Source organism: Neoarius graeffei, chromosome 9 (genome assembly GCF_027579695.1).
Source record: "Neoarius graeffei isolate fNeoGra1 chromosome 9, fNeoGra1.pri, whole genome shotgun sequence".
Classification (NCBI taxonomy): domain Eukaryota; kingdom Metazoa; phylum Chordata; class Actinopteri; order Siluriformes; family Ariidae; genus Neoarius; species Neoarius graeffei.
In genome coordinates, this window is record NC_083577.1 from 84013607 (window position 1) to 84085695 (window position 72089).

Here is a 72089-nt window from a genome sequence, read left to right on the forward strand (position 1 = left end):
CTGAATATCCTCCCTCTTGAGGTAAACAGTATGGCCCTACAGAAACGGGAAACAGCCGAATGTGAGGGAGGAGCTTTAACTAATTAGCATAACTATGGAACTGCATCACGCCAAGATGGCGACACGCAGAAAACATCATGACTCTGCATCGACCTTGGAGGGTTTTGAGTCGCGGGGATATAATTTATGGAACAGATCCATGAAACAAAAGATTTATATCTTTTCTCTGTTACTGCTTTTGTGTTATCATTTCTTTCTCTGTATGATCAAAACATTAGGTGTACAGTGGGGCAAAAAAAGTATTTAGTCAGCCACCAATTGTGCAAGTTCTCCCACTTAAAAAGATGAGAGAGGCCTGTAATTTTCATCATAGGTACATTTCAACTATGAGAGACAGAATGGGGGGAAAGAATCCAGGAAATCACATTGTAGGATTTTTAATGAATTAATTGGTAAATTCCTCGGTAAAATTAAGTATTTGGTCACCTACAAACAAGCAAGATTTGTGGCTCTCACAGACCTGTAACTTCTTCTTTAAGAAGCTCCTCTGTCCTCCACTCGTTACCTGTATTAATGGCACCTGTTTGAACTCGTTAAAGACACCTGTCCACAACCTCAAACAGTCACACTCCAAACTCCACTATGGCCAAGACCAAAGAGCTGTCAAAGGACACCAGAAACAAAATTGTAGACCTGCACCAGGCTGGGAAGACTGAATCTGCAATAGGTAAGCAGCTTGGTGTGAAGAAATCAACTGTGGGAGCAATTATTAGAAAATGGAAGACATACAAGACCACTGATAATCTCCCTCGATGTGGGGCTCCACACAAGATCTCACCCCGTGGGGTCAAAATGATCACAAGAACGGTGAGCAAAAATCCCAGAACCACACGGGGGGACCTAGTGAATGACCTGCAGAGAGCTGGGACCAAAGTAACAAAGGCTACCATCAGTAACACACTATGCCGCCAGGGACTCAAATCCTGCAGTGCCAGACGTGTCCCCCTGCTTAAGCCAGTACATGTCCAGGCCCGTCTGAAGTTTGCTAGAGAGCATTTGGATGATCCAGAAGAGGATTGGGAGAATGTCATATGGTCAGATGAAACCAAAATAGAACTTTTTGGTAAAAACTCAACTTGTCGTGTTTGGAGGAGAAAGAATGCTGAGTTGTATCCAAAGAACACCATACCTACTGTGAAGCATGGGGGTGGAAACATCATGCTTTGGGGCTGTTTTTCTGCAAAGGGACCAGGACGACTGATCCGTGTAAAGGAAAGAATGAATGGGGCCATGTATTGTGAGATTTTGAGTGAAACCCTCCTTCCATCAGCAAGGGCATTGAAGATGAAACATGGCTGGGTCTTTCAGCATGACAATGATCCCAAACACACCACCCGGGCAACAAAGGAGTGGCTTCGTAAGAAGCATTTCAAGGTCCTGGAGTGGCCTAGCCAGTCTCCAGATCTCAACCCCATAGAAAATCTTTGGAGGGAGTTGAAATTCTGTGTTGCCCAGCGACAGCCCCAAAACATCACTGCTCTCGAGGAGATCTGCATGGAGGAATGGGCCAAAATACCAGCAACAGTGTGTGAAAACCTTGTGAAGATTTACAGAAAACGTTTGACCTCTGTCATTGCCAACAAAGGGTATATAACAAAGTATTGAGATGAACTTTTGTTATTGACCAAATACTTATTTTTCACCATAATTTGCAAATAAATTCTTTAAAAATCAGACAATATGATTTTCTGGATATTTTTTCTCATTTTTTCTCTCATAGTTGAAGTGTACCTATGATGAAAATTACAGGCCTCTCTCATCTTTTTAAGTGGGAGAACTTGCACAATTGGTGACTGACTAAATGCTTTTTTGCCCCACTGTATAATAACTCCATACTCAGACATGCCAATCCAAGACAAGCGCTGCAAATTCTTCGTCAGCTTTCATGCCTGTTTCATCCTTCAGTCGATTCCAGCAGTCAATCTCTCCCATCATGAAAATTCGTGGACACAACCTTTTGGTTTCCATCACTTTTCTGGCGCGCTTTCTAGCTGATTCGCTTGCATATTTTCCTTTAATTTTCCGCTGGAGGGAGAGCCAAGTCCGCCATGTTTGCCCACGCCAACTTATTTTGGTTAAAAGTAGGTCAATTGCCCCATGGTGGTCACATGATATTGACGCTCACTTGCTTCAGCAATCTCCGGAATCGTAAAACGCGGGACGATTTTTATCTCAACAAAATATTTACACACAGGATACACGGTGTGTGCAAAAGTGCAACCCATTAATTTCAACTCAAATCAACTTCAAATCAATGCGAAACATCTTGAAACTCCAACAGCAATAGAAATGGAGCATTTTTGGCCAGAATTCAACTTTGCAGTCAGAACCTTTAACTGCATTTTCCAGTCTCAGCGTGCTAACAAAGTATACTAACTTAAGTAAAATAAAAGTAAAGTAACTTCTAAATCGTTAAGTAAGGAATAAAACTTGATGTGTGCTGCTATAGGAAAATAATCAAAAACCCTGAAGCTCTTGTTATGAAATTCTGAAGTATTTCACACTAACATCACATCTCAACGTGTTTCATTACTCTTACAGTGGTATGCAAAAGTTTGGGCACCCCTGGTCAAAATTGCTATTACTGTGAACAGTTAAGCAAGTTGAAGATGAAATGATCTCCAAAAGGCATAAAGTTAAAGATGACTCATTCCCTTTATATTTTAAGCAAAAGCAATTTTTTATTTTAATCTTTTACATTTTCTAAATGACAAAAAAGGAAAAGGGCCTGAAGCAAAAGTTTGGGCACCCTGCATGGTTAATACCTAGTAACACCCCCTTTGGCAAGTATCACAGCTTGTAAACACTTTTTGTAGCCAGCTAATAATCTTTCAGTTCTTACTTGGGGGATTTTTGCACATTCATCCTTGCAAAAGGCTTCCAGTTCTACAAGTTTCTTGGGCTGGCTTGCATGCACTGCTCTTTTGAGATCTATCCACAGATTTTCAATGATGTTTAGGTCAGGGGACTGTGAGGGCCCGGGCAAAACCCTCAGCTTGTGTCTCTTGAGGTATTCCATTGTAGGTTTTGAGGTGTGTTTTGGATCATCGTCTTATTGTAGGACCCATCCTCTTTTTAACTTCAACTTTTTTATAGATGGTGTGATGTTTGCTTCCAGAATTTGCTGGTATTTATTCAAATCCATGCTTCTCTCGACCAATGAAATGTGCCCTGTGCCACTGGCTGCAACACAACCCCAAAGCATGATCGATCCACACCCATGCTTCAGAGTTGAAGAGGTGTTCTTTTCCTGGAATTTGGCACCCTTTTTTCTCTAAACATACCTTTGCACATTGTGGCCAAAAAGTTCTATTTTGATTTCGTCAATCCACAGGACTTGTTTCCAAAATGCATCAGGCTTATTTAGATGTTCATTTGCAAACTTCAGATGCTGAATTTTGTGGCTAGGATGCAGGAAAGGTTTTCTTCTGATGACTCTCCCATAAAGGTCATATTTATTCAGGTGTCGCTGCATAGTAGAACAGTGCACCACCACTCCAGGGTCTGCTCAATCTTTCTGAAGGTCTTTTGCAGTCAAACAGGGATTTTTATTTGCCTTTCTAGCAATCCAACGAGCAGTTCTTTCAGAAAGTTTTCTTCATCTTCCAGACCTCACCTTGATCTCCACTGTTTCTTTTAACTGCCATTTCTTAATAACATTACAATCTGAGGAAACGGCTACCTGAAAACACTTTGCTGCATTCTTGTAGCCTTCTCCTGCTTTGTGAGCATCAATTATTTTATTATTCAGAATGCGAGGGAGTTGCTTAGAGGAGCCCATGGCTGTTGATTTTAGGGACAAGTTTGAGGAGTCAGAGAATTTATACAGCTTTGAAATCTGCATCATCTGACCTTTCCTAACAAAGAATTTGAACAAGCCACAGCTCAATAAGCTAATTAAGGTCTGGAACCTTGGTAAAAGTTACCTGAGAACTCAAATGTATTGGGGTGCCCAAACTTTCGCATGGTGTTCCTTTTCTTTTTTCACACTCCAATTGTACAAAACAAAAATAATACACAAATCTTGCAGAAAACGCTGAAATGTGTCGTCTTTACCTTTATGCCTTTTGGTGATCAGTTCATCTTCTGCTCATTTAACTATTCACAGTAACAGACATTTTCAGCAAGGGTGCCCAAACTTTTGCATGCCACTGTATACCACAGTGATTGGCGAAACCAATAATTTTAATTTATTAATAATTGAGTTGTCATAAAAAGCTAAAATTAATAATTGAGTTGTCATAAAAAGCTAAAAAATTTTATGAAAGAAAGCACAACTTTATTCATCACACACTTGTGAAATTTCCTCTCTGCATTTAACCCATCTGAAGCAGTGAACAGACACACACACACACACACACACACTCAGAGCAGTGGGCAGCCATGCTAACAGCGCCCAGGGAGCAGTTGGGCGTTAGGTGCCTCGCTCAAGGCCGTCCCATATTAACCTAATCTGCATGTCTTTGGACTGTGGGGGAAAACGGAGCACCTGGAGGAAACCCACGCAGACACGGGGAGAACATGCAAGCTCCACACAGAAAGGCCCTCACCAGCCACTGAGTTCGAACCCAGAACCTTCTTGCTGTGAGGCGACCGTGCTAACCACTTACACCAACGTGCCGCCATTATGGTGACATTTAATGCAGTGCAACATCCATGAAACAAGTTAATTCAATTCAGTTGTGTTATATAGCACAAATAAACTGTGAATTATGGTCCAGGTAATTAGAATTGTGTCACTGTGTTATTACCATGATATTATTACCATCCAGCTGAAATTACAGTTGGATTTATATTATGTTAGCATTGTAAATTTTTCGTTATGAATTCTATTGAGTACAATTAAGATTTTTTAAGGTAAAAAGTTAGGTTTTAAGGAAATATTTGATTATACAGCACTTTCCATCATTGTGCATTGTTGCCATATGGCAACAGTTTACCAACTAACCCCCTTTAAATAAAAAAGGGGGGGTAAATATTTAAGCCATATTAAGTAATACAATTAGATTAAACCATGTTTTTAATGTATAGGTAATAATTCATTCATTAGAGGGTTAATAAAGTCACAAAGCAGTTTTTTCAGAAATGGATTTAGTTCCTGTTCTCACTTATAGCCAGTGTTATAGTCGAGTCACTAAATCTCGAGTCTGAGTCCAGTCTCGAGTCCCCAGTGTTCAAGTCTGAGTCAAGTCCAAGTCATTAAAAAATTTTTGAGTTAAGTCCAAGAACAAAACTCCAACCGCACCATTTGATGGTGACTGTTTTAGCACCATTAACATTAGTTTGTTCCTGAACAGGTGAATGTGCTTCTCTTTGTCAGGGAGTGTGAAGTATTTTGTCAGAGATGGTTGGGAGACGGATGTAAGTACAGAAGGTGTGTTTATTAATACAAGTGAAAACGGTAAATGGTAAACAATCCAGAACGGCAGGCAAAATCATAAGACAGTGAAACGCAATAGGTCGAGTGAGACACAAACAGGCAGAATCAAAGACGAGAAACAGGAAATCAGGGATCAGGAAACCGAACAAGGAAATATGGCTCGGTAATGTGTCAGCAATGCAACTCAATACTTTGCAAAGTAAGTATGTTTTCACAGTTTTTATATAGGCACGCTGATTGCGCCTTAATCCTGTGCGGATGTGAGTCATTTACAGCGCGCGTGCGAGAGTCCATTTGGTCCGTGCGCTGTCCAAATCGCACCCGAGAGTCTATCTGATGCACATGCCAAGGTGCGCAGGGCAGGTGCGACACTCTTGCACGAAATTAGTACAAAAATTAATGTAGATATAAATATCTTATGCCAAATTATTATGGCATGTTACAAAAAATAAGGAAAAAATCCTAGTCCTCATCTCCAGTTTACGAGTCCAAATGCAGTTAATGCATGAGTCCAAGTCCAAGTTGAGTCACGAGTCCTTAAAATTAGGGCATGAGTCCTGGACTCGAGTACTACAAGCCTGTTTATAGCGGCTATAAACAGTCACTCCCTCACCAGCCTCTCCTGAAGTTTGTAAGACGTTTTCTTTTTTAAATGGCAGAGAAAGTACAAAGTTCTTTGTCCTGAAGATTTCCCACTGGCAGAAAACTTGCTGACTGTTGCAAAGTGCTCACACTGGAGACTCCTTCCATAAATGCTAAATAAACATCTCATCTACTACTGTCTGGCATTACTGTCAGAGCTTAAAAAATTAATCTTCTTTAAACATTCTGACCAGAGTGGCACGGTGGTGTAGTGGTTAACGCTGTTGCCTCACAGCAAGAAGGTCCAGGTTCGAGCCCCGTGGCCGGCGAGGGCCTTTCTGTGCGGAGTTTGCGTGGTGTCCACGTGGGTTTCCTCCGGGTGCTCCGGTTTCCCCCACAGTCCAAAGACATGCAGGTTAGGTTAACTGGTGACTCTAAATTGACCGTAGGTGTGAATGTGAGTGTGAATGGTTGTCTGTGTCTATGTGTCAGCCCTGTGATGACCTGGTGACTTGTCCAGGGTGTACCCCGCCTTTCGCCCGTAGTCAGCTGGGATAGGCTCCAGCTCGCCTGCGACCCTGTAGAACAGGATAAAGCGGCTAGAGATAATGAGATGAGATGAGAAACATTCTGACCAATCAGAATCAAGGATTCATCATTACTGTGGTATAACCATTTTACTGACCAAGTAGAGTAGGTAATAAACTCATTTTATATACACAATCTAAATGTTTTCAACACATTACCTGATCTATTCATTCATGATTCAATATGACGTGTTCCCAGCTCTGGGAAAAGTTTGTGCCCTTGAGACACTACAACATATTGAGCTTTGTGGACACAGTGATGTTTAGAGTCAGTATTGTGTTTCTTTAAGGAAGATGACTGTTTATTGAATTTGCTAGATTATGAATATAAAAAAAAATGCATGCTCTGAAACATTGCAAAATTCCACTGTGGTATTTCTGTTCATCCATTTGACGCTTTTGGAAGTTGGAACCTTTTTGGTCGTTTTGAAGGCTACAAAAACAGGATCTCTCTGCCTTCAGTGTAAAATCATTCAGCCATACATGGTTACAAAGCCTGTAATAGACTGGCACACTTTCCAGCAACAATAACACTGTTTATTATAGTAATGTCTTTAACCGAGCTGTGCAGGATGAAAAGCACTGTGGACTCATTTGATGTTTCAAAAAAAAAATTGAAATTCATCTTGTTGGTTTTGTCAGTTGTCTGAACTGATGGGAGAGGGGTAAAGTGTTTCTTCTCTCTGCAAAGAAATAAAGACATTGTCATTTATTATTTTGTTAAGTACAGTAGTGTTCTGTTGCCTGTCAGGAGAACTGCAGTTGCAATGAACACATTAACCAAAGTACATTGAAACAAGTTAAATGGATGTCCATGAAACTCTTTCCTTTGCTCCTGAATCCCTTCTGTTCAAACTGCAGATGTTTGGTGTGTTGTAACCAGCTCTGTTCTGACTGATGCTCATGGTGATGGTCATTTCAGGGCCAAATGTAAACAGAAGCTTTAAATGAAGAATCTGTCAAAATCCATTGTGTTCCAACAATCCAATAGGATTGTTACAAATGACAAATTTCTAAAGTATTGTTGAAATTATGTAATGATTACAGTTCCAGAAACAGTTTAAACATCACCTTTAGGATTTTGTTTCAAATTTTTTATTTTTCCACTTCTCAGAGATGAAGAACACAAAATAAACAATGGAATTAAATTTTTATATTTTAGCTAATGGAGTTAAATAACTTCGGATGAAAGAAAATTCCACATTTTAACTTCATCGTAATCTTCATAGTAAGAGTTGTTTCCATTTCTGGTTGAGAGGACGCTGTGCACATTTTGGCTGCCGCTTCTCACCGGAGCTTTTTATTTTTGTTTTTTTCCCCTTTGTTTTTCTTTCTGTGACTGTTTGATTTGATGTTTGTTCTTTGTTCGAATGTTCTTTGTTTGGGTGTTTTGTTGGCCAGTTACAGCGTGGCTCCAGACCCAGTTTTGGGCGTTGGTTCTCTCCAGGCCTTGATTCGCCATGGGTGATGCCTGTGCTCCTTGCTATGGACTGCAGTGAGCTCGTTGCTCTTTTTAACATCAGGGTTGTCCAGCGCTCTGTGCGGCAGTGCTTCTGTGATCGGCACGGTGTTCTGAGCGATGCTGTCTGGTGGTGTCGCAGCGACTGCGCAGGCGGTGTGAGACATACCTTTGTGCGCCTTTTGGTGGGACTGTGGGTAGCTATGCCATTGGAATTCCATCCTGACCCTCTTTTGGCAGACTTTTATTTATTTATTTTTTAAATTGTAAAGCGTTCTTGGGTGTGAGAAAGGTGCTATATAAATTGAAATTATTATTATTATTATTATTATCTCATCACTTCAAATACAGTGGAGAACAGATCTGATTGAGCAACAAAACTGTCCAATTCTTCTTCTTCTTTTGGCTGCTCTCATTAGGGGTCGCCACAGCAGATCTGCTCTGCATATTTGATTTGGCATAGTTTTTACAGTGGATGCCCTTCATGACACAATCCTTCCCAGTCTGTCCAGGCTTGGGACTGGTACTAAGTATGCACTGGCTTGTACAGCCCCAGTGGCTGGGTATTTTACCTAATGTGCATGTCTTTGGACTGTGGGAGCACCCCCACGTAGACACGGGGAGAACATGCAAACTCCACACAGAAAGGCCCCCTTTGGCCGCGAGAGTCGAACCTAGAACCTTCTTGCTGTGAGGCGACAGTGATAACCACTGCACCACCATGCTGCCCAAAAACTGTCCAGTTACATGCAAAAAATAGCATTTACAAATGAAAAGGCATGTGTAACATCTAAATTTTGTTTTTATAATCAGTATTTGATGCTGTATTACTTTTTGCATTGCAGTTTATCATCCATCATAAAATTGTTCAAAACTGCTTTTGTTATGTAAGGAATAAAATATGAGTGGGCTATGCTGTCATAGGAAAATAATCAACAACAGCAAAGCAGAGTTACTTTTTTATTGTTTATTTTTTCTATTTACTAACCCCATTTCCAGAAAACTTGGGATATTTTCCAAAATGCAATAAAAACAAAATTATAATTTGTTAATTCACGTGAACCTTTATTTAACTGACAAAAGTACAAAGAAAAAAAATTCAATAGTATTATTGACCTCCTTATTTGTATTTTGTAAATATAAACGAAGTTAGAATTTGATGCCTGTAACACACTCAAAAAAAAGTTGGGACAGAGCCATTATTGTCATTGTGTTACACCACCTTTTCTTTTAATTACACTTTTTAATTGTATGGGATCTGAGGATACTAACTGCTGCAGTTTTGCAATTGGAAATTTTGTCGATTCTTGCTTGATACAAGACTTCAGCTGCTCAACAGTCAGTGGCCACGGTTGTCTGATTGTCCTCTTCATGATGTCACATACATTCTCAATAGGAGACAGATCTGGACTAGCAGCAGGCCAGTCAAGCACATGCACTCTGTGTCTATGAAGCCATGCTGTTGTAGCCTGTACAGAATAAGGCCTGGAATTTCCCGGGAATAGATGTTGCCATAATGGATATGTCTCTCTAAAATCCCAGTATATGCCCCAGTATATTAATGGTACATTCATACACATGCAACTCCCCCATGCTGTGGGCACTGATGCCCCCCATACCATCACAGATTCTGGCTTTTTCACCTTTCTCTGATGATAAACTGGATGGTCATGTTCAACTTTGGCACGGAGAATTCAATATCCGGTTTTCCCAAAAACAAGCTGAAATGTCGACTCATCTGACCACAGCATACGTTTCCACTGTCTTTCGGTCCATCTGAGATGAGTTCCAGTCCAGAGAAATTGGCGGCATTTCTGTATAGACTTGATGAACGGCTTCCTCCTTGTGTAATACAGTTTCAGGTTGCATTTCTGGATGCAGTGACGGACTCTTAAGTGACAACGGTTTTCCAAAGTACTCCCGAACCCATGTGACTATATTTGCACATTAGCATGACGGTTTCTCAGGCAGTGCTGCCTGAAGGTCACACACATTCAACAGTGGTTTCCGACCTCACCCTTTACACACTGAAATGTCTCGGAATTCCCTGAATATTTTCACAATATTATGTACTGTAGACTTTGAAAGACCCAGAATCTTGCGTTGAGAAATGTTCTTTTTGAAGTGACTCACAATTCTCTCACAAATTTTGGCACTAAGGAGTAAACCACAACCCATCCTTGCTTGCAAAGACTGAGTCTTTGGTGCTGCTCCTTTTATAACCATTCATGTTTCCAATTAACCTGCTTATTATGGAATCTTCCAAAATGTTGCTACTTGAATATCCTATAAACTTCTCAGTCTTATTTTGCCACCAGAAAGGACGACAATTTCACCAAAAGCACCTTTAACTGGAATGTACAAATCATTGTGAGCTAGCTAGCTGATATACTATAAAGTGAGTAAATCGAGCATTTGGTCATATTGTGTCTTAAATGTTAGCAATGACATATTAATTTATTTATAGAACTGTTGTGTTAAAACAAAATCGTATTCACAGTGGTGTGGTTATACTGAATATCGTCATGCTTAATCACTCTTGCTCGTGCCATCTTGCTTAACTAACCTCCATTTGTTGATGAATCCAGGTGAGAGCTTGTGTGATGCGTGTATAAACTCCAGGTTTGTTTCGCTCAGCGCAGCCCTGACCCCAACTTGTAGCTCCTACCAGCTTCCACACAGATGATTCTTCACAGGCCAGAGGACCACCGCTGTCCCCCTATAAGACATTTACGAGTGACAAAACAGCTTCGCCATAGAATGTTCACTCAATAATATTTATACAATAATATGAAAAAGAAATTATGTTGAATATTGAAGTATATAACTATTTATAGAGGCTTAATTTGGTGAAAGAAGAAAAACTTACATGAAACATTCATTATATTTTTAAAACCACAATTATTACCACAATTATTGTAGAATATTACAGTGTCTCCTTTGAACTCATGGAAAGTGTGTTTTGGATGCAGCCTTTTCTAAAAACGATACGATTCCCCCAGAAGGACAAATCAATAAAAGATAAATGTCTTAAAGGAATCTTTAAATACTGAAAGTACCTGGCAGGAGTCAGTTCCTCCTTCGAGGTATCCTGCACAGATCATGCCAGGGGAGATGTAGCCCTGGTAGACTTCAGGCTGACTGCAGGCTTTGGTCGAGATCAGCGGCACCTTCGCAGAATGCAGAGACACACTTGCTTCACCTGGGCACAGCAAACAATGCATTGCATTGTGGGTCAGATTCAGTACTTCTACTTTGCTACATTATAATAGAAGTAGAAAAGCCAAAGAGAGAACCACAACTCATTTCAGCACAATGCAAATCAGTTTAACTCACATTTATTGGTGCAAAAGACAGAGTGAAGAAGAGGTCACTGACGTCAAGCTGGAAAAACAAAATCCCTGAAAAGAGGTGGAGCTCTATGATATGATTTTCTCTTTAAAATGCCATTAAAACACCTTTAAATTGGCAGTTTCATTAAAAAATTTAATTTCCTTGTCATAAAAAAAGTTTCTACTTTTGTCAAGTTTACTCAAATCAGTGTCAGCATTTAACATTGAGCTAATGTATGATTTAAATTCACAGAGCTCCAGATTTTAAGGCAAACAGGTTGCATAGTTTCTAATTACATGTTTTAAAAACAGTGATATTAACACCTCCTAACTCCAGAGCATTGGGTCATGTGACCATAACATCACCCAAAACTAGTTTTGACAATATTTTCTTTATACAAAATGACTTTAAATCCCACTGCTCCTCCTATCCAAGCCTCTGCCCATTCATGCTATTGATGGTGCACCCATTGGCACTAGCACTGCCATGCTCTGCACTCCATCACTGGTACTCTATATCAGCACCTTACACAAGGAAACCACCAGCTTCCTTGCCATATTCATACCTGCTCACCTCACCATACTGGGCATGCCTTGGATGGAGCAGTACAACCCAGTCATCTCTTGGGCCAGACAGGAGGTTATGCAGTAGTCGCTGCACTGCCTCGAACACTGCCTGCTATGCCCACACCTCTGCCTCCCCTCCAGTGCAGTGGAAAGTCTAGAAACCATGGAACAAATTCACATCCCTCAGGAGTACCACACCCTTATGGCGGTATTCAGCAAGAAATAGACAAGTGGTCTGCCTCCAAATCAGCTATACGATTGTGTCATCAGTCTGCTACTTGGCACTTATCCCCCACGCAGTAGCATCTACCCCATCCCTCTCAGAACAACAGGCTATGGAAGAGTACGGGCAGGAAGCAATCACCCAGGGTTACATTCCACCCCCCACTTCACCCGCTTCAGAGGGATTTTTCTTCATTGAAAAGAAAGGTGGGGCTCTATATCCTTAATTAGACAATCAAGGGCTAAATCAGATTTCTGTCAAGTATCCATATCCTCTGCCTCTCATGCCTTCAGCTCTGGAACAGCTATGGTCAGCCAAGGTCTTCTCAAAACTGGACCTCAGGAGCACCTACAACTTTGTGTGTACCCGTTCAGAGGACAAGTGGAAAACTGCCTTTAGCACCACTTGCGGTCCCTATGAGTACACAGTCATGCCATATGGGCTCTTTTGTTCCCCCTCTGTCTTTCAGTGCCTGATTAATGAAATGCTCAGGGACATGGGGAAATTTGTGATCCGTTACATCAATGATGTCCTGATCTACTCCCACTCATTTCAGGAGCACGTCCTGTTATGTCTGTTCGAGAACTAGCTATATGTCAAGGGAGAGACATGCGAGTTTCATATCTCCACCATTTCCTTCCTGGGGTACATCATTAGCCCCAAGGAAGTTACTATGGACCCCTCTAAGGTCACTCCTGTCATGTCTTGGCACACTCCACAGACTGTCAAGGACCTGCAATGCTTTCTTGGATTTACAAACTTTTATCAACGCTTCATATGGGGGTTTAGCAGCATCACCATGCCCCTGATGTCCCCCCTCAAAAAAAGTCAAAGTCCTTCCCATGCCACATCAGGCAGCACCGATCTCCATTTCAGTAGCCCTTGGCCTATTGCCTATTACATAGTTAGAGTTACTGTGGGGGGCTAGTCCTCTGGTAACCGTGAGTTTGACTCCCTACTCACATCTGTATTGTAGCATGCCTTGCCAGATGGCAGTAGGTAACATTTTTATGATGCTCTTTGGTATGACCTAACCGCAAGTAGAACTCACAATCTCCTAGTCGAGAGGTGGACATGCTAACCACTGAGCCAACTCATGGTCTCCTCAAAAAGGGGGTCAAAAAAACTGGTCTGGAACCCATCAGGTGAGGCAGCTTTCAAGGCTCTCAAGAGCGTGTTCACTTCAGCACCCATCGTTAACCACCCAGACCCTGCACAACCCTTTACAGTGGAGGTGGAGGCCTCAGACAAAGGAGTTGGCAGTGTACTGTCACAATGTTTTGGGGAAAAGCCAAAACTGCATCCAGTGTCCTTCTTTTCGAGGAAGCTGTCTCCCACCAAACAAAATTATGATGTTGGCAACCGAGAACTCCTGACCATCAAGCTGGCCCTGAAGGAATGGAGGCACTGGTTAGAACGTGCAAAACATCCATTTGTTGTATTTACTGACCATAAAAACCTGGAATACCTGAGCACTACTAAGAGGCTGAACCTGAGACAAGCCCAGTGGATTCTCTTCTTTATACACTTGCACTTCACCTTGTCCTATGGTCCTGGCTCCTGCAATATCAAGGCTGACTCCTTGCCACATCAACATAGATCCCAGGAACCTGAGCCAACACCTGAACCCATTCTGCCTCCTTCTTGCTTCATCAATGCCATAACTTGGGAATTTGACCAAGAACTGGCCCACACACTGCCATACCACACCAACCTTACCAATGTCTCACCACGTCTCAGGGCTCATCTCATTATGTGGGCTCATACCTCTCCTGCCAATGGCCACCCTGGGGTTCAATGCTCTTACCAGCTCTTAAAGGCCAAGTATTGGTGACCTCTTATGCTCACTAACAATCGGTTTCTCTCCTCCTGATCCAAATGTGCCAGAACCAAAGTTCCTATGTTGATGCCAGTTGCCAAACTTATACCTTTACCTATCCCTCAGCATCTCTGGACTCACATCACATAAGGCATAATGGTTCAACACACACACACACACACACACACACACACACACACACACACACACACACACAGAGCTTAAGGACTCCGTACTCAGATACACTTTGTGAAGTATTGTTCTGGTTCATGCAGTTCATTACCAAGCCATTGTTTATGTTTGCCATTTCCGTGTATGACCTGTGCCTGTTTATTAACATTGCCTCTTGAATTAGCCTGTTTATGCCTGTTTGCACATCACTTGAATTCTGCCTGTTTGTTGACTATGCCTCCACTCATTGTTTTGGATTTGTTTGCCTTTTCAAACTTCTATTAAAAAAAATCATCTGCACTTGCATCCTCTCATTCCATGCCTGGTGTTTGTGACATTCTATACCTCATTCAATATAAACTTTCTCTGTTTACATTTAAAGCACTCCATGGCTACGCTCCTCAATATCTAATGGAACGGCTTCAACCCTACTCTGATATTCGCAGTCTCAGAGCTTCATCTTCTGGTCTGTTGTCTATCCCCACGGTTAAACTACCCACCAGGACATTTGTGGTTGTAGCCCACAAGCTATGCAATTCTCTCCCTAAATGCATTCGTGATAGTAATTCTTTCTCCAAATTCAAAACTCATCTTAAGGCTGATCTCTTCTCTCTGCTATCCCTCCTCTCCTGGTCACTGACTGTTCATTCTTTTCTATGCTTTGAGCTAGTCTGCTGTCTTTATGTCCATGTTAACTGTGACTTTGTTGTGTTTCTTTTCTGTGTCTCTCATCTGTTATGTCTTCTTTTGGTTGATTTGTTTTTCATTCTATTTTGTCTTTTGGTAGTGGGAAGTCATGACCTAATAGTTAGAGAAGCAGTTTTGGGGCCAAAAGGTCACTGGTTTGATTTCCTGGACCAGCAGGACTGGCTGAAGTGCCCTTGAGCAAGGCCTAAGCCCCCAACTGCTCTGGCAAGAGTGGTGGTGTACCTTGTGTCTGATTAGCCAAAGCAAAACCAATGATGTGATTATCAGTTTGGGCGGTAGCCCGGCCAAAACTAAAATTTTAGTAGTGCCATTACATTGTAAAGCATCCTGAGGTTGGTGAAAGTGCTACGTATTAAACTACTTGTTTGCTGCTCAAAATATCACATCACAGAAAAGTCATCTGAATATTATGTAGTCTTTTTTTTTAATTCATCAGCCACAGTCAGCTCTTAATGCATCCAAAACTATAGTAACTTAACTGGTTTTGATTTTAATAATGACTCAGTTTTGCAGAACCACATATTTGGACTCTGTTTGCAAGTTTCCATATGAACGTATTTTTGTTTAGAATTTATTATTTGTCCATTAACAGCCTTGTGACTTCTAATAAAGTTTTCAGGATAAATATTAATTAAGACACTTAAAGATAGACTGCCTTTCAGATCTTTCAAGTTCAGGTTCATCTCATCTCATCTCATTATCTCTAGCCGCTTTATCCTTCTACAGGGTCGCAGGCAAGCTGGAGCCTATCCCAGCTGACTACGGGCGAAAGGCGGGGTACACCCTGGACAAGTCGCCAGGTCATCACAGGGCTGACACATAGACACAGACAACCATTCACACTCACATTCACACCTACGGTCAATTTAGAGTCACCAGTTAACCTAACCTGCATGTCTTTGGACTGTGGGGGAAACCGGAGCACCCGGAGGAAACCCACGCGGACACGGGGAGAACATGCAAACTCCACACAGAAAGGCCCTCGCCGACCCCGGGGCTCGAACCCAGGACCTTCTTGCTGTGAGGCGACAGCGCTAACCACTACACCACCGTGCCGCCCCAAGTTCAGGTTATAAAAATAATTTTCCCTGACACCCAATTATTTTTTGTTTAGTGGATCGAAAGCTACTGAATTCGAATCACAGACTTCCAATTTTATTCTTGTTATTTTTTAAAAATAGAAAAATTAATGGGGTGGCACGGTGGTGTAGTGGTTAGCGCTGTCGCCTCACAGCAAGAAGGTCCTGGGTTCGAGCCCCGGGGCTGGCGAGGGCCTTTCTGTGTGGAGTTTGCATGTTCTCCCCGTGTCCGCGTGGGTTTCCTCCGGGTGCTCCGGTTTCCCCCACAGTCCAAAGATATGCAGGTTAGGTTAACTGGTGACTCTAAATTGACCGTAGGTGTGAATGTGAGTGTGAATGGTTGTCTGTGTCTATGTGTCAGCCCTGTGATGACCTGGCGACTTGTCCAGGGTGTACCCCGCCTTTTGCCCGTAGTCAGCTGGGATAGGCTCCAGCTTGCCTGCGACCCTGTAGAAGGATAAAGCGGCTAGAGATGATGAGATGAGATGAGAAAAATTAATGAATTTAGGGCCACATGGCCGTAAATTCTCCGCTATTTTTTCCTACTTCACCATGACCCAATTCAAGATACTACGTCATGCATCACGTGGTGGGCTTTCCCCATTCACGCAAGGCGTTGTGGGATACAAATTTGAAACAGGAGAGAAAAATGGAGGACGTGAGTGTGAGAATGAAACATGAAAGACCGACTACTGTAACGGAAAGTGATAAGAAAAGATGTTATGTACGAAGGAAAGGAAACGCAGGACCAAACTAATAAATATCGGTGCTCAGCGAGCACCTCGGTGTGATCAGCTGTTCGTTTAGCGACAGAATGATGGAACTGTCAGTGCATGGACAAAAGGTAAACCTGTAGATGGCAGTAATGCAACACTGTGGATGCCAGCTGCTGTGAAACCCAAAAGAAGAAGAAGAAGGTAAACCTGCACATGCGCACACAGACTTCCTCTGTCTGCTTGACTGCGCAAAGCGAGCGATTCCATGCACATTATTTGCTTTAATCCCCTCAAATTAAATAACTTCCCAGCCACAGAATGGCCTGATATATGTTTATTTCTGCAATATCTAAAAAAATATCACAATGACCACATTTCAGAGGGAACTAAATTTCACCACTTTTATGAAATTGAAAGGCTGGCTGTCTTTAAGACAATTACTTATTATCCTGGGTCTCCAGACTCACCTCCATCCTCCGTGGCTCCCCATCCTGAAATCCAGCATATCTTCCCATCCTCAAACTCTTCTCCAAAGTTTGGTAGGCAGATGGGCTCAATGTAGCCTGAGTAGGAGAAGAAGAAGGACTTATGAAAACATTGACAAGCATTCAATAAGCTTCATAAGAATAATCCTGCACTTGACACCGTCTTGACATTTCTCCACAGTAGTCAGTTTTAATAAACATTACCATTGAAGGTAAGTGGCTTTGACAGTTTCAGCAGGGCGATGTCATAGTCCAGGCCTTTGGGTCTGTAGCGGCCATGATAAATAATTTTCTCTACAGTCAGATACTTGGCCCCAGTGGCTGGCTGCTCTGTGAGTCCAGCGAGTACCGTCCATAAAGGGGGGTACGCAAAGCTGAGAAGAAAAAAAGCAGGACAAAGAGTGTCAGGAAGAGGTGTGTAGAAACTTTTATGTAAAAAGTTATAGTAAAAGAGACAATTCCTTTTTGGTTACTGAAGTTAAGATTAGGGTTAGATTTAGGTGTAGGCATAACATTTAATTGCTACAGTAATCATTATTTCAATAAAAGGTCCTCACAAAGACAGATGTGCGTCTGCGTGTGTGCACACTTACCCATACACACAATGTGCAGCTGTTAATATCCACCGTGTTCCTACAATAGATCCTCCACACAGGTGCTCATAATGGAATTGAAGACTCACCTGCCAAGGAAACTGGCCTTCTTGAGACAGGTTACCCCCCACTATACGTGCACTGTACTGGGGTCGGGAACCACACTCTACACACACACAAACACACATTTACTGTGCAGCAGTAAAAGACCTCGGAGTGATTATTGACCCCAGTCTTTCATTCGAAACTCACATTGATAACATTACCCGGATAGCTTTCTTTTATCTCTGAAATATTGCTAAGATAAAAAATTTAATGTCACTACTGTTAGGACTGGGGACTGTTTTGGCCTCTAGAGGCCACTGTTATTGCTTTATCTTGTCATGTTTGTTTTGGCCTCTAGAGGCCGCCACTGTTTTCTGTGTTTTGTGTTTGTTTTGACAGCCTTTGTTTTCATGTGCTTTTGCCTCACCTGTTCCTTATTTCCTGCCCCACCTAGTTCTAATTGCTCTGTGTATAAATACTTCCTCAGTTTGGTCCCTAGTCACGGAGTCTTTGTGCTGTATGTTATCACCTGACACCTCTGTTCCGTGTTCCTCGCCTATGTCTTTGTGGTTTTTGTACTTTGCTTTCTTTTGGACTTTTTTGGACTTTGTATTTACTATTTTTGGATCTTCTGAGCGTTTGAATTTTTGCCTCTTGTTTTCTGGTTTTTGGCTCTTTGTTTTGATTTTGAACTTTTATTTTTTTCCCCGGTTATTTTCTGAGCATTTGGATTATACTTTTGTTTTTGCCTTGGATTGTAAATATTGTAAATAAACTGTTTTTTTACTCTACTTTCGCCTCACTCCTCTGTATTTGAGTCATTCCCCTGGTGGCCTAGTGGGGGTTTGCTGGATCATTACACCAGTGACCTGGGTTTGATTCCCAGCAAAACCCTAATAACTACATGACGTGGAAAAACTATTTCATGCTTTCGTTACCTCCAGGTTGGATTATTGTAATGCCTTACTGTTTGGATGTTCCAATAAGTGCATAAACAAGCTCCAATTAGTTCAAAATGCAGCAGCAAGAGTCCTTACTAGAACTAGAAAATATGACCACATCGCCCCTGTCTTATCCACACTGCATTGGCTCCCAATCAAATTTCGTATTGATTATAAAATACTACTCTTGACCTTTAAAGCACTGAATGGTCTCGCACCACAGTCCCTGAGTGAACTTCTGCTCCTTTATGATCCGCCACGCCTACTTAGATCAGAAGGTGCAAGCTATCTGCTGGTACCTCGTATAGTGAAGGCTACATCAGGGGGTGGAGCCTTTTCTTACAGAGCCCCACAGTTATGGAACAGCCTTCCAAGTAGTGTTCGGGAATCAGACACAGTCTCAGCATTTAAGTCTAGGTTGAAAACATATCTGTTTAGTCAAGCCTTTTGTTAACGGTGTTTATGAGGTAAAGGAGTAGATCTGGAGGGTCCTCAGACAGTGTTTTGGTAAACTGGGATGTATGGATGCTGTCAGTCCCCACTCGCTTGCTCACTCGAGTTTGTTGACGGTGTAGTGGCTGGCTGCTTTATGTCCCGGGGCTCCCTCATGCCTGTGTTACCTTCTGGCTCTCTCCTTTTAGCTATGCTGTCATAGTTAGTTTTGCCGGAGTTCCTGCTTGTACTCAGTGCAAAATGTATACTGTTCCTACCTATTTAGGTGACATTGGGCATACCTAACAACCTGTGTTTTCTCTCTCTCTCTCTCTCTCTCTCTCTCTCTCTCTCTCTCTCCCACCCCCCAAATCTGTCCCTCTGAGTTACATGTCAATCCTGAGATCAAGATGCTGACCTCTTCTGCTCCTCGGACCTGTCTGAGCCATTCTGATGCCCTGTGTCTGGTTGGAGTCTCATCACATTGCTCCTGTGGAGGATGGCCCCATATGGACAGTTGAAAGTCATACTTGGAAGACGTTCTGGACACTTACAGTAATGCTTTTATGGCTGAGGACTACAGTTGATTTGCTAACTTTAGGACTGCAGTTGTCATGAACAGTTTTGCACTCAAGTTTCCATCAATGAAGAGTTTATAACATCAACGAAACTGACGTCATCTTAAAACTGTTAATATTATAGTCAGGCTGTCTGTGGTTGCCCAAATAAGGATGGGTTCCCTTTTGAGTCTGGTTCCTCTCGAGGTTTCTTCCTCATGTTGTCTGAGGGAGTTTTTCCTTGCCACCATTGCCACAGGCTTGCTCATTGGGGATAGATTAGGGATAAAATTAGCTCATGTTTTAAGTTGTTCAAATTCTGTAAAGCTGCTTTGCGACAATGTTTATTGTTAAAAACGCTATACAAATAAACTTGACTTGACTTGACACACACAGGCTGAGAGAATACTCCGGTAAAATGTAATATGTTTAACTGTAAAAATGAACAAATATTTACCTAGAATTCCCCATTATATACCTACACTGCATTCTGGAAATTTGATTACAACTGGACTCTTGAGTCTACATTGGAGTTCTCATTAATATGTCATTAAACGTCACTGGATAATGGTGAGTAAGCCTGTGTCTGAAATCGCTCCCTACTCACTATATAGGGCACTATATAGTGAGGATGCCATTTTGTAGTGTTGTCCAAAATGATAGTGAGGATTATTACGCCCTATATAGTGGACTCATAGTATCCCACAATGCATTGTGAAAAGTAGTGTACAACCAATGGTCTCTAACCAAGCAATATACCATCATGCATTGCGGTCACGCTGAAAGAAAAAAGTGTGTTGGGGTGAATGGACAGAGGAAGAAGCACATTATAAACTGACATTCAAGTACAATTTAAAATAGTAAGAGAAGAGAAAATAAGGTAAAATAAAATAAAACAGATAAAGTACAAGAATAAAAGTTACAGTGCAGAGCGAGGAATTAAGCACAAGCCTCAAATGTGATTTAATAAAAGGCAGTGGCGAAGAAGAAAGAAAGTATTCAGCCTTGATTTAAAAGAACTGAAAGATGCAGCAGACACAAAGTACTTTGTATTTATTAATGTAGGAAATACACTCAGTAGCCTGTAATATGGATTTATCACAAAAGTACATGCATGTATTTATTATTTTGAAAACCCACCAGCTGACTGATCTGGCACGTTTTAATTGTGTGACAGTAATGGTGTAAATAACGGCACGACGGAGTAGTGTCTGAAAGTGTTTTTTCATTTTACCAATGAGCTCACTATATAGTCCTCTATATAGTAATTCCCTAGATAGTGAGTAGGGAGTAGTGAATGAGTGAGTGATTTTGGACACAGGGTAAGAAAAGAAGCTCTTGTATTTAGGAGCTAACTGTGAAACAAACAAACAAACCTGACTGTTTAACTTTTATCTCCTATTAAAGGAGAACTGAAGGCAAATTTTTTTATTATCAAAATTCTATTTCTCATTTTATTAAATATCAGAATGCATTTTTGATTGCTATTTTGTCGCTGCTATAGCAAGTTATGAGTGTTTGAAATATGCTCTGTAATATATCAGTCCATATGTCAAAGCAATGGCCATAAACAAGATTCGTTGAGACCTGTATGAGACATCGTAGGACGGAAGTAAAACGTACAGCGGAAATCAAAGTGACCGAAATCTGCCAACGTTGTCAAAAGCCGCGCGCGCCCTCTTTCGAATGCTGATGTAATCAAACCAGAAGTTTTGTTTGTTTTGATAGCAATCAGGAAAGTTTGAAAAAAGTAGGCAGTAATCGTCATTTAAACTCGTTTTTGTGCAATATTTAGTTGGGAAAACAGTTTTCAAAATGGCGGCATTGACACCTGGCTGACACTTCACGTTTCGAAGTCTCGCACAAGTCTCGTGAAGGTTGCGCGGATAAGCGATGCCTGCCATGGACCAAGCGAACTAAATTCAACATGGCTAAAAACCAAATAGGCCGATAAGTATAATATTTAATTGCAGTTAGTTGCCAATACGAATCACGATATAAGGTTACTAAAACCGAAAACGTAATTGAATAACACGTTAATTAAGAAATAAAGCAAGTTTAAAAATGACTTCAGTTCTCCTTTAAATGCAAATGGAACTAGACAGGGACACTCTAACGAGTGCAAACCCCACCTTTTCCCTATTAAAATACATTGGGTGAAAATTTCGAAGTTCTGCCATGACCTTGACCTTTGACCTCCAAAATTTAATGGTTTCCTTCCTGGGTGATTGGCAACACGTACAAAATTTGGTCCAAATCGATCCATTGGTTCTTGAGATATCTTGCAGACACACAGACAGACAGACAGATACACACACACACAGACTGACGCAGGTGAAAATAATAACCCCTCCGACTACTGTCGGCGGGGTTAATTACTTTTGCAGTATCTCCTTGTGACAAAAGCATGGCAGACAACTGTTCACGTCTTGCATTTTTCCTCCATCATCTTCACCAAAGATCTCAACTGCATGTATAGCTGTTTGCTGTACAAAACTAGTACAGTATATTTTCTTTTTAATCTACTGCTTAGCTAGGATTCATTGCACTCTTTTCACTGTTTACTGTGTCCTGTTTTTTTTTTCTTTCCCTTTTGTGTTTGACAGTTGCCTGAATATCCTACAGTGAACTTACCTTATCAGGAAACTGATTTTAGACAGCTTTACTCTGACTTTTGATGCTGTTTTATTAAACTGTGCAATAACAGCCACCTCTATTTCAGGATTCATTACAGAAGCCTGTTGTCTCAGGTTTTCCATGACTTTGAAATGAAAATGATCGGAAACACAATATTGCAGAGTAATATAATCTTCAGGAACGTTCTGTTTTCTTTTTAATGATGGTTCCCATGAATTTGTGTTATTTATTAGAACACTCCTGCATTGTAGATAGTTTTTATTTTTAATATACTTACCCAAGCACCTTAAAGTTATTATCTTTCCTGATCTGCATTCAGTTTTGCTAAACAGAAAAAGAGAAAATAAAAGAGTTAATTTACACCCTTATAATCCAGTAACTACTATTAATTATTTAGTAATTACAGTGAAACTAATAGAAAGGTGTTGAATGAAGACTGCTGACAGGTCCAGCTATTATCAGCTTATACTGTATAAATACAGAACATACAGTACAAATGCATTCTGGCAGCTTTCCATCACCACACACAAACACACAGACACACACATCAAACACAATTTGCATGCAATGTTGCATTGCATTTTTTGTGTGTATTTTGCACGCTTAAGGCCAAATCTACTGATCCTTTGCTATCTATGATCTCAACATGCTTTTATTTGCATTTGGGAGGATTTTTGATTGACAGCTTCCACAACTAACAATAACATTAATTCTAGAATGCAAATCATGTGAAGATTAAAATGTTGTTTGACCATTATTTCTTGTGGTGCTTCCCAGTTAATCAGGAAGTCATGGATTACAGCTCTAAATTTGTACTAGAGCAGCAGCTACAATTATCAACAGTCCATAGTTATTGACACCTTTTCAGATTTACCAATAAAAAACAATTTTACAAAAGTGAATTTCAGTTACAACAGTTATTATTGTGGATAGGCCTGAAGAATATCACTAACTACAGAAGACCATCCCCCAACACTGCAATGAACCATCAACTGGCTGACGAGTTGAATGTGTTCTACTGCAGGTTTGACACATTCACACCTCTCCCCCCCTCAGACATTAAATACCCATTTACACCCCCTGCTATTCTGCCTCCTCTAGCCTCTGACCCCACACCAGCACTCAAGATCTGTGATGAGGATGTTTGTCAGCTTTTTCGCAGACAGAAGATCAGGAAGGCACCTGGCCCAGACGGTGTGTCACGCTCCTGTCTGAAGGTCTGTGCTGATCAGCTGGCCCCTATCTTCACCCAGATCTTCAATAGATCCCTGGAGCTGTGTCAAGTCCCCTCATGCTTCAAATGCTCCACAATAATCCCGGTTCCCAAGAAAACCACTATCACAGGACTGAATGACTACAGACCTGTAGCCCTCACATCTGTAGTCATGAAGTCCTTCGAGAGACTGGTGTTGCCACACCTGAAGGACATCACAGACCCCCTGCTGGACCCCCTGCAGTTTGCCTACCGGGCAAACAGATCAGCGGATGATGCAATCAATATGGGACTGCACTACATCCTGCAACACCTTGACTCTGCAGGGACGTACGCCAGGATCCTGTTCTTGGACTTCAGTTCGGCATTCAACACCATCGTTCCGGACATCCTCCACACCAAGCTCACCCAGCTCACTGTGCCCTCCTCCACCTGTCAGTGGATTATAAACTTCCTGACTGACAGGAAGCAGCAGGTGAGGCTGGGGAGCATCACATCCAGCACCCGGACTATCAGCACTGGCGCTCCCCAGGGGTGTGTGCTCTCCCCACCGCTGTTCTCCCTTTACACCAATGACTGCACCTCAAGAGACCCGTCTGTTAAACTCCTGAAATTTGCAGACGACACAGCGGTCATCGGCCTCATCTGAGACGGCGACGAGTCTGCATACAGACTGGAGGTTGAATGGCTGGGTCTGTTGGTGCAGTCAGAACAATCTGGAGCTGAACACGCTCAAAACTGTAAAGATGACAGTGGACTTTAGGAGGAGCCCCCCCACCCTGCCACCCATCACCATCACCAGCAACACTGTGACTGCTGTTGAAACCTTCAGGTTTCTGGGCTCCACAATCTCCCAGGACCTGAAGTGGGAGACCAACACAGTCACCATCATCAAAAAGACCCAGCAGAGGTTGTACTTTCTGCACCAACTCAGGAAGCTCAACCTGTCTAAGGAGCTGCTGACACAATTCTACTCTGCCATCATTCAGTCTGTTCTCTGCTCTTCCATCACTGTTTGGTTTAGATCGGTCACCAAGCAGGACAAGAACAGACTGCAACGGACAATAAGGTCTGCAGAGAAAATTATTGGTGTCAGCCTGCCCTCCATCCAAGACCTGTACCTGTCCAGAGTCAGGAAACGGGCAGGTAACATCTGCAGACCCATCACACCCTTGTCACAAGTTGTTTAAACTTCTCCCCTCTGGGAGGCACTACAGATCACTGTACGCAAAAGCAACCAGACACAAGAACAGTTTTTTCCCCTCAGGCTATCTCTGTGATGAACAGCTAAAACCGGACTCAAATATCAGTAACATCAACTGTGAAATATCTGCACACTCATACCATCATTCCATCATTCTGTGCACACTGTATATTTATATTTATATTTACTAAGTCATCCTTGCACTATGCACCATTTTGCACCAAAAGATTATTTATTTTTATATATATATATATATATATATATATATATATATATATATATATATATATATATATATATATATATATATCACTGTGTAAAAAAAAGTTACACCAACTTATACCCTGTCCACACTAGGGATTTTGTACTGATACGAAACTACTTTCGTACCGCAACACCTGTCCACACTAGCAACTATACCGGTACTGTAGCGGTATAACTGTATCGGTACGAAACCCACAAATGTATGGGTTTCGTGCCGGTACAGTATCGGTACTGTAGCGCTTCGCTGTAGTGTGGACAGATGAAGCGGTTCTGTATCGATACAAATATAATGCGCATGCGCAAAGTCACACACCTCAATCGATGTCTTCGCTGAATAAAACAGTGAAGAACGGAGATTCATTTGTTTCTTTCTCAACTGCCTCGCGCGTTTTATACGATTCGACTGAATAAATGACCACCAGAAATACAGACTGTACACTGACAACAAAAAGCACACACACGTTGTTTCATCCGTACGGAAGCCGAGAGAGGCCCTTCATATAATCCTTTTTTTTATTCACCTTGTTATCCCGAGATAACGACATAATTAATTCAGGATCTCGAGAAAACAACACAACTAATTCGAGATCTCGAGAAAACAAAACCGTTATTTCGAGATCTCGAGAAAACAAAACAATTATTCCGTGATCTCGAGAAAACAAAACAATTATTTCATGATCTCGAGTAAACAGCTGAGAAATGGTTCATTCAGGTGCGCCAAGAGACTTGTGATATGCTGACTTTGGGGCTATTTCTCATTCTGTATAGACGCAACTTTGGTCATTAGAATGTCTGGAATAATCAATCACCTAATAAGGCAATATTTTGATCAGGGGTTGACACAGGGAGAGATTGCATTAAGTCTTTTAATAAGGGATAATTTCAAAATTAGTCCGCGGCACCTCCGCAGAAGACTGGCCCGGCTTCGTCTCTACCAACGGAGATACAGTGATCCAGCTGAGATCATGAAATAATTGTTTTGTTTTCTCGAGATCACGGAATAATTGTTTTCTCGAGATCTCAAAATAACAGATGCCATATATTCTCGGAAGGAAGTTACTCGGTAACCACGGAAACATTTCGCGCACGCGCATTTCAACTACTGTGAAAGAAAACCGCAAACATTTCTCGCTAGTGTGGACAGATGCACTAAACTGTACTGGTATACTTTGTATTGATACAGTTATACCACTATCACACCGGTATAAGTGTGAACATGGCATTAAAAATTCAAGGCAACTTACTGCACAGGATTTTTGAGTTTATGTGACAACTAAGATTTTTAAGTTTTGAAGAAAGTTGTGCCAACTTATACTTTTGGTCTTCATATTCACACAAACTTAATTTTTTTCAGTTTTACATGATAAGAATTCAACTTTAAGGCCACTAATCTTTCATCCAAGTAAAAACTTCAAAATTTGCGTTCAATTTTCTTTTTATCCCACAATAAAACAAATAACAATCCAGTTCAAATAGCATGTTTATTTTAACATGATGGTAGCAAAACTGCTATAAAACTGTAGTTGCAGTGCTTTTTTGTTAAGTCACACATTCACTTATTTTAAGCCTGAAGCTAATTTGACAAACAAAATGTGCAAACAATTCAGTATACTGAATTGTTTGCACATTTCATTTGTCAAATTAGTTTTTATTTGGATGAAAGATTAGTGGCCTTAAAGTTGAATTCTTATCATGTAAAACTGAAAAAATTAAGTTTGTGTGAATATGAAGGCTAAGTTATCTGAGACCAAAAGTATAAGTTGGCACAACTTTCTTCAAAACTTAAAAATCTTAGTTGTCACATAAACTCAAAAATCCTGTGCAGTAAGTTGCCTTGAATTTTTAAGTTGGCGTAACTTTTTTTTTTACAGTGTATATATATCCTTGTCTATACATATATTTAACCTTCTACATGTACATAGCTTTTTGTTTTGTTTTTTGTCTACACTTTTTTTTATCTGTTTGTACTAAGAGAGCTAAGTGAAACCGGAGTCAAATTCCTCGTGTGTGTTCACATACCTGGCAATAAAAGTGATTCTGATTCTGATTAATTAATCAACCAGAAGACCCCCCCCCCACCCTTTGATCTTGTCATCTGATGACACAGCTCGTTACCTGAGATGGAATTTTTTTTAACACAATCAGCAATTTGAGGAAAACCCAGACATTATCATTGCAGCATGGTGGAAAGATCATGGGCATGTTTTTACTGATCAAATTCACCAATATTTCATGATCTCCTTGTCAAAACCTACTTTGTTTCTTACTCTATCATTTGACAGTCAACATTTTGTACCTAAATGCGTGTTTGAGAAGTCACATGAGGTATCGATAATAGTGATCACTTTCACCGGTGTCCACCATTATCAACAACCTGTGGAATGAAGGGACATTTACAACTGTTATGGATTGATCTTTATGTAACATTGCTGAAGTAAAATAAAAGTGCTGTGATTTATAATATTTTTTTCTGATTCATAACAGAATGGAATGTTTATAGAGTATTTGGTATCCTATTGCAAGAAATAGAATTAGACCAGAATTAATTTCCTAGCATATAAAAAATTACATGCTTGAAATATTCAGATTTTTCTATTCCATTCAGAAAATATTTTTTTGCAGTTTTTGTAAATATCTACCATATATTACAATATCAGTAGATATTTTATATTTTTAGATGTACATTTAAAATCTCAATTAAAAAAAAATGGACCTTTGACCTGGATTTTCATGTGGTTACAATGTCAATTGCCTGTTGACATTTATTGGTAAACTACAAAACTAGAAATTAATACAAGCAACAACGAATGATTAACAAAATGTGACCTACGAAAATACTTAGAAAGTGGGTAGGAAGTGGAACAAAAAGATTTTCTGACACAGGTTAAAACATTATCAGTTCATTTGTATACAAACATTAGAATTACTTCCTCATTTACGTAAGCACAGACATTCATATATTTAAATAAAAGATCTTTTGTACTAAATATGTCTGTGTAAAACACATTTTCAATAAAAAAAATATGTTTTGTTAACTTAATACCACATACCAATTATTATTTTTTTTAAAATAAATAATCAGCTGGATGTCGATAATTGTGGAATGGTGTCAATAACTGTGGAACAGTGTCACGTGATCTGATACGCTAAGTCATCGGGAATCAGCTCTTTTTTTTCCAGCGAAAGTTTGAGTAATTACTCATGTACAATTTATATATTGAAAGTCTTTTCTACTTTTGCAATGGCCAAAAGATTGTTAAGGTGGCGATAATTGTAGCCACCACTCTACTTCAACTTTGGTGAAGTAGCTACTTCACCAAAAGGTGGTTTTTTTTCTAATGCTTTTTTTTTTAACAACTAATCTTCACAAGGAGTGCCAATATTTGTGAATAGCACTGTATATCCTGCTATTAATTCATACTTAAGCCTATTAAGCTGTCACGGTGCAGGCACTTATGGATGTATGCGCAAGAAGAGTGATGAGGAGCAAACAGTAACAGCCAAAATGAAAGACGAGAATCAGAGTTGTAGAACTAGCGAGGGTCAGGCGATCGGCAAACAGCATTAAGGGGGAAAGACAAAGAGTGAAAACAGAAAATAGAGAAGCAAGAGTCAGTCATAAAACAACAAGGCTTGGTATGAACTGATATAGGCAGAATGATACTTTGCAACAGAGTGGTGTGAGAAAGAGGTTTATATAGGCAGGGGGACTAATTGGAATGATGAGTGACAGCTGAGTTCAATAATCGGGAGACAGAAGGTGCTGTGAGTTCTGGGGAGTGTAGTCCACAGTGTCCATGTTTGTAGTTTGGACAGTTTCAGCGGGTTTACTGACAGAGCCCCCCCGAGGAGCTCCCACTGGGAGCTATAGTCTTTCTAGGATGCCCCTTACCTCTGGGTGCAGGTTTGTCTGGGTGTAGAGCATGGAATTCTTGCTTGAGTAGCAAATCTAGGATGTCTTTGGCTGGAACCCAGCTCTGTTCTTCAGGTCCATAACCCTCCCATTCTACCAGGTATTCAATCTGCCCTCTTCAACGTGTAGAGTTGAGGATCTTGTTTACCTGGTAGATGGGTTCACCTTCCAAGTCGAGAGCTGGGTGTTCTTGGCTAGGTGAGTTCTCAGCAAAAGGTCCCAGGATGGCAGGTTTGAGGTAGGACACATGGAATGTAGGTGACAGCCTACATTTCAGATGCTTTCTGCTAACTGATTAATATTGTCATCTTTACATGTTTTAAACTTTCTTAACTTTTACAGTCTCTGCATGTTTTAAACTTTACTTAACTTTTATTCTATTTTATTCTGTTGTTTTTTAACTGAATTTTTACTTCATTTTATTATTTTATTTCTACTATTGTTTAATTCTTATTATTTTTCTTCCCCATTTATTTTATGTAATTTTATTTTCTATCGTTTACTGTTTTGCTTTTACTTCTGTAAAGCACATTGAACTGCCACTGTGTATGAAATGTGCTATATAAATAAACTTGCCTTGCCTTGCCTTGCTGTGAGATTAGATTAGATTACATTAGATTACATTAGATTAGATAAAACTTTATTGATCCCTTTGGGAGGGTTCCCTCAGGGAAATTAAGATTCCAGCAGCATCATAACAGATAAACAGAGAAAAGAAATAGAGGAAAATGTCTAGATAAGTTAAAATAAATTAAGTATTTACATATACAAATATAAAAAGAATAAGATATGGGGAAGAGAGGAAGGGGGGAGCTTCCTCTGTCCTCCTGTTACCCCTCCTCCCCCCCAGAGAGGAGTTGTACAGTCTAATGGCATGAGGGACAAAGGAGTTTTTGAGTCTGTTTGTCCTGCACTTGGGAAGGAGCATTCTGTCACTGAACAGACTCCTCTGGTTGCTGATGACGGTGTGCAGAGGGTGACTGGCATCGTCCATGATGTTCAATAGTTTGTCCATAGACCTCTTCTCTGCCACCGTCACCAGAGAGTCCAGCTTCATGCCGACCACAGAGCCGGCCCGCCTGATCAGTTTGTCCAGCCTGGATGTGTCCTTCTTGGATGTGTTGCCCCTCCAGCACACCACAGTGTAAAACAGGACACTGGCGACCACAGACTGATAGAACATCCACAGGAGTTTTCTGCAGATGTTGAAGGACCTCAGCCTCCTAAGGAAGTATAGCCTACTCTGTCCCTTCCTGTATAAGTGTTTGGTGTTGCAAGTCCAGTCCAGCTTGCTGTCCAGCCACAGCCCGAGGTACTTGTAGGAATCCACAGCCTCCACCTCAACTCCCTCGATCAGAACTGGTCGTGACCTTGGTCTGGACCTCCCAAAGTCAATTACCAGCTCCTTGGTCTTCGAGGTGTTGAGCTGCAGATGGTTCCTGTTGCACCACACAACAAAGTCCCTCACCAGGCTCCTATACTCCTCCTCTCTGTCGTCACTGATACACCCCATGATGGCTGTGTCATCGGCAAACTTCTGAATGTGACACAGCTCTGAGTTGTATCAGAAGTCCGCGGTGTACAGGGTGAAGAGAAGAGGGGCCAGCACCATGCCCTGGGGTGCTCCGGTGCTGCTAATCACAGTGTCAGACATGATGTCCTTCAGCCTGACGTACTGCGGCCTGTCGGTGAGGTAGCTGGAGATCCAGGTGACCAGGCAGGGGTCCACTCGCATCCTGTTCAGTTTGTCCTGAAGCAATAGGGGCTGGATGGTGTTGAAGGCACTCAAGAAGTCTAAGAAGAGGATCCTCACTGTGCCATTTCCCTTATCCAGATGCAAGTGGGCTCGGTGTAGCAGGTAGAGGATGGCGTCTTCCACACCAACACCTGCCTGGTATGCAAACTGCAGACAGTCCTGGGAATGTTGTACCTGGGGTCTGAGGAGGCTGAGGAAGAGCCGCTCCAACGTCTTCATCAGATGTGAAGCGAGTGCCACCGGTCGGAAGTCGTTCAGCTCGCTGGGCCAATTCTTTTTGGGAACTGGAATGATACATGATGTCTTCCAGAGGGTGGGCACTCTCTCCAGCTGCAGGCTGAGGTTGAAGATGCGTTGGAGTGGTTCATCCAGTTCAGCAGCACAGGTCTTCAGTAGTCGGGGACACACCTTGTTCGGGCCTGCTGCTTTCCTGGGGTGAAGCTTCCTCAGTTGACCTCTGACCTGGTCTGCAATAATGCATGGAGGAGTCTGTGTTGAGGAGGGGGAGGAGGGGGCTGCTGTGATGACTGGGGGGAGGTGTGTTGAGGGAAGAAGGAGAGATGGCTGCAGTGAGGGAGAGGGTGGGGGGGATGTGGGCTGGTTGAACCGATTGAAGAAGTCATTCAACTCATTCGCCCTCTCCACTGTCCCCTCAATGACTCTGGTCTTTGTATTGTGGCCTTTGATGGTTTTCACACCTTCCCAGACTTCCCTCATGCTGTTCTCCTTCAGCTTCTGCTTCACCTTTCTCCTGTAGCTGTGAGGAAGGAGTTCTAGTCTGTACAAGACTTCATTGATGCAGTCCAGCACTTTAAAAGGCCCAATAAAATGTGGCTGGAGCTTTATGCAGGAGTTGGGTTCCCTGAAGTTTCTAGTAGCTACCCAAACTCTGTCAGCTGGGTTGTATGTTGGAGTTTCTCCAGGGTGCTTATCAACATACTTCTTGTACTTGGCATTGATAGTCTCGATCTGCTGGTGGACCTCCTCCCATATTGCCTGGTTGTGAAAGAACCACTCTTCAACAGCTGGGACCTGGCTGGGTGTATCATCCCAGGGGAACAGAGGCAGCTGGTAGCCAAGTATGCACTGGAACGGTGTTAGTTGGGTTGCAGAGTGCTTGAGGGAGTTTTGTGCATACTCGGCCCATGGAAGGAAATGTGCCCAATCCCCCTGGTTGCGCATGCAGAAGATCCTCAAGAAACAGCTGATTTCTTGGTTGGCTCTCTCGACTTGTCCATTAGACTGAGGGTGGTATCCAAATGTCAGACTCACAGAAACCCCTAGTCTTTCCATGAAGGACCTCCAGAAGAGTGAGATGAACTGGGAGCCTTGATCACTTATAATGTCTTTAGGGAGACCATAGTATTGAAAAACTTGTTGGAACAGTAGTTCTGCTGTTTGGGCTGCAGTGGGAATGCTGGGTAAGGGAATCAGCTTGAGGGCTTTGGAGAAGCGATTAATGGTTACCATAATTGTAGTGTTATCTTGTGAGGGAGGAAGGTTGGTGATGAACTCTATGGCTATATGGGACCAGGGTGTCTGGGGCACAGGGAGGGGACAGAGTTTACCAGCAGGTGGAGTTCTGGGTACTTTGGCTTGTGCGCATGATGCAATGAACTGGTTGATCTCAGTGAGCACGTTTTCCCACCAATATTTGTTCCAAAGCATCTGATGGGTGCGATGGCTGCCTGGGTGTCCTGTGGCAGGTGATGCATGTGCCCATGTGATGAGTCTGCTTCTGAGTTGTTTGGGCACATATAGTACACCTGGTGGAAGATTGTCGGGAGGTTGTTGGGGTTGAGAGTTTCTGATTTCTCTGTCTAGGTCCCAAGTGATGGACAGGATGAAGCATTGAGAAGGGAGGATGGAATATCAAGTCAAGTTGTCAAGTTTATTTGTATAGCACTTTTAACAATAAACATTGTCGCAAAGCAGCTTTACAGAATTTGAACGACTTAAAACATGAGCTAATTTTATCTCTAATCTATCCCCAATGAGCAAGCCTGTGGCGACGGTGGCAAGGAAAAACTCCCTCAGACGACATGAGGAAGAAACCTCAAGAGGAACCAGACTCAAAAGGGAACCCATCTTCATTTGGGTAACAACAGACAGCACGACTATAACATTAACAGTTTTAACATGAAGTCAGTTTCGTTGATGTTATAAACTCTTCATTGATGGAAACTTGAGTGCAAAACTGTTCATGACAACTGCAGTCCTAAACTTAGTAAGTCAACTGTAGTCCTCAGCCATAAAAGCACTGCTGTAAGAGTCCAGAGCGTCTTCCAAGTGTGACTTTCAACTGTCCATATGGGGCCATCCTCCACAGGAGCAATGCAATGAGACTCCAACCAGACACAGGGCACCAGGATGAATCAAGCAGGTCCGAGGAGCAGAAGAGGTCAGCATCTCGATCCCAGGACCAACATGTAACTCAGAGGGACAGATTTGTGGGGAAGGGGAGAGAGAGAGAGGGAGAGAAAACACAGGTTGTTAGGTACGCCCAATGTCACCTGAATAAGTAGGAACAGTATACATATTGCACTGAGTACAAGCAGGGACTCCAGCAACTAACTGTGACAGCATAGCTAAAAGGGGAAAGCCAGAAGGTAACACAGGCATGAGGGAGCCCCAGGACATAAAGCAGCCAGCCACTACACTGGCAAGAAACTCAAGCGAGCAAGCGAGTGGGACTGACAGCATCCATACATCCTAGTTTACCAAAACACTCTGTCTGAGGACCCTCCAGATCTACACCTTTACCTCATAAAACACCATTAACAAAAGGCTTGACTAAACAAATATGCTTTCAGCCTAGACTTAAACACTGAGACTGTCTGATTCCCAAACACTACTTGGAAGGCTGTTCCATAACCGGTGGGCTCTGTAAGAAAAGGCTCTGCCCCCTGATGTAGCCTTCACTATACGAGGTACCAGCAGATAGCTTGCACCTTTTGATCTAAGTAGGGGTGGCGGGTCATACAGGAGCAGAAGTTCACTCAGGTACTGTGGTGCGAGACCATTCAGTGCTTTAAAGGTCAATAGTAGTACTTTATAGGTTGACGTGGGGTGGCCTTGGGCTGAGGTGCCCTTGAGCAAGGTACCTAACTCCTGACTGCTCCCCTGGCACTGTGTGTGGCTGCCCACTGCTCTCGGTGTGTGTGCGCGTGTGTTCACTGCTTCAGATGGGTTAAATGCAGAGGATGAATTTCACTGTGCTTGAAGTGTACATGTGACAAATAAAGGTTTCTTCTCTTATAATCAATATGAAATTTGATTGGGAGCCAATGCAGTGTGGATAAGACAGGGGTGATGTGGTCATATTTTCTAGTTCTAGTAAGGACTCTTGCTCCTGCATTTTGAACTAACTGGAGCTTGTTTATGCACTTATTGGAACATCCAGACAGTAAGGCATTACAATAATCCAACCTGGAGGTAGCGAAAGCATGAACTAGTTTTTCCGCATCATGTAGTGACATTAAATTTCTTATCTTAGCAATATTTCTGAGATGAAAGAAAGCTATCCGGGTAATGTTATCAATGTGAGTTTTGAATGAAAGACTGGGGTCAATAATCACTCTGAGGTCTTTTACTGCTGCACATGAAGAAACAGAAAGGTCATCCAGAGTTACTGTGTAATCAGAAAACTTACTTCTAGCTGCATGTGGTCCTAGTACAAGTACTTCAGTCTTGTCAGAGTTAAGCAGAAGGAAATTAATAAGCATCCAGTGTCTAATGTCCTTCACACATTCCTCAATTCTATTAAGCTGGTGTCTCTCATCAGGTTTTGCAGAAACATACAACTGTGTGTCATCAGCATAACAGTGGAAACTAATACAATGTTTATGAATAATATCACCCAGAGGTAACATATATAAAGAAAAAAGCAGTGGACCCAAGACAGAACCTTGTGGAACACCAAACTTTACCTCAGTACATCTAGAAATATCACCATTGATATCAACATACTGATAACGATCAGTTAAATAAGAGCTGAGCCAGGAGAGAGCTGTCCCCTTAACTCCCACAACATTTTCTAGTCTATCCAGAAGAATGTAATGATCAATGGTATCAAATGCTGCACTAAGGTCAAGCAATACAAGCAGCGAGACACAGCCCTGATCAGACACCAACAGTAGGTCGTTTACTACTTTAACCAAAGCTGTCTCTGTGCTGGGGCGGCACGGTGGTGTAGTGGTTAGCGCTGTCGCCTCACAGCAAGAAGGTCCTGGGTTCGAACCCCGGGGCCGGCGAGGGCCTTTCTGTGCGGAGTTTGCATGTTCTCCCCGTGTCCGCGTGGGTTTCCTCCGGGTGCTCCGGTTTCCCCCACAGTCCAAAGACATGCAGGTTAGGTTAACTGGTGACTCTAAATTGACCGTAGGTGTGAATGTGAGTGTGAATGGTTGTCTGTGTCTATGTGTCAGCCCTGTGATGACCTGGCGACTTGTCCAGGGTGTACCCCGCCTTTCGCCCGTAGTCAGCTGGGATAGGCTCCAGCTTGCCTGCGACCCTGTAGAAGGATAAAGCGGCTAGAGATAATGTGATGTGATGTGTGTCTCTGTGCTATGATTAGATCTAAATCCTGACTGATACATTTCATGGATGTTATTCCTATGTAAATATGAGCATAACTGCTGTGCCACAGCTTTTTCAAGGATCTAATGGGATAGGCAGCAGAGTCCTGATAAGAGGGCAAAAAGATTCATGAGAGGGCATCAGCCTTAGTATTCTTGGAGCCAAGGCAGAAAGAGATGGTGAAATTGAATCTTGTGAATAAGATAGCCCATCTGGCCTGACGAGGGTTTAACCACTTGGCCTTCCGGAGATATTCTAGGTTCTTATTGTCTGCTAGGATTATGAACTGGTGATTGGCACCTTCCAACCAGTGGCGCCATTCTTCAAAGGCTAGTTTGATTGCGAGTAGCTCCCGATTCCCCATGTAATAATTTCTTTCTGCTAATGAGAGTTTCCTTGAAAAGAAGGCCACTGGATGAAGTTTCTGTTTCTCCCCAAAACATTGGGAGAGAACCACCCCTACCCCTGTGTCCGAGGCATCAACTTCCAGGGTGAAAGTCTTGGAAGGATCTGGATGCTGTAGGATGGGGGCAGAGGTGAAGGCTTTCTTGAGATGACAGAAGGCTTCTTCTGCTGTGGGGTTCCATTGAAGGTGCTTGAGCCCCTTCTTGAGAAGTGCTGTCAAGGGGGCGGCGATTGAGCTGAACCCTCTAATAAACCGGCGATAGAAGTTTGCAAAACCTAGAAAATGCTGAAGGTCTTTGATGGAAGTGGGAATGGGCCAAGATGTAACTGCAGAGACCTTTGACGAGTCCATACAAACTCCCTCAGAACTGATGATGTATCCAAGGAAGGAGATACACGTTTGATGGAACTCACATTTTCTGCTTTAACATAGAGATAATTCTGGAGCAGACGTTGAAGAACTTTTCTTACATGCTCTTTGTAGTAAATCCCTGATGTGGGTGGAGTACAGAAGCATGGCAGGCAGGAACTGAATTCTTGCAAACTTTATTTATTCTCAGCTTTGCAGTGCTATTCACACACACACACACACACACACACACACACACACACACACACACACACACATTAATTGATAGCAGGTGTAATGACTTAGCCACTTACCTTCCCTGACCCCGGCCTCCATTCACAAACTGCCGCTTGGCCATGCCCCCATTGCCACATACCCCCACCGCCCGACTCAGGCCAGGGAGCCATCCAGCCTGAAGCAGACTCCCCCCCCCAATGGGACAGGAAGTCCGCCACCACCATCTGTGCCCCTGGCCTATGGACTACCTCGAACTTAAACGGCTGGAGGGCGAGATACCAGCAGGTGATCCACGCACTGGCATCCTTCATGCGGTGGAGCCACTGGAGGGGCGCGTGGTCTGAACAGAGAGTGAAAGGGTGCCCCAGCAGGTAGTATTGGAGGGCGAGGACCACATATTTGATGGCAAGACACTCTTTTTCGATCGTGCTGTACTTGCTTTCATGCATCGAGAGTTTACGGCTGATGTACAGCACGGGGCGCTCCTCGCCCTCCACCTTCTGGGACAAAACAACCCCCAGCCCTCTGTCTGATGCGTCAGTCTGCAAAATAAAGGGGAGAGAGAAGTCAGGGGAGTGCAAAAGTGGCCCCCTACACAGTGCAGCTTTTACCTTGGAGAAAGCCTGTTGGCACTGCTCCATCCACTGGACCGGATCCGGAGCCCCCTTTTTAGTGAGATTGGTTAACGGGTTGGTGACATCCGAATAATTAGGTAGAAACCTACAATAATAGCCAGCCATCCCCAAGAACTGTCTCACCCCCTTTTTGGTTTTGGGCCTCAGGCAGGCCCATGACCCAAGTGGAACCCCAGATACCATACTTCCACCCACCCAATTGCACACTTCTTCGAGTTAGCTGTGAGACCTGCATGCCTCAGCGACTTTAGAACGGCCCTCAGATGTTTCAGGTGCCTCAGCCAATCATGGCTGTAGATTATTATGTCATCTAAGTATGTGGCTGCGTAGGCAGTGTGAGGGCAGAGGACCTTGTCCATGAGCCGCTGGAACGTAGCAGGTGCCCCAAATAACCCAAAAGGGAGTATGACAAATTGGTGTAATCCAAACGGTGTGGAAAAAAGTCGTTTTCTCTCAGGATAGAGAAGTCAAGGGGATCTGCCAATATCCCTTCGTTAGATCCAGTGTCGAATAAAAGCAAGCAGCGCCTAACCAATCAAGCAACTCATCAATGCGAGGCATTGGGTATGCATCAAATTTAGACACCACATTGACTTTTCTATAGTCCACACAGAACTGGACCAACCCGTCGGTCTTGGGAACCAGGACCACTGGGTTGCTCCAGTCAAAGTGGAACTCCTCAATTATGCCCATTTCGAGCATGGCCTTAAGTTCATCCTGAACCACCTTTTTCTTGTGTTCGGGCAAGTGGTAAGAGTGGCTATGCACTACCACCCCTGGGGGCACCTCAATGTGGTGTTCTATGAGGTGGGTACGACCGGAAAGGGGCGAAAACACATCAGAAAATTCCTTTTGCAACTTGGCCACCTCCGTGAGTTGGGCTGGTGAGAGGTGGTCTCTACAAGGGACCGGAGTGGTTCATGATGTTACTTTTTTACCTCCGGCCCCAGCTTCGCCTTCTCCAGGACTACCGATGCCAATGCCACGGGGACCTCCTCATTCCAATGTTTAACAGGTTGAGGTGGTAAATTTGCAGTGCCCTGCCCCTATCCATTTGCCTCACCTCATAGTCAATGTCCTGACTCGCCGTGTGACCTCGAAGGGTCGTTGCCACTTGGCGATTAATTTGGAGCTCAATGTGGGCAATAATATGAGCCCTTTATCTCCCAGTGTGAATTCTCTAAGGTGCTTACCCCTGTCATACAGCCAGATTTGATGTTCTTGTGCCTGCCGTAAATTCTCATGGGTTAGGTGCATGAGTGTGTGGAGTTTTGCATGCAGGTTGAGAAGGTATTGAATTTCATTCTTGTTAGGCGAAGGTCCCTCTTCCCAATTTTCCCGTAGCATGTCCAAAATGCCACACTGCTTACGCCCATATAATACTTCAAATGGTGAAAAACCAGTGGAGGGTTGCGAGACCTCTTGTACTGCAAATAACAGGGGCTCAAGCCATTTATCCCAATTACGTGCATCCTCACTTACAAATTTCCAAATTATGTTTTTGAGGGTTTGATTAAAATGCTCCACTAAGCCATCTGTTTGTGGGTGATAGATACTGGTGTGGATAGACTTAATCCCCAATAATCCATACAGTTTGTGTAGTGTGCGTGACATAAATGCAGTACCTTGGCCTGTCAGGATTTCTTTTGGTATCCCGACCTGGGAGATAATACAAAAGAGTGCTTCTGCAATACTGCGTGCAGAAATATTGTGGAGAGGCACTGCTTCTGGATATCGCATTGCATAGTCCACCAGAACTAAAATAAAGTGATAACCCCATGCTGACTGATCTAATGGCCTGACGAGATCCATACCAATTCTCTCAAATGGGATCTTGATTAGAGGGAGAGGGCGCAAAAGCACTTTTGGAGTAGCCATGGGATTTACTAATTGGCATTCGCGGCACGCTGCACACCACTGACGGACGTCCCCACGAATCCCTGGCCAATAGAACCGGGCCATTATTCTGGCTAGTGTTTTATCTTGCCCTAAGTGTCCAGTCATGGGATTAAAGTGAACCGCATGGAATACGAGTTCCATACGGCTCTTTGGGATCAACAACTGGGTTATTTCTTCACTAGTTTGAGTGTCCTGTGTCACTCGGTACAACCTGTCTTTAATAATAGCAAAATAAGGGAAGGCTGGTGTTGCGCTTGGCTGAAGAGTTTGACCATCGATTACTCTCACTTGGTCAATAGCAGGCTGTAGAGTCTCATCTCACGACTGCTTTAATGGGAAATCCTCAAGGGACTCCCTGAGAGAGGGAGGAGGAGCGGCTACTCCTCACTCCTCATCTCGCTCTGAAGCAGTGCTGACATAGATGGCTCTGTGACAGCTTCTCCAGTCAACGCCACACTGGGATCTTCCCATGACATACTAGTGCAGGACCCACTATGTGTTAAATATTCCATCATCTTTTTAAATCCTGGCCAATCAGTCCCCAAAATCAATGAGTGGGTGAGACAAGGATTAACCGCCACCTTTATTCTATGCATTTGGCCCCGGAATAGAATACGGACAGACACTAAGGGATAATTGTGAACTTCCTCTTGCACATACAACACTTTCACTGCTTGTGCTCTCCCCAATGCCTCACCTTGCACCAGGCGTTGGTGAATTGAGGTCTGATTACAACTGGAATCCACCAATGTGTGATATGTATCACCTTGAACATGTACCGGTATGCGATATGTTCCGGCCTGATTGGGGGCGGTCTCTGGTGTGTCAGGGCTCCAGATTACAGCTTCCACCCCCCTTGAGGAGCCCTGATTCTGGAGATGCTCTGGCTCCCCCCAGTGCCAGCATACCGGCTCAGGCTTTCCCTCTGCACTGGTGTTATGGGTGTCACTCACCTGAGGGGGGGAGGACACAGACACAGAAGAGGGAGACGGGAAAACACCACGGGTGCAACAAGCTGGCTGGGGAGGAGCCGGCCTCCGCCTCCATTTTGGGGGAATGGAGTGAGGACAAGAGCAAGAGAGAGGGGAGAGAGAGAGGGAGAAGAGAAATGAAGAGAGGCGCCTTCGCCTTGTCTGCCTGCCGTCAGAACCACCACCAGATGGTCCTCTGCCAACTCGATGGCTCATTGGAGTGATGCCAGGTGATGACACTGGACCCATTCCACCATTCCTTCCAGAAGCCAAGAGATGGACTGTTCCAGTGCTACCAGGTCGATGATCCTGTCGGTGTCGCAGTCTTCTGCCCTCAGCCACCGCCAGCAGGCATCCTGGAGTTGTTGGCCGAATGCAAACGGCTGGCCGACCTCTTCCAGTGTCAACTTCCCAAACCACTGGCGGTGTTGTTCCGGGGATTGGCCGACCCGCTGCAAGATGGCTGTTGGCAGGGAGCAGCTGTGCCGCAAGCTGCGCCTCACCAGTCAGGAGTGAGAGGAGGTGTGCTGCACGCTGCTCAAGTGGTCACCCCCACGTTTGGGCTGCTTGCTCGAAGAGAGTGATGAAGGCTTTGGGCTCGTCATGCAGGCCCATCTTCATGAGGGTGATGTGAGGGGAGTCCATGGCGGTGATGGTGGATGCCCCTGCTGATGCCAGCAGATGCCAGAACGCCTGGCGATCTTCCCGCTGGGCCAGCATCAAGGCTTCAAAGCGTTGCTCTTGCTCCTTCCAGAGGGTGGTCAGCGCTTGATGCTGGTTCTGCTGGGCAGCAGTGAGGGCATGGATTATCTCCATAAATGGGGAGGACTCCATGGGGTGGTTCCCTTCCATATTCAGGTCCCGGGTTTCAGCACCACTGTAGTAAATCCCTGATGTGGGTGGAGTACAGAAGCATGGCAGGCAGGAACTGAAGTTCTTGCAAACTTTATTTTTTCTCAGCTTTTCAGATTCACTCATGTGCTATTCACACACACACACACACACACACACACACACACACACACACACACACACACACACACATGTTCTGGTCAGGAGTCAGATCTTCTCTACTCTCCCCCTCCTTTTATGCTCCATCCCTGCAACAAACAAACACACACACACACACACACACACACACACACACACACACACACATTAATTGACAGCAGGTGTAATGACTTAGCCACTTACCTTCACAGACCCCACCCTCCATTCACAAACTGCCACTTGGCCATGCCCCCGTTGCCACACTCTTGATGACTTCCTTCGTCTGGGGAGTATATCAGGATGTCATCGGTATATGCAATAGCATATTTGCCCAGCATGTCACGTAGCACGTCGTTGACAAGGCACTGGAACACGCTAGGTGCCAAAGAAAGGCCATATGGCATTACCCATTATTCGAAGTGATCGGCGGTAGTGCTGAATGTGGTTTTCCATTCATCTCCCTTTTTGATCCTGATGAGATTGTATGCGTTGCGTAAATCAAGCTTCGAGAAGATTTTTGCTGATCTAAGTTGTTCCAGGGCTGCGGGAACAAGAGGAAGTGGATAAGGGAATTTCACTGATACCTGGCTCAATCCCCTGTAGTCAATACATGGGCAAAGGCCCCGCCTTGTTTTTCCACAAAGAAGAAGCCTGGTCTTCAAGGCTGGAGACCTTGAAGGGCAGATGTAACCCTGCTTGAGAGCCTCCTGAAAGTACTCTTCCATAGCTGCTTGCTCTTTCTGAGACAGAGGGTATATACACCCCCAAGGTGGTGACATACCTGGCAGGAGGCTAATCATGCAGTCATATGGTCTGTGAGGTGGCAGACCACAGGCTTTTCCCTTGCTGAAAACCTCCTTGAGATCCAGATAACATTCGGGAACATCGTCCAGAGTGTTCAGCTGAGGGCTTTCCACAGAGGTGGATGCAAAAGTGACTTGAGGACGAGCAATGCAGCCCTGAAAACATGCAGGTGACCACTGTAGAATGTCCTTGTTTTGCCATGAGATTAGGGGGTCGTGAAGCTGGAGCCAAGGGTAGCCAAGGATGAGATTGTGACCTACAGTAGTGGTGACATAGAATGAGAGAAGCTCTGAGTGTATGGCACCCACTTAGATGCAGAGAGGAGCTGTGCGAAGGGTGACAAAGCCATCTCCTATTGGTCCTCCATCGATGGTCCGAATGCTGAGTGCACTGTGAAGCGGGGTTGTTGGCAAGTTAAACTTCTTAATGATTGTGTTGCTGATGAAGTTCCCCTCTGCCCTTGAATCCATGAAAGCAGAGAGGATATGGGTAGAAGTAGCCAATTTAAAAAGTACTGGAACCTTGAAGGATTTGGAATTGAACCTTCATATCGGACTTACATTGTGTGGAGGACCCTCTGTAGGAGATGAGCAAGAAAGACAAATGGAACAGCAATTGAGCTGGTGTTCAGGGCTACCACAGTAGAAACACAGACCCTCCTTCCTCCTCCTGGTACGTTCAGAGAGAGTTAGGCGGGTGCATGAGACGTCCATGGCAGAACTGTCCTCCGAAACTGAATCCGGTTTACCACTCTCCTGTAGGGAGGGTCAATGAGCCAAGAGATTACTAAAATGAATTGCGAGGTCAATGAGAGAATCGAGCGTGAGTTGTTCATTACGGCAGGCGAGTTCACTCGGAATCTCAGGGCGCAAACCTTGGTGAAATACAGCCTTCAGCATGGGATCATTCCATCCACTAATGTCTGCCAGTGTTCTGAATTCCAGAGCATACTTGGTCACGCTTCTGGAGCCCTGTGATATGGTGAGTAAACTTTCACCTACTTCAATCCCCTCGGGTGCATGGTCAAAAACTCTTTTGAACAGAGTGAGAAATTGCTCACAAGACTTAGTTGGCTCGCTGCCTTTACTTCAAACTGCACTGGCCCATTGCAGCACTTTTCCCATAAGGAAGGAAAGGAATATGGCAATCTCATGCTCGTCAGACATGCTAGGCATAGCAGTGAAGTACATGGAACATTGAAGAAGGAAGCCTTTACAGGTGAGTGGGGCTCCGGTGAATTTCTCCAGAGCCAGAAGTTGTAGTACTGGGCTCGGATATGACTCAGAATACATTAGGAGGGCCTGTGACATCACAGTTGCTAGTTGGGCCATTTTGGTGTTGAGGTCAGCTAGCATCTGCTGATGCTCTTCTAATAGCCTGAACTGCTCTCAACGTCCTTGGGCATTGAGAGCAGTTCGCTTTGCCTCTTCTGCTACATCCATGGTGGCAAAGTATCCTGTCACGGTGCAGGCACTTATGGATATATGCACAGAAGAGTGACGAGGAGCAAACAGTAACAGAGCCAAAATGAGAGGTGAAAATCAGAGTCATAGAACTAGCGAGGGTCAGGCGATCAGCAAACAGCATTAAGGGGGAAAGACAAAGAGCGAAAATGGAAAATAGACAAGCAAGAGTCAGAAGAACAAGTCAGTCAGAAAACAACAAGGCTTGGTATGCACTGATATAGGCAGAACAATACTTCACAATGGAGTGGTGTGAGAGAGAGGTTTACATAGGCAGGGGGACTAATTGGCACGTGCATCAGATAGACTCTCGGGTCCACTCCAGACAGCACGCGCTCCAAGCGGACTCTCACGCGCGCTGTAAACAACTCGCACCTGCACAGGATTAAGGCACGATCAGCGTGCCTATATAAAAACTGTGAAAACCCACTTACTTTGCAAAGTATTGAGGTGCATTGCTGACACATTACTGAGCCTTATTTCCTCGCTTGGTTTCCTGATCCCTGATTTCCTGTTTCTCGTCTTTGATTCTGCTGAGTCTACGATAGCCTGTTTGTGCCTCGCTCGACCTATCGCCTGTTTCACCGTTTTATGATTTTGCCTCCTGTTCTGGATTGTTTACCTGTCTTCACTTGTATTAATAAACACACCTTATGTACTTACATCCATCTCCCAACCATCTCTGACAGAATACTTCACACTCCCTGATAAAGAGAAGCACATTCACCTGTTCATATGGCATGTTCAGGAACAAACTAATGTTAATGGCGCTAAAACAGCCACTGTCAAATGGTGCAGTTGGAGTGTTGGACTCAGACTCAACTCAGATCAATAGTGGACTTGACTCGGACTCGACTCAATTTTTTTTTTCATGACTTGGACTTGACTCGGATTTGAGACTGGATTCGGACTCGAGGTTTAGTGACTTGACTACAACGCTGTATTCCATAAATGTTAAACTCCTCCATACAGCAAGCGTTTTCATATTAATGACAATATATTTTTCTTATTTAAATAACACATTTAAAAAATCTATTAGTCTAAGATTTTGTGGCATGTTCACTATACAATGTGAAGTAGCTCTCTTTATGAATGAGCTGCTAACATACTGTACAATCAATAATGTATTGGAATGAGCACATTAATATAAACCTTTAATTCGTTTTGCGTCCCAAACTACTGTTTGATCTGCTCTTAGAGAAAAGGAATCAACACCTTCTAAACTAAACATAACTGAAAATTCAGCAGTGCTCTGATATAAAAAGAAGTAATGGCTTAAAAGTGAAACAAGAAATGATGGTCAAACAACATTTTTCTATTCACATGATTTGCATCAGTAGATTTGGCCTTGAGCACACAAAAGACACACAAAATTCAATGTGTTGTTGTGTGCAAATGTTTGGTTTGATGTGTGTCTGTGTGTTTGTGTGTTGTTTTGGAAAGCTGCCAGAATGCATTTTTTATATCGAGAGAAAGTGTGGCGTTTTAAATTACATGTTGACGCAATGTGAGCCCACAGAAAGAAAAGAGCATTTAGTTCTTCAAGGCGTATGAGGTAGGAAGCTCTCCAAATGGTGCTGAGGTACTATTTACAATCCAAATTTCAGTCTTATATTAATTATGGGTTTTCTGTTTTTTATTTTTATACAGGGTGGTGTGTATTCACCTTTTCCCCTTTAACTTTTCCATATTTTGCATGTTTTGTGGTGTTAGAACCTGGATCTGAAACGGACTTAATTGGAATTATATGGGGTGGCATGGTGGTACTGGCACATCTGATTAGGATGCCTCCTGGGCGCTTTCCTTTGGAGGTTTTTTGGGCACGTCCAACTGGGAGGAGACCTCGGGGTAGACCCAGAACATGCTAGAGAGATTATATATCTCATCTGGCCTGGGAGCACCTTGGGATCCCCCAGGAGGAACTGGAAAGCGTTGCTGGGGAGAGCTACACCTGGAATATCCTGCTTAGCCTGCTGCCACCACGACCCAACTTCAGATAAGCGGAAGAAAATGGATGGATGGATGGATGGATGGATGGATGGTGGTGCAGTGGTTAGCACGGTCACCTCATGGAAAGAAGGCTCTGGGTTCAAACCTGGCAGCTGATTGGGGTCTTTCTGTGTGGAGTTTGCATGTTCTCCTTGTGCCTGTGTTGCTTTCCTCCCACAGTCCAAAGATATGTAGATTAGGTCAGCTGGCTACTCTAAATTGCCTATAGGTGTGAATGTGAGTGTGAATGGTTGTTCGTCTCTGTGTTAGCCCTGCAATAGATTGGTGACCTACCCAGGGTGTATCCCGCCTCTCACCTGAAGTCAGCTAGGATTGGCTCCGGCTTCCCCTATGGATGGATAATGGATGGATGGAATTGTATGTCATGAAATTACACAAACAATTCCATAACATTGAAGTGCGGCAGGAGAGGGGGCTCAATATAGATTGTAAAATTATTCCCAGTTAAGTCCAAAAAATCAAAGTCCTTCCCATGCCAGAAGCTGGTCTTCCCAGGCAATCTCCTGTACCAGTACTAACCAGGCCTCTTAAGGCATATTGAATGGCACTGATCTCTACTTCTATAGCCATCAGCCTCTTGCTTCTTATACAGCTAGGGTTACAGTGGGGGGCTAGTCCTCTGGTAACCACAAGAGTTTGACTTCCCCACTCATATCCGTATTGTAGCATGCCTTGCCAGATGACAGTAGGTAACCATTTTTATGATGGTCTTTGGTATGACCCGACCGCAAGTAGAACTCATGATCTCCTGATTGAGAGGCAGACACTAACCACTAGGCCAACTCGTGGTCAGTTAAGTCCAATTAAGTCAGTTCCAGGTTGTAGCATCATAAAATGCAAAAACGATCAAGGGAGATGATTACTTAAGCAACACACTGTGATTCTCTTAGTATTTTATAAATTGGACAATTCCTGGACATGGTCTGGGCTTTAAAACTGCTGTGGAAAATAGTGTTAGCCAGTGACTCAAATTATCCCAGTTTGGTCATTGTATCATACCAACAATAAAAATAGGTACCCTATGGGTACATGTGGCTACTGCTTATAAATAAAATAGTTTTCTGATACCATGTCCATACAGTAAATATAGCATATATACATATTATCAATGATACGCACCTCATCTCTTGCAAGCATCACCAAGCTGTGAGCAACATCAGGGCTTGGAGTATTTTGGTTACCAATTTTGTTTACTATGTTTTGTTCAAAATACAGTGCTGTGAACTAGATCTATTTTCAAAATAGTAATAAAGAAAGCACTTGTTCATGAATTGTCTTTAGCATTATTTAGTATTAATGAGCACATTTTGTTTCACAAGTGTAGTGTAAAGACTCTAAAATAAAATTTAAAAAAAATTAAGCGAATAGCAGAAGTTTGATATCAGATTTTCAATATATCTGCCAAAAAGCTCAAAAAAACTTACAAAACCTTTCATTTGACCTTTCAGAAGGACCAAGCAAAAGCTGTAATAATTAAAAGGTAACTTTTCTTAAAATAAACACTACTTACTTGATATCGAATCAGTAGTCTTGGCAAACCACAAGGTGAATTTCGTTTATCTTTTTATCTGCCGATTATCTTCCGATACTACGAAGTTATAACGATGTTTCTCTTATTTTGTTTCTGGGTCTGATTGGTTCTGAAGTTTATCAAGAAGTAGAACGGGTAATCAAAGTTGATCAGGATAAGTGCTGATTGATTACAAAGTTTCGCAGTTGTTACACTTATTCTTACATTCTTACAACACGATGACATAGTGGCTTCACCACTTGTTCTTGTGTACCTTTGATAACGCGAGATCAACTGTTCGTATTGCGAGATCATGATTCGCTGTTCTGGTGATTGTAATGCTTATGCATATGCGCAGTGCGCTATTGTTACACTCATTCTTACATTCTTACAACACAATGACATAGTGGCTACTGCCTCACTTCTATGAGGCAGTAGCCACAATAACTCATCATCATCATCATCATCGACACAACAGTGCAAATTAATCAACACTGTTTCACACCTCAGGTTAGTTGTGTTGTGTATCTTGATTGGATGCAGAGGATTCTGCTGGCTCAGGTTGATAGACACCAGATTATCCTGAAGGTCTTGTTCAATCGAGGTGAGAGAGAGGGAACCAGACTCCACATAACTAAAACAGTCAGGGAAGGTAGGTAACACGGCAGGTTAGGCATCTTGTGGAAATGTCATTTCTAAGTGAAAAATACGAAACAAAACAATGGACATCTGAGTCACATTTCTTTGCTGGAAGCTCAATATTGGATATTGAGTGGCTCGATAGTTAAGAGCTCTGGGTTACTGATCAGATGGTTGGGATCCAAGCCCCAACACCACCAAGCTGCCACTGTTGGGTCCTTGAGCAAAGCCCTTAACCCTCAAGAACACTGTACCATGGATGATCCTGCGCTCTGGCCCCCAACTTCCTAATAAGCTGGGATATGCAAAGAAAATAATTTCACTGTGCTGTAATGTATATGTGACAAATAGAGGCTTCTTATAGTGTTGTAAAAATATGATCAGCATTGCCATCAGGCTTGAGAGATATGACAGCTCCATTATATAAAAGTCCATAGGGTACAGATAAGATCCTGTTTATACCCACTTGAGTATCAGGATGATATGCGTGGAAAAATGCAGGTGTAACTTCACTGAACAGACATTTAATGCACATCACACAAACTATTTCAAGAAGTGTGATATGTATTTCAGCTGGATGTTATTCAAGTGGACAGAAATATCCATGTGTCTCTCCAAGCCATATGTAATAACTAAACTCCTTCTAGCATATTATGTCTTAAAGCATATGGTCAATGTCCTCCATCCAGGGTTCCTACACATTTTCCATTTCAAAATTCCATACTTTTTCCATACTCAAATTTCACAGTACATTTTTCAGACCATAGTTGACATCACATTACAAATAACTAGATGTTTATTCTTTAAATTAATTATTTTAAAATCTCATCTCATTATCTCTAGCCATTTTATCCTGTTCTACAGGGTCGCAGGCAAGCTGGAGCCTATCCCAGCTGACTACGGGCGAAAGATAGGGTACACCCTGGACGAGTCGCCATGTCATCACAGGGCTGACACATAGACACAGACAACCATTCACACCTATGGTCAATTTAGAGTCACCAGTTAGCCTAACCTGTATGTCTTTGGACTGTGGGGGAAACCGGAGCACCCAGAGGAAACCCATGCAGACACGGGGAGAACATGCAAACTCCGCACAGAAAGGCCCTCGTTGGCCATGGGGCTCGAACCCGGACCTTCTTGCTGTGAGGCGACAGTGCTAACCACTACACCACCGTGCCGCCGATTTTAAAATCCAACTGTTAATATGTATGTTACATTATGAGTATGTAAGCTAGTGTGTTGCCGAATAATTGTCAGAAGCAAGCGAGTAATTGTTGATATAATATTCTTTCATAGGGCCCAAAATTTCTAGTGGCACCCCTGTGGCATGGTATTGTAGCTCATACAAATCAATTACAACCAAACCCAGACAAGTTCAACGCACAGCATTTTATTCAAGCTGCAATACTAAAATAATGCTGTGTTATTCTGTGTTTGGGGCAGCACGGTGGTGTAGTGGTTAGCACTGTCACCTCACAGCAAGAAGGTTCTGGGTTCGGGCCAAGCAGCCGACAGGGGCCTTTCTGTGTGGAGTTTGCATGTTCTCCCTGTGTCTGTGTGGGTTTTCTCTGGGTGCTCTGGTTTCCCCCACAATCCAAAGACATGCGGTTAGGTTAACATGGGGTGGCCTTTGGCTGAAGTGCCCTTGAGCAAGGCACCTAACCCCCAACTGCTCCTTGGGTGCTGTAGCATAGCTGCCCACTGCTCTGGGTATGTGTGTGTGCTCATTGTTCACTTGTGTGTGTGCATGTGTTTGTTCGCTGCTTCAAATGGGTTAAATGCAGAGAGGAATTTCAGTGTGCATGTGACAAATAAAGGCTTGTTCTTCTTCATGTAAATTTGAAAAACTAAACTGATATCTTCTACCCGTAGCAATAACAGGAGGGATGTTGATGTACAACTCATCAAAAGAAAAGAGAACAGAAGTCCACTGACTTTGCTTCAAGGAATATTAGATGGAGTAACATACACACACACACACACACACACACACATGATATCTGCCATCGTTCATGCCTGGGGGCAGCACCACAACACCAGCAAAACTTGCCAGCTCTCAGCAAACTTGCAATTACCCATTCTTACATTTGTAGTGTTGCAGTGTGCATTCGCACCAAGGTTTTTTGGTTCTACATACAGTAGGTACAATGTAGCCCAAAGTGCTAATGTCAGATAGTTCACTGATGGCAAATGCCACAGAAATCACCTCAGACACATCGCACGCACATCTTGCCTCACTTAAATTCAAGGCCATCAAACTCACACTGGTTTGAGCATTTTGGCTTAATTTTATATTTTAGAAAAGAAAGTAGGGGCAATAGACTGGAAACAGAAATATTCTTTCCATACTCTAGTTTCCTTTTTCCATACTTATCCAGACCTGGAAATTACTAAAATCAAATTCCATACTTTTCCATACTGCATAAGAACCCTGTCCATCACCACCAAACAATGATCATGGAAAACACATCTAGTTGGTGATTAAATGGTTTATTGGTCTCTTTCCAGAGATTTGAAATGGCATTAAAAATCAGGATTTTCGATGAAGCTATGCAGGAGCTGTCTTCTGCATAACATCACTGGAAAGTGATAGCAATACTGGAAGTTTGTCATTAACTTTTTATTTATATGCAAGTGTATATGTCATGTAAAATTTTAGTAAGATCATGTAAGATCTGACTATCTTGTCTTTATCCTTTTCTCCTTTTGGTCAGTGTTGTATTCATAAAGTAACTTCCAATAGTGTCGAGGAATTTGAGATAGTAAACACTTTGGATATGAGGGACAGTGTTATGGTGATGATACACAGGGCAACTTTTTGGGCAATGTTGCCGAGCAATGTTGCTGGGCAATTGCGTTTTGACTCTTTTCTATTGAGATTGGGCAACATTGTTTCTTTCTGAATGGTTTTGATAATCTCTGGCAACTTTTTGAGATAAGCCAATCAGAACGCGAGTATCGAGTCATGTGACCTCCGGTGAGGTTTGGATCAGAAATTTCAAACAAATATGGCGGCCGCTCAGTGTCAGTGGAGTGAAGAGATGGAGAGACTCCTCATCTGTTTTTACGCCGGTAAGTTGTTATTTTAATATTCTATATGGAGGAATTTACCTCACCAAAGCTCTAAAAAACAACAGACAGCTTGATTAAATGGTCACAGCAAAAATTAAGACATCGATTTTTTTTAGCTAACTGTAAACTGCCGTTGCTAACTGTTGTTGCCCATTGTTAGTTGCCCTGAAAAGTTGCCCTGTGTCTCACCTAGTTGCCCGTTGCCAGCAACATTGCTCGGCAACATTGCCCAAAAAGTTGCCCCGTGTATCATCACCATTACTCTCTCCCCTGTCAATCAGAATGACACTAACCAATTGTGGGCGTCTGCAAGCTCATGTATGAGACAGATGATAGTCAGCACTTTCCTCTGAGTGTTTAGCTGCCCTGTAATGTTGTATTAATAGCAGTTTTTAAAGATGCAGTGACTTCCTTTGTCTTGATGGAAGCTCATGCTAGCCATTGACTAGCTGTCATGTAATCAAGGAGTGACAGCTAGTGGGTAGGAATTGCAAATAACAAAGTCAAGGGGAAACTCTCCTACTGACCACCACTGCAACAACATACCTGTAGTACCCCAAAGATTTTACTAAAAATTCACTTATAGCTTTTCTTATGGTTTTACCTGGAGTATCCCAGCTGTTTGCAGGCAGAGAAGCCCAGCTCAGACTCCCATGTTTCTGAACACACAGTGCTCCAGACTCCTCCATTTAACACCTGCAGCACTGAACTCTTCCCACTAACACGCACTACACAACACAGTAGGAATGAGTTATATTAGGTTTAGCATCCAACTTTTTGTATTTATGCCTTGCTGCAGGAATGCATATTGATTGGTCACTGAGAGTAGCATTGTATGCACCACAGCTGAGCTCATCTTCGCCATGTTCACAGTCAATGTGTCCATCACACTGTGCAGAGATACTGACACAGACCGATGAGCTGCACCGGAACTTCCCTCTACAGCTCAGGCCCACTGCGATGGGAGAAAAATGTGGAGATGAGAGACTATTTGATCATTTCACCTGAATACTGTAAATTCTTACTTTCAAAGATCTGTTGCTGTAATCATAAAGGCTGCCCTATGATCATATCAGGACTCTCATTCACAATATATTCATTTGTGAACACTTAAATAAATGAACTGAGCAAGAGCAATAACTTTTACAGGACATAATAAATGCCTAATGATGTCATTTTTTGCATTATTTAATGCCATCAGTACATCACTAGTCAGATGATACAGATATCTGAGACCACAGAACTTAATCAGACTGTTTATCCACAGCTCCAGTCATCTCCAAGTTTTAGATCTGTGGCCTTTGGGTTGTGCAATATAATCATGGCTGTTAATTATTCACATTGGCAGTGGCCAGTAGGTGCCGCTGGACAGGCCGAGGAGTCATACACTCACCTCCCAGACCGATGCCAAGGACAAAGATAACAATGAGCAATATGCAGACACCAATTAAAAGCTCCATTCTTCGTGCAAATAAACGACCTCTGAGTGTTTTGTCTTCTGCTTGATCACCTTTAAGTGGTGGAAATTAGAAAGGGTAAAAGTACATTACAATAACACATATACATTTTACAATGCACATCTTCTGCACTCTTAGAAAAAAAGTTAAAAATCTAAAACCCATAAGTGTTCTTTGGCTTGTCCCATGTAGAAACCATGTAGCAGAGTGTTTTTCCTATCAGAGAATGCTCCAAGAGGAACCAATTTAGGAAGCAAAGAACCATTGACCTTCTATTCAAAGATCTTTAAAGAGTATTGAGGGTAGAAATACAAGAGTAACTGAAAGAAATGTGAATGAGGAATTGGACAGAGGTGACTAAAAGATTAGATTTTATTATTGGTTTTGCTCTATGACCATGATTTTCAGAGGTTGATGGATGTTTTATATCTTTGTGAGTATTACCCGACCACACTGAAACCATGCCATGTGGAAATGCAATGCATATCAGTCTTAGTTTTTCATTGTGTGATGTGAAGAGAACTGTGAGTTGGCCTAGTGGTTAGCATGTCTGCATAGGTAAACAATTGAATTGTTAAATAAGATTGCATACAGTGGGCCGCATGGTGGTGTAGTGGTTAGCACTGTTGCCTTACAGCAAGAAGGTTCTGGGTTTGAGCCTGGCGGCCGATGGGGGCCTTTCTGTGTGGAGTTTGCATGTTCTCCCCGTGTCTGCATGGGTTTCCTCTGGGTGCTCCGGTTTCCCCCACAGTCCAAAGACATGCAGGTTAGGGTAATTGATGGCTCAATTGACCATAGGTGTGAATGTGAGTGTGAATGGTTGTTTGTCTCTATGTGTCAGCCCTGCGATGACCTGGCAACTTGTCCAGGGTGTACCCTGCCTCTCACCCATAGTCAGCTGGGATAGGATCCAGCTTGCCTGTGATCCTGTACAGGACAAGCGGTTATAGATAATGGATGGATGGATTGCATACAGCAGATCTTGATTTCTGGTTGAACCTGTCTTAATGCTTGTAAGTGTTGATATGGAATCACTACGTATTAATATATTTCACCGGTCTACCTGTTCAGTGCGACCACAAGTTGGCTTAGTGGTTAGCATGTCCGCCTCTCAACCAAGAGATCGTGAGTTCTACTCGTGGTCAAGTCATACCAAAGACCATCATAAAAATGGTACCTACTGTCATCTGGCAAGGCACACTGCAGTACAGATATGAGCGGGAAGTCAAGCTCTTGTGGTTACCAGACGTCTAGCCCCCCATTGTAACCCTAGCTGTATGAGGCCAAGGGCTATAGAAGCAGAGATCAGCACTGCCCAATGTGCCTTAAGGGCCTGGTTAGTACAGGGATGGGAGACTGCCTGGGGAGACTGGGTCTTGGCACAAGAGGGACTTTGATGTGAAGAGAATGTGCCTCAGTGAAAATCAAATAATTTCATTGTTTTGCATCTTGTTCAAGCACAAACCAGAAAACAATACTAAAGAATTACATTGCATACATTTTAATGATAAAATCATGCCACACCACATCAAAAGGCATTAGTCATCTTTGGTTCATTTTCCTTTTCAAAAAGTGACTTTCTTTTTCGAAAAATATACACCGAAAAGGTGCCATCAGGAAATTAGCATTGCTTTTAGAGGTAAGTTTAGATTTCAGAGGTAAGCTAAAGGTATCAGAAATTGCATTTCTTTGTGTTGCATATGTTTTATTGTCCATACTGATATGAGCATGAATACTTGCAAAAGTTGAGGACAAGGGTAAGGAGCATGAACATGAAATGATTTTGGACTGTCTTAGTTTTGTTCCATGATATTCAAGTTGTCCCAAGGATCACATGAAAACACTTTAATCTTTGTGCTTTTACTGACCTGACAGGAAGGGCTGAACTTTAGTAACAGGCATTCCTGGACTTGAACATTGTGCTTGGAAATTGTTGGTAGAGTCTGTCTGACAGTCTGTCTGCTCTACATTCTCAGAGCCTGGGTTATTGGTGCTGTTTTCTGCTGATATGCTGACATTGTGGCTCTCGAGGGGAGGAGTGGGAGCTGGAAGGTCTTGATCTCCAACAGACACCACCTCTAATTTTGCACTTTCCATTTGCTGTGTCTCTGCAACCTGTGAAAAGAATCTGGATTTTAAAGGGAAAGGATGGCATGGCTATGGATTGGATGGACTTCAGTTCATATGGATAAAAATGGTTATGCTTGACCACACTCCTACCTGTTCGTGGGGAACTTCACTCTCTCCTCCACCTGTTTGTGGAACCTCTACAACTCCATCCTCAAGGTCGGCTCTGGCCTCCGCCTCTGGGTCAGCCATGATTACTTTCACAAATCCAAAGCCATTAGGACTAAATGTGATTAAAGATAGTACAGATTTTTTTTTTTTTGGGGGGGGGGGGGGGGCCTGAAACAATTCCACATGCAAATGAATGGACAAGCATTACTCTATTTATTAAAATCCAGCTTTTAAGCTATGTTATCTTTGCACAGTCTGAGGAATATATTTAGGTTGGTCTATTTTGTATCACATGCACTATGATAAAATTTGTCAGTGGCACAGTACATTTTGGGAAAAAAAACCCCAAAAACATCATAATGCAAACATCATATCTTCGCAAATAAAAATATCTTGAATATGGGCAAATGTATGTAATATTTCTTATTATGATATTATTATAAACCTATATAATATTATTTAGCATGACAGAAGCTTTTACACATTTCAAGCTTTACTTTTTTTAATCAGACTATGATCAGATATTTTTTATTATTTCTAGAAATAAATGTGATCTGCCAATAGAGCAAGATTATTTTAGGCTATTTCACACTTTCTTCCTCATGTCCGCTCAGGGAGTTTTTCCTTGCCACCATGATCTCTGCCTTGCTAATTAGGGCTACATTTATACATATAAAATTTATATGAAGAATTTATATACTTCTCTAAATCTGCTTTGTGACAATGTCTATTGTTAAAAGTGATATACAAATAAAATAAAATGAAATTGTATTATTGTATTAGTAAAAGAAAGTGTAGAAATAGATTTCATAAATATATTTTAGTTTAGTGGGCGGCACGGTGGTGTAGTGGTTAGCGCTGTTGCCTCACAGCAAGAATGTTCTGGGTTCAAGCCCCGTGGCCGGTGAGGGCCTTTCTGTGCGGAGTTTGCATGTTCTCCCCGTGTCCGCGTGGGTTTCCTCCGGGTGCTCCGGTTTCCCCCACAGTCCAAAGACATGCAGGTTAGGTTAACTGGTGACTCTAAATTGACCGTAGGTGTGAGTGTGAATGGTTGTCTGTGTCTATGTGTCGGCCCTGTGATGACCTGGCGACTTGTCCAGGGTGTACCCCGCCTTTCGCCTGTAGTCAGCTGGGATAGGCTCCAGCTTGCCTGCGACCCTGTAGAAGGATAAAGCGGCTAGAGATAATGAGATGAGATGAGATTTTTAGTTTATTAAGGGGCAGCATGGTGGTGTAGTGGGTAGTACTGTCGCCTCACAGCAGGAAGGTCCTGGGTTCGAGCCCCGTGGCTGACGAGGGCCTTTCTGTGCGGAGTTTGCATGTTCTCCCCGTGTCCGCGTGGGTTTCCTCCGGGTGCTCCGGTTTCCCCCACAGTCCAAAGACATGCAGGTTAGGTTAACTGGTGGCTCTAAATTGACCATCGGTGTGAGTGTGAATGGTTGTGTGTCTCTATGTGTCAGCCCTGCGATGACCTGGCGACTTGTCCAGGGTGTACCCCGCCTCTCACCCATAGTCAGCTGGGACAGGCTCCAGCTTGCCCGCGACCCTGTACAGTGGTTACAGATCATGGATGGATGTAAGCTTGAGGAAATACTTTAGGAAATACTGGATAAATATGATTATGTTTATTCTCACTTTCTAAGGTGTTATTTTTCTGCAATGCATGGCCAACATCCTAAAGGAATCTTCAGTTTGTCTCTTAAAGGTTATATGTGGAACCCTATAACAGAGTATTACTATTGCAATTTCAGAAATAAAAAGGTTAAAATAAAACTGTACTTTTCCTTGTTGCTGAGGTGGTACCATGAAGTCTACATCTTTTTGTACAATTAGTATGTATCTTTCTCAGCCATTGCCATTCCCAAGCCCAGATGAGAAAGGAGGAGGGTTGGGTGGATAGATCTCCAATAGGAGAACATACGATGTCTGGTAGTGAAAGCCATATTCATATGGAAGCTGACAGACTGAAGACTACCAAGACCACCATCACCATGGGAAAATAGAATGTCAGAACCATGTATGAAGTGAGAAAAACAATCCAAGTTGTTGCCGACATGAGGAGATACAACCTTGCCATTCTAAGAACCAGAGGGATTGGTTGCAGTCAAGAGGCTTGCCACAGGAGATTTGCTTCTGTTCTCAGGTCATGATGAAGTTAACCTGCTCTACAGTAGCTCTGATGCTGTCCATGACAGCCTAGAGAATGCTCATCAGGTGGAAGGCATATGGCCCACAGGTCATCACAGCTTGCTTCCATATCAAAAAGAGAAAGCTGAACATGGACATCATACAGTGCTACACCCTAACAAATGACAGAAAAAGAGGAGTTCTACAACAGAAGATGGCCATCATCAAGAGCTGCCCAGGAAATAACATTACCATCATGATGGGTGATTTCAAAGACTGGCAGTGACAACAGAGGCTCTGACGAAGTCATGGGGCAGTAGGGCCTGGGAGAGGTGAATGACAACAGGGAGAGATTTGCAGACAAGCAACCTGGTCCCTGGAGGGAGTCTCTTCCATCACAAAAGAATACACAAGGGTTATACACAAATTTTACTGACTACTAGAAGGTAATAGCATGGACAGTCAGACCTTCTGGAAGCTGGTGAGACACTATGGAGTCTTGGAGAAGATCACCAAAACATCAGGAAGACTTATGAAGGGATTACCTGCAGCGTGATCCAAGGCAGGCAACTGACCAATGCCTTTCAAGTAGGGACTGGAGTGAGATAAGAATGCTTGCTGTCACCTTTCCTGTTCCTGTTGACCACTGACTGAGTTATGAAGACATCCACAGCTCAGAAATGAAACAGCATCCAGTGGGCCCTCTGGACACAGCTGGACAACCTTGACTTCACTGATGACCTTGCCCTGCTTTTCCACACCCAGCAGTAAATGCAGGAAAAGACATGCACCACTGCACACAACTCAGTCCACCTGGGCCTTAACATCCAAAAAGGTCAAACCAGCCAATGCAGCCCCATCATGCTGGAAAGTGAAGCTTTAGAGTCAGTGGAGAGCTTCACTTACCTTGGCATCATTAATCAACAATCAGGGTGGAATAGATGCTGATGTAACAGCATGAACTGGCAAAACAAGGTTGGCTTTCCAGCCACTGAGAAACATCTAGCATGTCACAAACCTGACCACCAACATCAAGATCAGGACCATGGTAAAGTCTGTGCGACTCTATGAAACTGAAACATGGAGAACACCTATCATAACCATGAAAAGAATCCAAACCTTCATTAACACCTGCCTCAGAAAGATTCTTTGGATCCACTAGCAGGACACAATCAGCAAACAAAACTTATGGAAGCAAATAGGACAGCAGCTGATAGAAGTAGAGATCCTCCAATGGTCTGGACATGGATTGGGCACACCTTCTGCAAACTTACATTCAGCATAGCAAGACAAACCATCACATGGAACCCACATGATAAAAGGAAAAGAGGCTGAACAAGGAATACCTGGCATTGCGACCTGGATGCAGCTATCAAGAGAATGGGATTCATCTAGGGACAACTGGAATGACTGGCCCTGAGTTGAGATACCTGGAGAGATATCAGCAGCCTATATGCCCCAAAAAGGGGCAGCAGGCAATGATGATGATGATGAGTATGTATCTCATCTCATTATCTCTAGCCACTTTATCCTGTTCTTCAGGGTCGCAGGCAAGCTGGAGCCTATCCCAGCTGACTACGGGCGAAAGGCGGGGTACACCCTGGACAAGTCGCCAGGTCATCACAGGGCTGACACATAGACACAGACAACCATTCACACTCACATTCACACCTACGGTCAATTTAGAGTCACCAGTTAACCTAACCTGCATGTCTTTGGACTGTGGGGGAAACCGGAGCACCCGGAGGAAACCCATGCAGACACAGGGAGAACATGCAACCTCCACACAGAAAGGCCCTCACCGGCCACGGGGCTCGAACCCAGACCTTCTTGCTGTGAGGCCACAGCGCTAACCACTACACCGCCGTGCCACCCGAGTATGTATCTTTCACCTTAAAACATGAATAGACTATACATGATTTACTGCAGCTCCAGTATTGCGATGTTTACATGATTGAACCTTGAGAGGCACTGAAGTACCTTTACTCTAAAAGCACATTAAAGGTACACCACATGCACCTTCCTTGGTAAAAGATCCATCCATCCATTATCCATAAACACTTATCCTTTGCAGAGTTCCAGGCAAGCTGGAGCCTATCCCAGCTGACTATGGGCAAGAGGTGGGGTACACCCTGGACAAGTTGTCAGGTCATCGCAGGGCTGACACATAGAGACAAACAACCATTCACACCTACAGTCAATTTAGAGTCACCAGTTAACCTAATCTGCATGTCTTTGGACTGTGTGGGAAACCAGAGCACCCAGAGGAAACCCACACAGACATGGGGAGAACATGCAAACTCCACACAGAAAGGCCCCTGTTGGCCACTAGGCTCAAACCCAGAACCTTCTTGCTGGGTTCTTTTTGCCCAGGTAAAAGATAGATGAGATCCAAATGATAGTAGAGTATGGTGACTAAAAAGTAGCACACATTTAAAGAGCTATGAAACCTAATATATATTAAAAAAAAAATCAAGGAACCTTTTCCTAAGCATATAGGACGATTTATTGTTATTTTCAGACAACAGGTATGTCTTACTTACCCAAAAATGTTATAGTATCCTCATGCTTTGTTCATCCACATGTCTGAGCACTATGCACTACTCTCTCTTTCCAAATAAATGCATCTCTCTCTCTCTCTCTCTCTCTCTCTCTCTCTCTCTCTCCTCTCTGAGGCATAGTGGGATACCTGAGCAGGAGAGTACTGAGAAGTAGTGTCGCTCTGAGAGGAGATCAGATGACCTCATCATCTCTCTGGATACATGATCAAGTTACAGAGGGACCTGCATACCTTCAAAAAGACAGTGGGATCACTGCACTTGTTGTACATTGCTCTGGAAATGAGTGTCTGCTAAATGCCTGCAATGTAATGTAATGGGATGGGATGTTTTGGTAGAGAAAATAAGTGAGCCCTGACCAGTGAACTGGGATGGTTGTGGGGATGGGAATAGTAAACATTACAAAAATATGGGTACGTTCTCTGAAAAGAAAAGATACTACGCTATACCATACCTTGTCCCTGAGGTGGCATTGTCAAGTGTACACCTGATGTACCTTTAGTATGTATTCTTTACCTAGAAATGTGCATGTAGTGTAGTTTAAAAGCTATTAGTATGTACCAGAGATATTTTTAAGAGTACACTATACCTTTTGGGTGGCACGGTGGTGTAGTGGTTAGCACTGTCACCTCACAGCAAGAAGGTTCTGGGTTCAAGCCCAGTGGCTGATGGGGGCCTTTTTGTGTGGAGTTTGCATGTTCTCCTCGTATCTGCATGAGTTTCCTCTAGGTGCTCCAGTTTCCCCCACAGTCCAAATACATGCAGGTTAGGCTAATTGGTGGCTCTAAATTGACCGTAGGTGTCAGTGTGAGTGTGAATGGTTATTTGTCTCTATGTGTCAGCCCTGCGATGACCTGGTGACTTGTCCAGGGTGTACCCCACCTCTCACCCATAGTCAGCTGGGATAGGCTCCAGCTTGCCTATGACCCTGCATAGGATAAGTGGTTACAGATAATGAATGGATGGATGAATGTTTGAAATGGTAAGAACTCTTAACTATCCGATGAACCACTGAGAAAACAGCCCTAAGAGTGTAGTCCACTATTAGAATCATTTGACTGCATCACACTTATATATATAACAGACCTGGAATTCTGGCTGTATAGACAAAACCCAAAATGTATAATTCTAGATACCGGTTTAGCTTTTAAAATACACATTGATGTCATTGCTAAAACTGCATTATTACCATCTAAAGAATAGCAGAGAAACAATAATCTGGGGATATTGAGGACTGGTTTGGGAAATCCTGATCTAAACAGAACTAAATGTACATCTACGACACACAGATCCGTGAGGAGAAATAATCAGCTGTAAGATTCTGTCACAGGAGAGGCGGTGGGTGGTTAATGTCTCTCTCTGCACCCTCATTGCCTTTCATGTCTTATTCAGGTCAGCCTCTTTTCACCTTCCTTCATACACGTGTGTTAATGTTTATTAAGCTTTTATTAACATTTATTTACATTATATAAAAGTATACATATATAACTGCATAACATTCAAGTAAAAAGTTTGGACACACCTAATTCAATGTTTATTTCTTTATTTTTATTGATTAAAAGACACTTCATGTCTTAAAGTAATGATGGATATCGTTTCTCTTTACTTAGTTTAGCAGTTCTTGACATAATATGGATTACTATAGTTGTTGAATAGGGCTATTTACTGTATTTTTATTATGTGCTATTTGCTGTTTGATCTCAAACACATTAAGGAAGCAAGAAAATGCACTAAGTAACTTTTGACGAGACACACCTGTTAATTGAAAAGCATTCCAGGTGACTACCTCATGAAGCTGATTAAGATAATGCCAATAGTGTGCAAAGCGTCATCAAGGTAAACAGTGGTGACTTTGAAGAATCTAAAATATGAAACATATTTTGTTTTTTTAAACACTTTTTTGCTTACCACATAATTCCATATGTTGTTGCATACAACCCCAATTCCAAAAAAGTTGGAATGCTGTGTAAAACATAAATGCAAACAGAATGTGATAATTTGCAAATCTTGAAAACCCTATATTTCATTGACAGTAGTACAAAGACAACATATCAAATGTTGAAAATGATAAATTGTACTGTTTTTTGAAAAATATCTGCTCATTTTGCATTTGATGTCAGCAACGCATTTCAAAAAAGTTGGGACGGGACATGTTTACCACTGTGTTGCATCACCTCTACTTTTAACAACACTCTGTAAACGTTTGGGAACTGAGGAGACCAACTGCTGTAGTTTTGAAAGAGAAATGTTGTCCCATTCTTGCCTGATATACAATTTCAGTTGCTCAACAGTTCGGGGTCTCCTTTGTCATATTTTGCGCTTCATAATGCGCCAAATTTTTTAAATGGGAGACAGATCTGGACTGCAGGCAGGCCAGTTTAGCATCTGGACTCTTTTACTGTGGAGCCATGCAGTTTTAATATGTGCAGAAAGCGATTTGGCATTGCCTTGCTGAAAGAAGGAAGGCCTTCCCTGAAAAAGATTTTGTCTGGATGGCAGCATATTGCTCTGAAACGTGTATATGTCATTCAGCATTAATGATGCCTCCCAGATGTACAAGCTATCCATGTCATGTGCACTAATGCACCCTCATACCATCACAGATGCTGGCTTTTGAACTGTGCACCTATAACAAGCTGGATGGTCCCTCTCCTCTTTAGCCTGGAGGACGTGGGGTCCATGATTTCTCAAAAGAATTTCTATTTTTGATTCGTCAGACCTCGGGACAATTTTTCACTTCGCCTCAGTCCATCATAAAAGAGCTCAGGCCCAGAGAAGGTGGTGGTATTTCTGGCTATTGTTTATGTCTAGTTTTAACTTGCATTTGTGGATGCAATAATGAACTGTTTTTCCAGAAGATGGTTTTCTGAAATGTTCCTGAGCCCATACAGTGATTTCCACTACAGACACATATCTGCTTTTAATGCAGTGTCTCCTGAGGGCCTGAAGATCACAGGCACCCAATGCCAGTTTTCAGCCTTGTCTCTTGCATACAGAGATTTCTCCAGATTCTCTGAATCTTTTAATGATATTATGGACCATAGATGATGTGATCCACAAATTCTTTACAGTTTTACATTGAGGAATGTTATTCTTAAATTGTTGCATTGTTTGCCCACGCAGTCTTTCACAGAGCGGTGAAACCCTCCCCATCTTTACTTCTGAGAGACTCCGCCTCTCTGGCATGCTCTTTTTATACACAGTCGTGTTACTGACCTGTTGCCAATTAACCAAATTATTATTATTATTTTTAGCATTACACAACTTTTACAGTCTTTTGTTGCCCCGTCCCAACTTTTTTGAAACGTGTTGCTGACATCAAATTCAAAATGAGCATATATTTTTCAAAAAACAATAACATTTCTTAGTTTCAACATTTGATATGTTGTCTTTGTACTATTTTCAATTAAATATAGGGTTTCCATGATTTGCATATCTTCACATTCTGTTTTTATTTATGTTTTACATGGTGTCCCAACATTTTTGGAATTGGGGTTATAATTTTGACGTCTTCAGTATTGTTCTACAATGTAGAAAATAGTCAAAATACAGAAAAACCCTATGAATTAGTAGGAATGTCCAAACTTTTGATTGGTATTGTATATACATGCATATATAAATATTTATTTACATGTTATATATGTGTACATATATAAATATTGTGCATTAATGCACCATATCTACAAATAATGTCCTGGATTTATATTTACACTGGGTGTGTGGTGAGAATGTACCAGTCCATCTCTTGGCACAATGGCCTTCACCAAATATCTGTGTGTAATTGTGTATATGTGTGTGTGTGTGTATATATACACTGCAAGTTCCTAATCTTATGTGAGGGAGGAAATTGGTTCAATGCCAAGTCTCATGCTGCATATCTTTTTCCTTAAAATTGTCAAGTCAGAGAATTCTTTTTGTTTGTATGTACCTTATTTTGGTATCTATTAAAATGTCAGTATAAGATAAAGCGATACATACTGTAAGGTTTTACATAAACAGTCTTGAAACCTGTGCCACTCCAAAGAAATCTAAAAGTCCTTTAATCTATATGCTCTGTGCAGATTTAAAGTCTTTTGTCCATTGTAGCCAGTTTTATTTCCATTATAGCCATCCGTTGTAGCCTGCTTTCTGAGTGGGATTATCCAGAAGTCTCATTTCTCTCACTAACAGTTTGAATTTCATTGTTAAAATATCCATACACTGGAGTTGCTTGGATACACTAGGTTGTATATACACTTTAAGCATGTACCAGCAATCCATCAATAAACCTTGAGAAGAAAATTTGCAAAGAACCCTGCAACAGTACATGACAGTATCCATCTTAAACAGTGGTTTATTCAGCTTGGTGGATTTTAAAAGAAATCTTTCATCTGTTTTCTCCTTCAGAGGAAGCATTTCTTTCTTCTTTCTTCTCCTCAAAGAATACATTCCTCTTCTGAACAAAAGCTGTGGTTTATATGGAATGGTACAGTTGCTACTTAAAGTGCTGATGTTGTTTAGCTCACTGGAACTTTGCGAGGCAGGAAGTGGCTGCTGGCATGGTGTGGACCCACCAAGTCACCTCTCCTGAGATGTCCTCGGTGGGACAGAGCCAGGTACAGGCCTGGATGAGCTGCAGATGAGTATGTTGTGTAGTGGTTCTCCTCTAGGTGCTCCTTAAATAGACAGCCAGGTGAAAACTTTGTCTGTGGATGGGAAAGTTTTCACTTGGTGAGTTGTGACATTTTAAGGATGCATGCACAGCCATGCAGAATCCAATATCATAAATAAATCAAAACCTAGGACTATATGACGATATGATATCAGTACTGTGATACATTCAAATCATGATACCTTTCACTGAACATCATCAATATTTATCAGCTGGCAATGCATTGTTAGCTTTTAAAATATTTTAATAGATTTTAAAAGCAAAAACTTAGCAACACTGAACATATGAAAAACATATGCAGATATCACCGACCCCTAGTGAAACCTGAAAGAAAGCATTTTTAATTGCCTTCAGTACATAAGTACTCTGGTGGAGTAAAATTAGGGAAATATAGCTCACCATTCCTTGTGCAGTTCCATCTTTATTCATACATAAATACAGTCTGCTTTTTACACCGTAAATGCCCACGATTCCTGGCTTCACTGCAAACACCTTCAACCAACCTGAGAAAGAAAATGACAGAGAGAATAGATTAAAAGACAGCACAAGTTCAGCACCAGTCTCCAAAACACAATCTCCACCATTAGTTTTGGTATCCGTGTATGTCTTTGAATTATTGAATAATCACCACGGATTCTTACATACATAAAGTGTATAAAACTTACTGTGCTCAGCTGGTTCATGCACACCTCTTACAGTCCCATTGGGCTGGATCTGTAGATGAAAACCAATTCCAGCACGGCAATACAGAAGCTGATATGTGTTGACCTTTCTGATTGAATAAGCATCTGTTGAAAGATGTTAAAGATTAATATTTTAATAACTTTGTTGAGAGATTGTGTGTTGTAATTGTTAAATTAGATTGAGCATGATAATAACTGGATGGCACGGTGGCGTAGTGGTTAGCACTGTTGCCTCACAGCAAGAAGGTCCTGGGTTCAAACCCAGTGGCTGACAGGGGCCTTTCTGTGTGGAGTTTGCATGTTCTCCCCGTGTCTATGTGGGTTTCCTCTGGGTGCTCCGGTTTCCCCCACAGTCCAAAGACATGCAGGTTAGGCTAATTGGTGGCTCTGAATTGACCGTAGGTGTGAGTGTGAATGGTTGTGTGTCTCTATGTGTCAGCCCTGCAATGATCTGGCAACTTGTCCAAGGTGTACCCTGCCTCTCGCTCATAGTCAGCTGGGATAGGATCCAGCTTGCCCGCGACCCTGCACAGGATAAGCGGTTATGGATAATGGATGGCTGGATGGATGGATGATAATAACCCCCAAATAATTATTAACTCATTAATAACTAACCCATTATTATAATTATAACCAGTTATAATTAACTAATTATAGTTAACCCATAATAATAATCATAACCTATTTTAATTAACCCATTATATAATTACATCCAATTATATACGATTTTAGTTTTAGTGTTAAGGTGCATTTTGTTCCTCCTTTTTTAATGATTATTCTTTTTAATGTTATAACCAGTTGTAAGATTTTCAAACATTGCATTTTACCTCCTTATTATTTATGAGAACTTGATTTCGTGTTTATAACTGCCTATAGGTAATATTTGTTTCCATTTCAGATGATCATTTTTATCTATTTTATCTTAGTCTATAGTTTCATTCTTGTTCTTACTTCGTTGTCTAAAATTGAGACATTGTGAGTCTCACTCAGTAGGGTTTCCCCAACTGACAGCAACTAAACAAATGGAAAAATTGATGTTAAGTGAAGCCTTAACAACAGTTAAACCTAATAGATGAGTTCTTGCATGCTGGTTCCATTAATTATTAGCTGCATTATCTTTTTTTGGTTCTTTGAAGACATTATTTGCTTATCACTGTACGCAAATGAAAAGCTATACAAAGACACACCACACACACACACACACACACAATTCATCTCTGACACTCCTGCTATCAGTGTATGGTTTGGGAAATACGTCATGCCCGTGTCCTTGGGTCTCTGATTATTATTTTACTCAACAAGCCAAATAAATATCACACGGAGAAGCTTTGTTTCTGTGCTACAGTCACACAGATCAGAACTCTATCTTCATCACACACTTTCAGCAACTGTTCTGCCGGGTGTAAACTAAAAGAATGCCTAAATCTTTAGACTTACAGTGTTTGTCATCTCACAACACACAACCAAAGCTTCAGGGTGTGATTTTTGAACCTTCTTTTACTTGCAAGAGACAAGACTACTTGTAGTTAATTAAAGATATATGATCAGTGTAGTGTCTCTCTGTAGTATTGTATATTCGCACCAGCTGCACTGTCTGTAGTATATATTAATATCCAACCTTATATCCAACATATTATAATCGAACCCAACATATGATATGATTATATCCAGTTCTATTACACAATGTTTCCATCATCTATCATTTTTTAAAAATTCTGCCACCATTAGACATGCAAAGGTCCAGTGCATTACTTTAACAGAGGCAATGTGCATATTATTGTTGTTATTTTTTTCATATACAAGTAAGATTTGTATTGCGTTTATGCACAAATGACTGATATAGTGTAAGCTATGATTGACTTAGGACTTTTTAAATTGCTTAATCATATTAATCGATTCAAGATTATACATACAATTCAAGGCAAAAAGCAGTGTTTAAAAAAATCTATCACATTATAAATATTTACCAGATATTTGCACTGTGAACAGTTAAACATGTTCCAAGGAAAATATCTGTCCTGACACCACAGTTACATAACCAGATGTGCAATTCTGATCAAATTACATTTTCTTAAACCCTCTCAATATAATACTGATTAATTCTGTGTATTGTGTCCGTCATCTGTAATTAAAAAAAAGACAATAAGCATTTTCAATACGCATCAGTGCAAAAGTTCTCATTTTACACCAAGCCAATCTTACCTTTCTGCCCCATCTTTGATTCTTTGATTGACAGCAGCCACATGCGTCTGAATCGGCTTGCCTGATCCTGGTCTGTGTCCATCTCTGACCTCTTACACCTCACACACACACTGAGCAGCACTGCCACACACACGTGTGTCCAGCGTAAATCCATGATAGCAGCATCAATTCCATATAAACCCACAGAGCATCCAGGTGAGCCACAGTGCCATGCTTCTTTACAAACACCCAGACAGTTCTTGAACTTGAAGTTACTTGACACACTACTAAACCTTACTGAATAATCTGTCCTCTGCTCACTATAAACAGGGTCAGTGTGCCATCCTCTCTGTCTCACTCTCTCCCAATTTATATCCTTTATCTTCCCGTATATCCTCTTACTGTGATTTCTGATTCCTCCATGACACTCGTGCTCATGAGTACATTCAGAGCAGATGCACAGTACAAGTAGGCCTAAAGAGATAGACGTTTTACATCTCTGACAGTCCTAAATCCTTTGTCAGTGTTATCTCTGCCTCTGTATCTCTGTACCAGTAGCTCTTCTTACAAACAAACCATGATGTGATATCCAAACAGAGCTGTACTGAGTCTCAGGTAGGATTGACGTAAACAACAGCAGACTTTAATATTGGATTGTAAAAATACTGTCCTGAGTTTGCATATGAACAGTGGCTGACTTGTGGATACGAGGCCAAGGAAATTATTGCTCAGAAAATGCTTATCATATTTACACAAATAGTGTGACAGTGTCTTTTGTCTCAGGTCTCAGAGATAAAACGAGGCTATACTATATCCTTCTATGTGAAAAGAAATGATGTGTTATGCATTCTACGTTACATGTATCTTCACTTAAAGCTAGACTGCCTTTCAGATTTTTCAAGTTTAGGCCATAAAAAGAATTTTCCCTGACACTCAGTTATTTTTGTTTAGTGAACCGAAAGCTACTGAATTTGAATCACAGACTTCCAATTTTATTATTATTTATTTATTTATTTAAAAAACATTTTAAAAATAAAACGATTAATGAATTTAGGGCCACGTAGCCATAAATTCTCCACAATTTTTTCCTGCTTCACCATGATGCAATTCAAGATACTATGTCATGCATCACGTGTTGGGCTTTCCCCATTTGCACAAGGCATTGTGGGAATTTGAAACAGGAGAGGAAAATGGAGGACGTGAGTGTGCGAATGAAACGTGAAAGACTGACTACAGTAATGGAAAGCGAGAAGAAAAGATGTTATTTTGCAAAAGAAAGGGAACGCAGGACCAAACTAATAAATATCGGCAGTCAGTGAGCACCTCGGTGTGATCAGCTGTTCATTTAGCGACGGAATGATGGAACTGTCAGTGCACGGTTAAAGGTAAACCTGTAGCTGGCAGTAATGCAACATTGACGATGATGAAAGTAAACCTGCGTACGAGCACACGGACTTCCTCTCTTTGCTTGATTGCGTGAAGCGAGCGATTTTATGCATATTATTTGCTTTAATCCCCTCAAATTAGATAACTTCCCAGCCACAGAATGGCCTGGGCTTTTTATTTTTAAATTTTTTTTAGATATTACAGAAATAAACATATCACGATGACCAAATTTCAGAAGGAACTCAATTTCACTGATTTTATGAAATCGAAAGGCAGTCTACTTTTAATATTTATTCAAAATCATGTGAAATGTAACATGAAAATATGAATCTTTTGAACCATATTTTTTGACATATTTCCCTGAGAAATTGAATGCAATAATAATAATAATAATAATAGTAATAATAATAATAATAATAATAATAGGCAGCACAGTGGTTAGCACTATTGCCTCACAGTAAGAAGGTTCTGGGTTCAAACCAGGCTTTTTCTGTGTGGAGTTTGTATGTTCTCCTCGTGCCTGTATGAGTTTCCTCTGGCTGCTCTGGTTCCCCCCCTCCAACAGTCCAAAGATTATCCAAAGTGGATTAGATCAACTGTCCAATGTAATTTCTAGCACCTTTTCCATACCCAAGGTCATGTTGTAAGTTTGTAAAAAGCACACAAGGTTACAAATTAGTGATAGTGTGTGTGCGCCTCAGATGCATTTCATTTCAGAATCTCACGTAGCACATGATCACAGTCACTATCAATAAGAAGAGGACATTTTCTTTCTTTTTTTTATGAACATGGGTATATGACAAAACAGAACTAACATTTTTGTTGCCTGTCCTCATGAAGGCACATAATGTTTGGAATATGATGAAGGAACCTGATATGACTCATACAACAGGGAAGAGGCAGCAGGGTTGTTATTACAGTGGAAAAACTCTCTTACATGCTGCTAAGGGTGGACTTCTTTTAAGAATGCTGGATTTGATCTCACGCCAAAGGTTTGAACTCCACTCAGATTGTCATGTACAGTGGTGCTTGAAAGTTTGTGAACACTTTAGAATTTTCTATATTCAGATTTTCACACAAGTCCTAAAAGTAGATAAAGAGAACCCAGTTAAACAAATGAGACAAAAAATATTATACTTGGTCATTTATTTATTGAGGAAAGCGATCCAATATTACATATCTGTGAGTGGCAAAAGTATGTGAACCTCTAGGATTAGCAGTTAATTTGAAGGTGAAATTAGAGTCAGGTGTTTTCAATCAATGGGATGACAATCAGGTGTGAGTGGGCACCCTGTTTTATTTAAAGAACAGGGATCTATCAAAGTCTGATCTTCACAATACATGTTTGTGGAAGTGTATCATGGCACGAACAAAGGAGATTTCTGAGGACCTCAGAAAAAGCATTGTTGATGCTCATCAGGCTGGAAAAGGTTACAAAACCATCTCTAAAGAGTTTGGACTCCACCAATCCACAGTCAGACAGATTGTGTACAAATGGAAGAAATTCAAGACCATTGTTACCCTCCCCAGGAGCAGAGGTGGAAAGAGTACTGAAAATTTGTACTCAAGTACAAGTACTGTTACATTGCTTAAATTGTACTCAATTGCAAGTAAAAGTACTAGTGTTAAAAAAAATACTTAAGTAAAAGTACAAAATACTCTTCTCAAAAACTACTCAGAGTATTATTACTTTTTAACCAATGGATGTTTTATTGCATCGTCAACAGCAGACATTCGATTCGATTCACCTGTATAAAATATCCACGTTCAAAGCACATTTCTCAGATGAACAATATACAACCCCATTTCCAAAAAAGTTTGGACAAAGTAAAAACTGTAAATAAAAACAGAATACGATGATGTGGAAGTTTCAAAATTCCATATTTTATTCAGAATAGAACATAGATGACATATCAAATGTTTAAACTGAGAAAATGTATCATTTAAAGAGAAAAATTAGGTGATTTTAAATTTCATGACAACAACACATCTCAAAAAAGTTGGGACAAGGCCATGTTTACCACTGTGAGACATCCCCTTTTCTCTTTACAACAGTCTGTAAACGTCTGGGGACTGAGGAGACAAGTTGCTCAAGTTTAGGGATAGGAATGTTAACCCATTCTTTTCTAATGTAGGATTCTAGTTGCTCAACTGTCTTAGGTCTTTTTTGTCGTATCTTCCGTTTTATGATGCGCCAAATGTTTTCTATGGGTGAAAGATCTGGACTGCAGGCTGGCCAGTTCAGTACCTGGACCCTTCTTCTACGCAGCCATGATGCTGTAATTGATGCAGTATGTGGTTTGGCATTGTCATGTTGGAAAATGCAAGGTCTTCCCTGAAAGAGACGTCGTCTGGATAGGAGCATATGTTGCTCTAGAACCTGGATATACCTTTCAGCATTGATGGTGTCTTTCCAGATGTGTAAGCTGCCCATGCCACACGCACTAATGCAACCCCATACCATCAGAGATGCAGGCTTCTGAACTGAGCGCTGATAACAACTTGGGTGGTCCTTCTCCTCTTTAGTCCGAATGACACGGCATCCCGATTTCCATAAAGAACTTCAAATTTTGATTTGTCTGACCACAGAACAGTTTTCCACTTTGCCACAGTCCATTTTAAATGAGCCTTGGCCCAGAGAAGACGTCTGCGCTTCTGGATCATGTTTAGATACGGCTTCTTCTTTGAACAATAGAGTTTTAGCTGGCAACGGCGGATGGCGCGGTGAATTGTGTTCACAGATAATGTTCTCTGGAAATATTCCTGAGCCCATTTTGTGATTTCCAATACAGAAGCATGCCTGTATGTGATACAGTGCCATCTAAGGGCCCGAAGATCACAGGCACCCAGTATGGTTTTCCGGCCTTGACCCTTACGCACAGAGATTCTTCCAGATTCTCTGAATCTTTTGATGATATTATGCACTGGAGATGATGATATGTTCAGACTCTTTGCAATTTCACACTGTCGAACTCCTTTCTGATATTGCTCCACTATTAGTTGGCGCAGAATTAGGGGGATTGGTGATCCTCTTCCCATCTTTACTTCTGAGAGCCGCTGCCACTCCAAGATGTTCTTTTTATACCCAGTCATGTTAATGACCTATTGCCAATTGACCTAATGAGTTGCAATTTGGTCCTCCAGCTGTTCCTTTTTTGTACCTTTAACTTTTCCAGCCTCTTATTGCCCCTGTCCCAACTTTTTTGAGATGTGTTGCTGTCATGAAATTTCAAAGGAGCCAATATTTGGCATGAAATTTCAAAATGTCTCACTTTCAACATTTGATATGTTGTCTATGTTCTATTGTGAATACAATATCAGTTTTTGAGATTTGTAAATTATTGCATTCCATTTTTATTTACAATTTGTACTTTGTCCCAACTTTTTTGGAATCAGGGTTGTAGAAAAATTACACTAAGGCAATTTGTTTTGTAAACACATGTAGATATAAAGCAGGAATTTTGTTTGTTAAAAGAATGACAAAAATGTTTTTGTACCTGCATAGAACAGTTTAAACTTTTCCCAATACACTGCGAACAACAGGCAGGTAAGTGTCTCAAACTCTTAGGCTACATCCACACGACAACGGCAACGAGATGTTATTTAAAAAAATATCGCGTCCAAATGGGCAACGATCAGTAAAATATCAGGTCCATATGGCAACGCAACACTTGCTGAAAACGATGCAATACACATGCCACACCTCTAGGGGCGCTGTAAGACAGTCCCTTCGGAGACACCAGAACAATAGAAGTAAGGACGCATGCGCATAAACTATTATGCGCGAGACTTCATATTAGCCACAAAGTCAGAAAAATCTGTTCATAAAATTACATTATAATGACCAAATACAATGAAAAGTATTTTTCCAGTCTCACCTGTGAAAGGTAATCCCATGTGATCTCGTTTGGACAGTAAACCTGTTGGTACAGTTAAACGCAGCACATGAATGAGGCATCTTTATTCTCCGCTTTGACCCATCCAATATGGCGGCAAGGATGACGTATGATTCTACGCGGAAGGCGGCGTCTTTAATGGTCCGGAATAAATTGAATGCTACACGTTGATGGATTAATTTGCTCTTCTACGCCCTTTTTGAGGAATGTATTGTAGGACTTAAACCAACATCTGAAGAGGTGAGATCGCTCCTTTTTTTTCCCTATTTTTGCTGGCGGGATTGACTCTGCCCTAAGGGCTATTCTCTCTCTCACTCTCTCTCTCACTTTGCACCATTACACAATAAATATTCACAGTGAAAATATTTTGTAGGCGCGTTTCATGAACCAAGTTATAGGATTTGTTGACAACTCGCATCGAGTTGGTTACACTTCTACCCGGCGTGAAGCACTCACAGTCATGTGGTTGTGACGTCATCGTAAACAAATCCGTTCTACTCATCCAGACGACTTCACAACGGCAACGTTGCCAGATCTTTCCACTCTGGAACCCGTTCTCAAAAGATTGCGTTTTGGGGCACCCAAAACGCCGGTGCCGTGTGGACGCCAGGCCTAAACGATAAGCAA

The 72089-nt window shown here is 42.1% G+C and overlaps 2 protein-coding genes across 2 annotated transcripts; both read right to left on the reverse strand.

Annotated features, from left to right (window-relative positions):
• Positions 1 to 7247: 7247 nt before the first annotated feature.
• tmprss3a (transmembrane serine protease 3a) lies at positions 7248 to 54061 on the reverse strand. Its single transcript, XM_060930595.1, has 13 exons — positions 53963 to 54061; positions 53611 to 53857; positions 51679 to 51783; positions 51127 to 51240; positions 50890 to 51013; positions 47077 to 47205; positions 22651 to 22697; positions 17762 to 17927; positions 17373 to 17542; positions 17151 to 17246; positions 11128 to 11270; positions 10635 to 10787; positions 7248 to 7292 (listed from the first exon to the last, which is right to left on the reverse strand). The coding sequence occupies exons 1-13, from the start codon at positions 54059 to 54061 to the stop codon at positions 7248 to 7250; spliced, it is 1638 nt and encodes a 545-aa protein (XP_060786578.1).
• A 9100-nt stretch (positions 54062 to 63161) lies between these two features.
• fgf9 (fibroblast growth factor 9) lies at positions 63162 to 66283 on the reverse strand. The gene is made up of 4 exons (XM_060930596.1): positions 66202 to 66283; positions 63982 to 64104; positions 63716 to 63819; positions 63162 to 63350 (listed from the first exon to the last, which is right to left on the reverse strand). The coding sequence occupies exons 1-4, from the start codon at positions 66281 to 66283 to the stop codon at positions 63162 to 63164; spliced, it is 498 nt and encodes a 165-aa protein (XP_060786579.1).
• Between the last annotated feature and the right edge of the window lie 5806 nt (positions 66284 to 72089).

Coding starts and splice junctions, on each gene's coding strand:
- tmprss3a (XM_060930595.1), bottom strand. CDS start 54,061: ATGGCTGACCCAGAGGCGGAGGCCAGAGCCGACCTTGAGGATGGAGTT. Junction 51,014..51,126: donor CGAAGATGAGCTCAGCTGTG/GTGCATACAATG, acceptor TGTGTTGTGTAG/TGCGTGTTAGTGGGAAGAGT. Junction 10,788..11,127: donor GAGGAACTGACTCCTGCCAG/GTACTTTCAGTA, acceptor AATGTCTTATAG/GGGGACAGCGGTGGTCCTCT.
- fgf9 (XM_060930596.1), bottom strand. CDS start 66,283: ATGGACACAGACCAGGATCAGGCAAGCCGATTCAGACGCATGTGGCTG. Junction 64,105..66,201: donor ATCAAAGATGGGGCAGAAAG/GTAAGATTGGCT, acceptor ATCTTTCAACAG/ATGCTTATTCAATCAGAAAG. Junction 63,820..63,981: donor GCATGAACCAGCTGAGCACA/GTAAGTTTTATA, acceptor TTTCTTTCTCAG/GTTGGTTGAAGGTGTTTGCA.